At 31.8% G+C, this 72089-nt stretch overlaps 1 protein-coding gene, 2 long non-coding RNA genes and 1 pseudogene across 3 annotated transcripts; 1 reads left to right on the top strand and 3 right to left on the bottom strand.

Annotated features, from left to right (window-relative positions):
- Positions 1 to 36247: 36247 nt before the first annotated feature.
- On the bottom strand, positions 36248 to 37664 carry LOC126266394 (piggyBac transposable element-derived protein 4-like; annotated as a pseudogene).
- Positions 37665 to 43007: 5343 nt separating this feature from the next.
- LOC126266393 (uncharacterized) lies at positions 43008 to 47691 on the bottom strand. The gene is made up of 4 exons (XM_049970297.1): positions 46911 to 47691; positions 45974 to 46837; positions 44790 to 45785; positions 43008 to 43234 (listed from the first exon to the last, which is right to left on the bottom strand). Exons 1-4 carry the CDS (start codon positions 47689 to 47691, stop codon positions 43008 to 43010), a joined length of 2868 nt encoding a protein of 955 aa, XP_049826254.1.
- Positions 47692 to 50281: 2590 nt separating this feature from the next.
- LOC126266378 (uncharacterized) lies at positions 50282 to 51266 on the bottom strand. The gene is made up of 2 exons (XR_007548784.1): positions 51209 to 51266; positions 50282 to 50829 (listed from the first exon to the last, which is right to left on the bottom strand). It is a non-coding gene; the product is annotated as an uncharacterized LOC126266378 (long non-coding RNA).
- Positions 51267 to 63515: 12249 nt separating this feature from the next.
- On the top strand, positions 63516 to 64906 carry LOC126266356 (uncharacterized). Its single transcript, XR_007548761.1, has 3 exons — positions 63516 to 63755; positions 63812 to 64018; positions 64612 to 64906. It is a non-coding gene; the product is annotated as an uncharacterized LOC126266356 (long non-coding RNA).
- The last annotated feature ends 7183 nt before the right edge of the window (positions 64907 to 72089 follow it).

The raw sequence follows: 72089 nt of genomic DNA, 5'->3' as shown, positions 1-72089 counted from the left end.
TATTAAAGGTGGAAGGGGGAATTTTTGGGAAAATAATAGAAAAGGGGAGGATATAATTAATGGCGAAATTTGATATGTAAGGGAGAACCACAGTGCTACGATTTGTTACAAGTGCTGTAGGTTCTCGGTCATGTGGCAAAATACTGCAAAGAAGATTGGAATGTGGTGTGTTACAACTGCTCGGGAGAGCACGAGGGTAGACACTGCACGAAGAAAGGGAAGTGTTGCGCAAATTGTAAATACCTAGGTTTTGAAACCTTAAAGCTAAAGAAGGCCAATAGAATACGACAAGAATGGTGGGACGAGCAGCTAGAAGTATATATATCGGGATGTCGAGATAAAGAGAAGTTATAGGGGGAACGTTGAAGAAAGCGAGAGGGAAACCACAGCAGTACTAGTAGCTGCGGAAGAAATAAAAGATAAGAATAATGGCAGATAGAGGCAGCAGCGCAACAATTTTCACAGACAGGAGGGACAAAGTCAGCAAGTGCAGAAATGCCAGAACAAAGTTAATACAAATTATCGAAATACAAAGAATTGTTAAGGATCAGGTTGCAGTTTTTTCTTTATTTCCTTTTTCCCCTTCCCTGTTACCGTTCTTGCTTTCGGTCTAATGTGCGAAACATCGAAAATTATATAAATGCGGCGATTATTAATTAGAAAATATGTTACAGAAGGGAAACTTTGATAATATAAAGAATTATACTATTAAAGCAGATTATATTACCTTGGTCGCAAACGGTATCTCTTACTTTTAAGCTTATATATATATTCATAATAATTAAGTTTAAATTTCTAACCACAAATTTCTTTTTTTTGTGAAATTTAATCCAGAACATACAAATATTTCTTCAAATAATAAACAACTTTTATCATTTAGTTCACTAGAAACAGATGTCGAGTGTCTAAAATATAATTTATTAAAAACAAATGCAAATTCAGTTTTGATGGAGATGAGTCAAATGTAAAGAACAATGAGTTTGCAAATAACATTGTAACCAGATTTAGATCAAAATAAAATTCAGATTGATATAGATTTTCAATGTGAATGATCTAAAAGAATACTGAAATTTTGCTTATTAACAAATTTTTAAAAATATCAATATTTAATATAAAGGTTAAGGCTTTCGTGATTTATACATTTGAATATATAGGTATTCTATTATGTTAGTAATTGATAATTTGTTTTCCTGCATAGTGTTGGGTGTGTTGTTTTCTATTCTTTCTTCTCGGAATTGTTCATATTCGGTCAATATATGTTTTACAGTTAGTTGTCAATGGCAGATGTCGCAAAATAGTGGTTCTTTGACGCTTAGAGAGGATGTGTTTTGTATCACCGACTCTAAGACGGGTTATTATAATCTGTTCTTTTCTTGTCATCGGTTCTTTAGGAGTGCTAATGACGTGGCGTTTCATTTCATTCAGTTTTGTTGACCATTGTTTCCATATAATATATATTTATATACATGTTTGGATGATATCTTTTAGCAGGAGAATATCTCCCGCGATCCTTTCTCACTGGAGATGATCTTATATGTCCCCTTGTAGCTGGAAAGAACCTTCTATATGTCCTTCTGACTGGAAGGTATGGTATATCTACCTTCGTCACTGAATGTATCTTACTATACCTTATTTCTAGTAGTTTTTCTAATACGGGCATGGCTAAAAACGATGGCGCCTCATGGAGGAATTTGACGACATCATTGAGAAGGTCAATTTCCTTTTCAACTAATCCTTTTTTGTTTTAATTGCTGAACACTTCATCTCCAATTTCTCTTTACTAACTCCTAAATTGTCTGATGATTTATCATCATCTAGCAATGACATCAACTTCAAACTCTTTATCTTCCGTTTAAAGCATTCCGGTTCCTTGTATGTTTAAAAATTATCTTTCAACTTCTCATTGCTAACTCTTAAATTAGAGGATGGTTTTTTCGGCGTAATTGATAATTTATCTATTAGGGGCATTTCTAAAGTTTTCCGTGCTTCATCGAGGAAATTAAGCACTTCAGTGGGCAATTTTGTTTCAGATGGCTTTGCCTTAGGTGGCGATTGAAAAATGTCATCTAGTAATGGCAGTAAAGATGCATTTGTCAATTTGAATAAAAACGTACCGTTCATATTCTACATTAATTTCTAAAAACTATCTTCTTTCACTTTTGCATAGTTGTTACACTAAGAACTTCTTTGTTTGCACATAAATTGAAAACATTATCTAATATTTCATATAAAATATATCTCGAACATTGGGTAGTTCTCCACACGTTCTAAAAGATTATCCGCAATGTATAATCCTATTTTCTCCAGTTACCTTTTTTCCTTGTATATTAACATAATACATGTCTATTAATCTACAGCATCGACAGCCATTATATAGGCACTAACAGAATTATTTTCTCGACTTGGCTTCCCAAAGAGTGTACGATCGGATAATGGAAAACAGTTCGCAAGTAAAGAATTTAGGGAATTTTGTGAAAACAATAAAATTAGGCTAATACAAACCACACCGTATTGGCCTCAAGCAAACGGAGAGGTAGAAAGGATGAACAGGTCCATTTTAATAAGACATCAGATTTCATATACTAACGAAACTGACCATAAGAAGGAATTAAAAAAATTTGTACTCATGTACAATGTAACATCACGTAGTACAACGAGGAAACACCATCCTAACTAATGTTTGAAAAAACTATTCGAGATAATATATCGTCAATACATGATTTAATTAGTGAAGATAATAATGAAGAAGCTAAACACAATGATATTAATAATCATAAAGGAAAAAAAGAGAAGATCAAGCAAGGAAAACAAAGGAAAGCGAAATCAAAGTAGGTAACAAGGTACTACTACAGAATTTAATTATACCAAATAAATTGGTAAGCAAATTTGGAAAGGAGGAATACGAAGTTACCAAAAGAGAAAGATATGAGTTAACGTTATCAAAGGGGGGAAAGGACTATAGACGACATGTGACCCATGTCCCAACTAATTCTAAAGATAGACCCTATCAAACATCGACCAACGGAACATTTGAGATATTCACCAGTCACCTAGAAGAAAGCAAGATCCCCGGAGAAGAAATCAGGACTCCTAAAGAAGAAGCTCTAAAGGTTACTCCTCTGAAGCTGAAAAAGATGGAGGTAATGTGGAGACCTATCGATAATGAATGATTAACGCTGAACTACGTAACATGCTGAATAGTGAATAGGAACGAATGGAAACAGCCGAATGTACCCGAAGTTACACTCGTTTTCTAAAATTGATATATTGTTTACAATGTTGGTATAACAATTGGCAAAGGCTATTTAACTAGATTTGTTCGTTAATTTTTTGACCAATAGCAACGCAGTATTTAAATATGGCGTGGGCTTCTATCCGAAGGTGCCGATAGGATGGAATGAAGCTAATGAATAAAATGGTTTAAAATTTTTTTTAAGGTAAGTTATTTCTTATATTTTTTAATAAATAAAATCATACTTGGATACTATGCTTTGTAATTCAATAATTTAGTACTTAAGATTTTTACTTTACAATCATATTAGAAATAAAATAACCTCAAATTTGAATAAGATGCTTTATATATTAATATACTTTTTCTTATCTGTTGAATAAATTAATGTTATTTTGTAGGTTAAATAGTCTGCCGGACCATTGATTTAACTAGAATAGACTCGGCACTTTTTAGGTATGTTAATCTTATTATATATATTATTAAAAGTGGGTATTCTAGGTTCCAACAAGATTGGGAATGTTCGATCAATGGGAATTAGGTAGTTTTATTAAAATATAGAATTTTTTTCTGTGATTTTATTTTATAATTTTATAAAATTCAGCCATGAGTTCTCAGCCTCAATCTCTGTCTGGTTTCTGTGTCAAAATGTGTTTCAATATATGTTATATTATGTTTCAATACATATTATAGTGATAATCCTAATTTTAAAAATAAATCGTTTTTTAAGCCACCTTCCGATTCTAAATTAAATTTAATATGGCGTTCAATTTGTCAATTTGTAATAATAATTCTTCTATGAAAACATGTCATGTCTCTGAAGACCATTTCTCTCCATCAGATTTCACCATAACAAGAAAAATTCGTCGCCTTAAACCTAAAACAGTTCCTTTGCCGCCATTACTTTTTCATTCTCATACTCCTTCCACTTCCAGGGATCTTAATTTTAATGTTTTTGAAAATTCATTTTCTAATTTGAATTCTAGTCAATCTATTCCTTCTACTTCCAGAGATCTTAATTTTAATGTTTTTGAAAGTTTATTTTCTAATTTGAATTTTAATTCGAATTATTTATTTTTATGTTGTTTGTTATTGTTGTTGAAGAAATTTATTGTGTTGTATTTGTATTTATTTATTTATTTTTGTTATATATAATATATAGTATATAGAAGACTGATGTATTTTTTATAATGTACAATAAATAATTCGTAATAAAAATGTTTTAATTCCATAACTTGTTGTATTTCTCACAATTCACCCAATAATATACCTATTAATTTGAATTTGAAACTATTCCCCGCCAATTTTGTCAAATGTCAAATACAGAAAACTACAAAGGCGACATCTATATGTCGCAGCGCGGTCAGGATTTTCGGCCATTTCGAATATTAAATAACACGCAAGTAGTCCTTACAATGTAATTGAACTAATAGGCACAGGATTATAACTAATAGTCAAACAATTAGGAGTCGTATGAAACGCGGTGATCCCGACGGTTATGCCAAGCCAAGCCAAGACTTCTACACAGCTTCCCTGACGGAGCTTAACTGTCCGCCCTCGGAGGTCTCCTCTACCGTCACCCTCGGTTCGAGTACCATCCCCTGCTTAGCACTTCCGCTGATTCCACCCAAGTACTATAAGTATGCAAACCATAGTACTACTTGCGTTTCACATGAACCCTCCGACATATATAATAATTTAAACACTACAAATCAATTTATCGTCCAGTGTTGTTTCTCATTTTTAGTAAGAGATTGGGTGTTCTGTGGTTATACTAAAGTGTTTATGACTGGTATCATGTGCCGTTGAGATTGGGTAAAGATCGTTTTTTATTTATTTGGAAAAGTAACTCTTTTTGCAGTCTCAGGGTTGAAAAAGATTTAGTAGATCCTATACCGATTAAGCATTTTAAGACTATTTCTCATACCGGTATGACTTGATTGGCAACCCTAGTTACCAAACCTGCCATCTATGGATAACAATGAAAATACTATCACGAAGACTGGCGAAGTCCCCCAGATCTCCCTGCAGGCTGTGACTAACTCACCTCCCAAGGCTAACATAAAAATGGGTTGACTGAAATGTAAAATAATTTCTCTAATGGAAACTATAGAGAAACAAAACGCCATGATTAAAGAAGTAAGTGAACAAGGTTATCTCCGTCCGGTAAGTGACAGCCCTAATCCTATCCTACCGCCTTTGAAGAGACAAAAAACTATGTGCTCTCCAATGGAGATGGAGATTATAACCTCAAATGATTTTCTTCCTCCCCCGTCACCGTCAAAAACTGACAGTAGTGACAGTGAAAGTGACCGAAGAGTTTTTATGAAAAAACTGCCCCTATACACATTAGGGATTCCTGGCGATAGGAAGTTGGTTGTAATAATTTGTGGAGTGTTTCGAAGACACAAGTTCTAGGAACTTACTAACAAAGGTCTCCCGATAATTAGTGTTTATCGAGTGCATAACGGTGATAAAATCTGGCCGCTTGTTGCCGTTCAGGTAAAACTATATTTGACATAAAAATAGTTGTGGGTCTCAAATCTAGAACAACCATTCCATGTATAACGTTTGGGACTGCTGTTTCAGCAAAAACTCGAACTCGCATCCTCCCCTTCTGACAAGCTAGTAACTATTCTTGAGCATATACAAATTATAGCGGGTCAACTCGCTACTATTTTGTCTGTACTTAGCCCTGTGTCTACCTCTTCCGAATGAACTTTACTCTATTATCCCTTATTCCTAATTCCCATAAATATTAGCGATACTTGTCAAGTCAACAAATGCGAAAGATCCCAGCTTCTGTTTAACTAGCTAGGGAGAAGGAGGCAAATGTAATGAAACGAGATTTATTTGTCGTATGTTCCTTCCTGTATATTACAATGTTTACCGGACAGTATACATACCTTATGTCAATTGCTATCGGAACAATCATGAGGATAGTCGGGGAACTTTTCTAGGTATTTCTTCATCATTTCCTGGGATACTGATTTTCCTGGAGATGGTGTGTGTATTTTTTGTTTACTTTTTAATTTAAACTGAGGAAAACCAAGGACCACGTGTCGGTGCATAAAACTTTAGTGATTAAGAATTCTGATTTCCTCGAACCCACACCACCTGAAAATTTTCAGGTGCCCAAAATTAAGAACACGGAGAGATTCAACGTAATATAAATTGTTTAAGTTCATATCATTTTATCAATTTGAATATATAAAGTTAGTAATAATTTTAGGTGACGATGGCAAAGATATATCTGTTAAACTGGAGATATTTAAAAAGAAATTCTAGAAGCAATGTTGTTTTGGTGAATTATTGAAGGTTAGTGCCCATATTTTTATTTGATTATGATAAGAAAATATATCATATTTGATTCTTCTTTACTATACATTTCATTTTAAGCAAAGACAAAATTAAAAAATAATTTTTTGTTTAATTAACTATACTTTATTTAAAAACTAGTAATAATTACATTTAAATATTTAAGAAACATAATACACAAATACATTTATTTAGTTTAACGAAACACATTACTATTAAATAATTTTATATTCATTAATATAAACTAGTTTTCAAACAATTGAATATATTTAACCCTATGTTAACGTGCTTATATAGGAATTAAATTATACTAGTTTCTTTATCTCATTTTAAGTCTGGTAAGCTGGAATTAATTACATCGATGAATGTTCAATCTATACAAACCTTAATTTTATTTTCAAATAAACCAATATAAATGTATATTTTAATATATATGAAGAAATATAATTGTTATTTTAAAAACAGTTTTTAATAGTATGACAATATTACTGAAAATAATAAATATTTAATTAATTATGGCGTATCAGTATGTGTAATTACTTTTTTACTTCGAAAGGACCTGGACAGTAAGTAGGAATGTATAGATTTAAATTTAGTTCAGTTAAAATTCATTTTACATAAAATTACTAATGTTTCTAGTCCTAGAACCAGTTCTTGCTGTAATTTTTTAATAATGCAAAAAATTATAATTGAAATGGGATTCTCAATGCATTAAGTTTGTGTAAACATTCAATTTATTGGATTTCTCTTTAAAATTAAGCGTAAACTAATTTGATCAATATTTTTTAATTCTAATAATGTGAAACATAGGTTTTAATTACATTATGGTAATTTCAGAAATGAATTATAAGAAATATTTTATTAATCATATATATATAATAAAAATAATATTAATAAAGACCTGCTGAAAATTCATTTAATTTTCCATTTATGTAGATTTCGAATGTTATACAAGTTTTTGAGCATTATTTGTATTTTGTTTTCGCTATGGGGAATGAATCAAAATAGTTAAATTGGAATGTATGCGGTCGGAAATCAATTGGACCATAAAACTTAAATCACTTTAAGTTTAATTGGTATGGTCTAAAATATTTTAAAGTTGATAAAAAACCTACAAAAGTTACAAAGATTAGTTGAAAGTAAATAATTTTGTGACTAAAAATTAGATAATTACATATATGTAAATACCACAAAACGATACCACCAATATAATTTACTGGAAACAATTTAATTAAGATCGAAATCTTACATATATTTTAATACTAATTACTTTTAGAAGAATAGTTGAAAAACAATACTTTACAAGCAGTATCCTGTGCCCAATGTTTATAGGTTGTTTCAAATTAATTAACTCATTCACTAATGTTTTGAACAACCTTTGATAAATTATCTCCAATAACTTTTTGAAAATATTGGCAACATATAAAACATTTTTCTTTATTTTTAGTAAATAAGTGTTTTACTTTATAATTTATTTTATTATAAACATTTTTAACTATTTAAAGAATTTAAAATGATAATTAAATAGCTTTAATCTTATTTGGTCTTTAATATTAACCTTATTTTTAATTTTATTCATGGACGATGGAATAAATGAGGTTCCCAGAATGTTTCAGTTTTCTCATGACATATGAATGATCAAAGAGAATCTGATATGAAAGAAATGAAACCAAAGGTCAGTAAAATGGTTACTTTTAGTTCATTTAGATATGAAATTAGGATTTAGGATGTCAGATACGGGAAACGGGTAAACAAATCGTAATTTTTAATTAATATTATTCGAAGTGCACACATTTTACATTTTACATTTTACATTTTACATTTTACATTTTACATTTTACATTTTACATTTTACATTTTACATTTTACATTTTACATTTTACATTTTACATTTTACATTTTACATTTTACATTTTACATTTTACATTTTACATTTTACATTTTACATTTTACATTTTACATTTTACATTTTACATTTTACATTTTACATTTTACATTTTACATTTTACATTTTACATTTTACATTTTACATTTTACATTTTACATTTTACATTTTACATTTTACATTTTACATTTTACATTTTACATTTTACATTTTACATTTTACATTTTACATTTTACATTTTACATTTTACATTTTACATTTTACATTTACAAAAAAAATCAAGTAGTTTTCAAGGCTGATATAATAAATGTATTTCTTGGTTAAAATTTGAGAAATTATATACAATAGTTTCAGCTATGTATTATTAGACAAATATTTTGAAGTTTTTTATTTATTCAACGCACAATTAAATAAGATATATTTTTATTTATCAAGGTTGCAGGTAATTACTTTATTCAAATTTTAAATATTTCAGTTAAAGAAAGATGATATTTACGATCGGGTATTTGGCTGTCGTTGCGTTTACACTTTATTACTTGTCTTCATTGTCATCGATTTATTTTATTAGCTGAAGTTACAGGAATATCTTTACTATCTGGGACTTACTTTATTCAGTCCACCTTCACCGCATATAATTAACGCCCTATATTCTAATGGGGTTAAATCTCCACTGGGTCCACTTTGTGTTTGATTCTGATTGGTTATAATTTTTCTATTTTATATATAACCGTTGTATCTTGCAAATGGACAAGCGAGAAATTGTAGTAGTTCCCTTCGATTACTATTTAGTGGGCCATTACAGAAAATAACTCAGAATTAGAGATGTATCGGTATTTTAATACCGCTATTTTGGAGAGATATTCTTTTGAAACTGTTTGGTCACTCTTTCAGCGACAATATAACTAGTTACTAAGAAATGAGGCAATTGATTGGACATACTCACGGATTGGAACAAAACATCAACAAGATAAACAACTAAGAAAGATATACATCCATTTATGTGGGACGGTCGGACTGCAATTAAGCAGAATCAACTATTCATTAGCAATAACACATGGTTCAATAAGTCACGAGACTAACCCAGAAATGGTCCTAGTAGTACCAAACTGGCCACGTTTCCCTAGAGTATGAACCTTTACATGAAACTTGTAAAAATTTCATGTCGATCGGACCACAAACAGCAGAGTCACTTTGTAATTTGTTTGAAAAATGGAGAAAAGCGAGTTTCGCGTGTTGATAAAACATTATTTTAATGGGTAAAAACACCGTAGAAGCCCAGCAATAGCTTGAAAACATTACCCGGACTCTTCTCCATCCAAACCAACGATTTGTCGGTGGTATGCTGAGTTTAAACGTGGACGTACGGACACAAACAATGCAGAACGTTCGGGTAGGCCATTGGAAACCGTTACACCGGAAAATCTGAGTGAAGTGTTAAAAATCATAATGAAAAAAGTGAAGGTCTGTGAGATTGCAGAAATGACACAGATATCATCTGGAAGCGTATTTACAATCCTTCATGAAAAATTGAGCATGAAAAAGGTTTTTTCGAAGTGAGTGCCGCGATTGCTTTCAGTGGAACAAAACAAGCCACAAGTCCATGAAAACAAAAGCAAAATTGAACGAGTTGGGCTTTGATTTGCTCCAGGGAAAAAATTTGGCTTGAATGAGGAGGTCATGACGAAACTGAATCCTAATTTGAAGCAAAGGGTAAATTCTTTTATAAACATGGTATAGAAATGTTGTAAAGGCGTTGGAACGATTGTATCACTCTAAAAGGAGATTATATTGGTGAATAAAAATGGTTTTTGAAAAAAAATTTTGTTTTCGTTGTTAGTCTCGGGACTTATTGAACGATGTGTTAGATTATTAGCAATTAAATTTATTGCTCTCTGGGGATCAGTCAACTTTTATTTATCATACTGCTCTCCGGCACGCTGTGTGTGGAACTGAGTGGAACTCCGTTTTCATTAACACGGCTTCTCCTGACTGTTCAGTAACAGTACCACAATTGGTAGAATTACTACACGTACACTTTCATTTTTTTTTTTGACCTCTTACATAATCCATACTAAAATAATCATTTCACTGGGGACCTATAGTATAACTCAGATTCACATTTTCACAAATCAAATTATCATTTACCTGGGGACCTATTCAACAAACCATATTCATATTTTGACAAACGAAATAAACATTTCCCTGGGGACCTACTGTACAACCTAGATTCATATTTTCACAAATGAAATAATCGTTTCCATGTGGACCTACTGCACAATCTGGATTCATTCATCCATCTTTAATACAATTCATAATATCAACAAATTCAAAATCTTGTTCTAGTCACACATAAATTTCATGTCCTTCAGCTTAAATTTTATAAATGCTAACACGGCCATAACACACATTTAACAATAATAAAGAAAATACTTAAACATCAACAAGAAAAAACTCAGCTAGTCGTTTAGGCATCTCACCTTCCAGAATATCTAAAAGATACCCCATATCACAGTCGAAGGTCCATTCAGCAGTATAAAGTCTCAACTGTTCTGCTTTTGTTACGACTTCACTGAAATACGGTCTGTCACAATGATAAACTTAAGGCCCAGAAGATAATACTAGAAGTGTTTGTAAACTTGAAAGATTGTCAGTATCTTAACTTATACGAGTGGTAGTTTTTATCGCTGTCGATTGTGCTGTATTTTCATGCATCTTTCATCATATTCATTTTGCCTTGAGTCCAAACAAAAGGTTTGATTTCTCAGTAAACTTGGTTATTCAAACTATTTTCGATGAAAAATCTGGAACAAATTTGCGAAAATACTCGGCAACGTCTAACACAGTTTGGCATGGGAGCCTCAAGTAAGGCCTGAACTTTCCGTTGATCTGGGCGTATTCCCTCTGCAGAATTTCTTTACCCAAATACTCAATTGAAGATTTTAAAAATTTGCACTTATTAATATTTAGACATCCATCAATTGCTAAAACAGCTTGAGGTTTTGTTTGGTTTTACAAACCCTGTCTCCGGGTGTTGTCGGGCAAAATGGTATTTTTGGTGAGCAACTGTTAATGAAGTCGAATTTTAGACGTTCAGATTTGTTTATGTTTTTTTGCTTTCGGTTTTATGCTGCTATCCTTGCAAAAGGGAAGGGCGCCTAGTCTTTAATACGATTTCTTTATCTAACCGGAATATTTGTCGGAGTGGTTTTCAGCTGCCTTTAACGCATGATACCTTTGGAAGTCTTCGTTGCCTTTGGACGCGTCGTCAATTTTGGCCTGCCTTCGGGAAATTGACACATAACAAGTTCTGATTTCAATTAAACACAAAAATTAACGTCAAAATGCAAAAAAAAGGAAGGGACTGCAATATTTCAGTTACAATTTTAGTTATCACAATTATCTCAATAATCATTTTTTGGCAATTTTAAGTGAATACTTTAAATTTTATTATTATCATTATTATATAACATAAGTTTAGTAACGTCGTATTGCAGTCGGAGCCCATTTGCTGACGATAGCTTCCTCTTTTGTTGGTGTTGTCATTTATTACAATATAATTCCTCCCTCCTTAGGAAAAAGACTTGGAGGGTAGTAGGCGAGGGTTTGTTGGTTTTTGAGGATTGAGTTCTTCGGGTTCGTTTGGATTATGTGACTTGACCAAATAAGCTTTTATGAGAAATCCAATAGCGGTGATGATGATTGCGTACATCAAAAATGTATTAATTGTCTATGGAACGAGAACTGATATTTTTCTTTAGTTATTTTATGAGAACGGGAACACTGGTCGTATAGTTCTATTGGCTTGAATGGTTTGTTTCTAATCAGGACACCCAAAAATCAGTTTTGAATTTGAATGAAATCATCCAACATATTGATTTATTTCTGGTTCCAGATGACTTCATTGATATCCTTGTATGAAGGCAAGTACGGACGTGTGGTCGCGGAGCTCTGCACGTTGTAACTGAAAAATTTTTAGCCCGCTCCGACGACTAAAAAACTAAAAAATAAAATACATTTATTTAAACCTTACTAATACAAAACAATAAATTCTACACAATTTGTTATATCTGTAAATAAAATAAAATGAAATTGGCACAGCGGGTACACCGAGAACACGTAGGTCGGGTGTTTCTAGAAGGCCTTCTGTTTATAATTGTCATTAAAGTATCTTTGATATATTATTTTTTTAGTTTTTGAGACTCAGCATATTGGGGGTGTGGGTATGGGCAAAGGAAATGAAAAAAACCATTTTCAATCTCTGATTATTAATTTCTGTGTGAAAGTTGTGTGTGTCACAAATTGTTCATTTTGGTCATATGGATTTGAGATTGAGGGATGAGTAGGTTATGGTGGCTCATAAAATAAAGGAAGGGTTTCGTGGATTAGTTTGTGTTTGTGGGCAGGATTGTTGGTATCGCGTCTTGTGTTTGTCAGATTTATAGTTAGTGATGAGTTGCGCAGTTTTGTTTTGTAACATTTGTTGGCTATGTCAGTTATGTGTTCGTCTATCGTTTTCAGTCTTGTGTCGTTATGCAGTCCTTCAACTCTTTCGTACCTTGTGGCGTTTTTAACGCTGAAGAACTAGCATGTTTGTTTTGATTATGCAGCACCACACCGGGCAACCGTACGTTATTATTGGTAGGAATAGGGATTTATAAAGGATCAACTTGTTCTCAACACTGAGGACACTGCTCTTTTTTGGATATTAACTTTTATTTTCCACCTGTCATAGTATTTGGTGAGGTTCAGCATGTGGTACTTGATTTGCACCGTTGCCACCTGGGAACTGAAGCTGTGTGAGTAGATAGCAGTGTCATCAGCATAGAGAGCAAGCTGTGATTGGTGGTGTTTGGGAGTGTCAGAAATGTACAGGGTGTAAATTTTGGGAGCGTGCCTTGTATATGTTGCGGTTGGGAGAGAGAATTGTCCCGTTTGACGCGAAAGGAGCGCCCTCTCAGATAAGAATTAAGGAGGCGCACCATGTACTCCCGGAACTGTAGGATTCGCAGTTTGTGCACCACACCATCGAGCCAAACGGTGTCGAACGCTTTCTCCATGTCCAGAAGCAGTATAACCGTGTTTTTCCCACGGTTATATGCTTCCTTGACAGATGCCATGATTCTGGCCGTTTGTAGTGTGGTACTGTGTTTCTGGCGGAATCCGAATTGCTCCGGCGGGGTTATGGAAAGTCTCCGGTCAACTCTGTTGATTCTTTCGAGGATTATCCTTTCGGTCAACTTAGACATGGTGTTTAGGAGGCTAATGGGTCGATAAGAATTTGGGTACTTTGGGTCTTTACCGGGTTTGTTTATGGGTATGACTATTGCGGATTTCCATTGGGTGGGGAGGTGCTGGAGATTGAGGATGAAATTGATGATGTACATCAGTTAGATGATGAATTTTCGGGGAAGATTCTTTAAAAGGATATTGTCAATTTTGTTGTGGCCGGGGGCTTTGTTTAGGGGTAGTGTTTTGATTATTGATATCAGTTCTCGTGGGGTTGTCATTATTTTGTAAAGGATTTGCGGGATTACGATGCGGTCACTCGATGTGATCTCTTAGGCGACTGTCTGGGTCACTGTCTGTTCAGGAGACAAATTATCGATGTCTGTGCGGTGTACAGAAGCGAAGTAGGCGGCAAACGCCTCCCCCTTCTCGCTGTTTGTGGCCTACTCAGTTTTGTTATAGTATAATGTAGGATAATCTGTTTTTTACTTTTAAGGCGCCATAAAAAGTTCCAGAGGGAATTATCCTTGATGTTAAGGTTTCTAAGTTTTTCCGCCCAAACTTCGCTTCTATTTCTTGGGACGTCTGGCATTTTAAGGTGAGATATGTATTTCTGTCCTCCATTCGTCTGAACCTGTTCCACTTTTTCTTATATTTATTTTTAATTTTGATTCTCGACTCCATTTGCATTATTCACGTAACAGTTTCAGGCGCGGTGTCGTGCGTTGAAGTCGCCAAACAATCACCTTCTTGGAGATGTCGATGAGATTGTCTAGTTGTCCTGCAGCAAGACTGTTTGTTAGTGGATTGTATATTGATGTTATGTGAATGTTGTTCTGCAATTTGACAGTTAAATTTTGCCCTGGGCAATTGATGTTGTTTAACCTGGTGTGTGAAATGCATTTTTTAATCAATATTGCAACCCCACCAATTCTTTATCTTGCTGTCTGTGTTGCGTCAAGTCGATGAACAACATAGTTCTTGACAACAAGCTTGTCAACATCTATGAGTCTTGTCTCCTGAATTAATAAAATATCAACGTTATATTTATGAAGGAAAGGGATTAGTGTGGACAGTCTACTTCTTATAGATCCACAGTTCCAACTGAGAATGTTTAATTTTCCCTGGGATCTACAATCCATAGTTGTCTAGGGAAGTTTCTCAGAATTTCATGAAAATCATGAACTTCTGTAAAGAGGATTAGTTTTTGTCCAGCATGCTGTTGAGGCCTTTTAGAGCTTGCAAGAAGGCTCCCAGTTTCACCTTATTGCGCAGCTGGTCCATCTCTGAAACAATCTGTGTAAATTCATTTATTTGATTGTTATTAGACAATTTAGCCGTTATGCGTTCGTCGGCCGGCGTCGGCATTGACCTTGGGTGGGTTTAAGTGCTGGGAATTCCGGGATATCTAGTGTCCTGGGCTGGTTGATGTGTGTGGTGCTGGGATTGGTTTTGTAAGCCGTTCCGGAGCTTTCGCTGCTATAGGTGTCTTCTGGCTTAATTGGTCAACCTTCATTTTGTAAACAGGTCATTCTTTGGAGTTTGCTGGATGATCCCCTTTGCAGTTGGAACATTTTGCCGGGATGTTCTTTGGTTTTTCGCACGTGTATGGTACAATTGAGGTATCATCAACAGCCTCACGACTATTTAGTTCACAGGTGTCGGCTGATGAATCCCACGATTTGCCGGGATTGGGGGTTTGCGGCGTCTCTTCAGTCTGCATATTTTCATCTGTGGCGAAAGTGCGTTTCTTGATGTAACTTATGAGTTCCTCCCTCGACCTACTCTTGGGGGAGCTATACATTTTTAGCGGATGTTTTATTTGTGTTGTCAGTCTGTTGTGTGTTTGGGTCCCATGGGATGCCGTATGACTTTACATTTGGTGTGCGGCTGTCACTATTGTTGGATTTTTGACGTTCCGATTTGTTTACGTTTCTTATTATTATTAGTATTATAGTTTTACGCTGCTGTCCTTGTGAGAGGGAACAACGCCTGGTCTTGTATATGGCTTTTTTATTTCTCCAGATAAGATATAGAGCCTTTCGGAGCCTTCCTCGCTTTTGGGCGCGTCGTCAATAATGACCTGTTTTCTGAGAATTTTTTTGATAGCCTCTATTTCGCAAAAAACAACACAACACTATCCCCGTTACAAACACAATCACCACAACTAACTATTTACCCAACTAAATACTAGACTATTGATTAAAAACTATTATAACTTGAACTTAACGCTGCTTCAATGTAAACGCGACCAAGGTCAAACATACTCCGACGCTTGTTAGCGCGATTGGGGTGTGCTTCATCCAAAGCACACAGTTGTTGGGTTGCGGCCCCTTGGGTATTGCTTTTGCCCATAACCTTGTTGTTTTTCAGCAGATTCCGGCGAAACTTGGTGTGTGGGTTCTCTTGGGTGCACTCTATCGAGTGCATACTGCATACTGCTTGTGGTTAGTGCCCTTTTGGCACGTTTGGTGAAAAATCAGGGAATTTTGTCGTTTTATCTTAGGTTGTTTGGGGCTTGTTTGATTGTTTTGTGGTGTGAGTAAGCTGGAGAATGGCTGACAAGGAGTTGTGAGTGTGAGAGCATGACGATACCAGCGTGTACATCACAGAACACCCAAGAAGTACCAATCTCTTACTAAAAATGAAAAACAACACTGGACGATAAATTGATTGGTAGTGTTTATTCAGTAGATGTCGCCTTTATAGTTTTCTGTATTTGACATTTGACAAAATTGGCGGGAATAGTTTCAAATTCAGATTAATAACGCAAGCTATGGAATTAAGACAGATTTATTACAAATTATTTATTGTACATCAGTTTTCTGTATACTACATATTATATATAACAAAAATAAATAAATAAATACAATTAAAACACAATAAATTTATTCAATAACAATAACAAACAACATAAAAATAAATAATTCGAATTAGAATTCAAATTAGACAATAATCTTCCAAAAAAATAAAAAATTAAGATCTTTGGAAGTGGAAGGAATAGATTGACTAGAATTCAAATTAGACAATTAATTTTCAAAAACATTAAAATTAAGATCTCTGAAAGTGGAAGGAATATGAGAATGAAAAAGTAATGGTGACAAAGGAACTGTTTTAGGTTTAAGGCCACGAATTTTTCTTGTTATAGAGAAATCTGATGGAGAGAAATGGTCTTCACAGACATGACATGTTTTGATGATTAATATTACAAATTGACAAATTGAACGTCACATTAAATTTAATTTAGAATCGGAAGGTGGGTTAAAAAACGATTTATTTTTAAAATTAGGATTATGAACATCACTATAATATGTATAGAAAGTAGGTCTGAGAATCGGCCAACATCTATTTTTCATCCCCCTAAATGTTAGGGGTAGTCCACCCCTAAATTTTTTTTTTATTTTTTAGACAAAATTTTTAGTTTCTATTTTTTTATGATACAACATACAAAAATACATACAATCCTAAATTTTCATCCTTCTACGATCAACCATTATCAGGATTTCTTCGACGATATATTGGGTATCCGTCGACATTTGTGACCGTATCTTTGGTAAAATCTTTAGGGAAATTTTTAGTACATTTTCCATTTGCCATACAAGGCGATGAACTATTAAGAGTACCACATGGACCATGAATCATGTTTGTTGTAACAATAATAATAATAACAAAACAACGTTTGCCGGGTCAAAAACAACAAAACAAAATAACATTAATTTGTTCAACAAATAAGAAAAAGTATATTAATATATAAAGCATTTTATTCAAATTTGAGGTTATTTAATATGATTGTAATGTAAAGTAAATATCTTAAGTACTAAATTATTGAATTACAAAGCATAGTATCCAAGTATGATTTTATTTATTAAGAAATAACTTAATAAATAACCTAAAACAAAATTATTAAACCATTTTATTCATAGCCCCATTCCATACCCCCAGCACCTTCGAATAGCAGTCCGCGCCACATTTACTTACTCCGTTGCTATTGGTCAAAAAATTAACGAACAAATCTAGTTAAATAGCCATTACCCATTGTCATACCAACATTATAAACAACATATCAATTTTAGAAAACGAGTGTAACTTCGGGAACATTCGGCTGTTTCCATTCGGTCCTATTCACTTGCCCCCCCCCCCCCATGGTGTACAGTCTCTGCGAGGTGAGTGAGGGCCTGAGTAAACGCGAAAAGAAAAGAGTAAGGAGGAACATCAGCACAGAGTAGGAAAAAGGGGCGCCCATTGAGATCATTAGGCAGAGGGGGAGGCGCCTTATCGAGCATCTATCTCTGTAAGGCGGAGGCTAAAATCTCGAAGGGCGTCATGATGTAAGATTACAGAAAAAACGCAGGCAAAATACCTGGGAGTAACTCTCGACAATTTGAAAAACATATTAGAGAAAAATTAAAATCTATTAGCACAGCAGCGAAAAACATGTATCCTCTAATAAATAGGAAAGCTGAGTTAAGCGTACACACAAAATTAAACTTAATCAAAACATCTATTACACCCATAGTCATGTACGAGAACGAAGTTTACTCAATAGCTTCCAACACCCAAATAAGTCGTATATAAAGTATACAAAACAAATTATTACGACAAATACTAAATAAACCAAGATATACTTTCCTGGGCCATATCCACAAACAAGCAAACATAAAAACGATCGAGGATCAAATAAAACACAAAAACATAAAATTCAGAGGACTTTTATAGTTCAGCCCGGATTTTTGTATGGCTATAATATTAATTTTATGTTCTTGGAGGAAGTATCGAAGTTATTGTGACTTTTCTTTTATGCCGTTTGCATTCCATGATGCTAAGGTTAATGTTTTTTTTTTGTAAAATTATTGGTAGGTTTGTTATTCATTATAATTAAAGGAAGATTTCAATTATTTCTAATTTTGAAGCATTTATTGCTTTTAAGGCTTTTAATTCGTTAATAATTTAATTTATGTTAAGGTCGTTACATATCTCGCTTAGTTCTTGGAAGTCTGCCGTTGAAGTTGACGATTTTTCTGTTGTTTTTGGAGTTTCCGGGTATCCTTGGTTGCTTGTGTGTCTGCTTTTGTGTTTTTTTTTTTGCTGCCTGGGCGTAGTTCATAGTTGGTGTAGTTTTTTGGTATTTATTTTCCTGTCTAAGTTGCAGCATGTTGGTTTTACTCCTTCTGGGTTGTTGCAATCCATTGCCAGATGATTTTTCGTGCACTTCACGCATCTTGGCGGGTTGTTACAGTTTCTTAGTCCGTGTCCATAGTTTTGACATCTGCCACATCGGGTATTTTCTGGGATTAACATATCATTGCTAGGTAATCAGGGCATTGTTTATGTGATTTATGATTTTTATATTTTTATAAATATATGTTTTCAGTCCCGGTTCGGTTTAGTTTCTTCTATAGGCTTTCTTTGTCTTTCTCCAGTTTCTTGATTTTTTCATTCAGTTCATTGATTTTTTCTAACAAAATATACACTAACTCCTGTTCTGTATGTGTTTTTAGATATTGGTCAATGAGGCTCTCGTCTCCACCTCATCTTCATTGTCGGGTTTACCCCCTGTGTGGTTCATATTTGGGATTTTTTTGGTCTCGGAATTTATTCTGGACCACGAATTTACTCTTTGTTCTCCGTTCATCGAGATTTTTCCTCTGAAGAGTTGGGGCAAGTATCTGAACCCAAGACCCTAGACCAAATCTAGTCTAGCAATTTTAAAGACACATTAGCAACGTTATTTCAGTCTAAGTCATCGTCCGGTGTACGTCGTCATGCCACCCAAAACTAGCGGTAAAGCCGCCAAAATGGCCGGAAAGACTCAAACGAACATCTCCAAAAGCGACAAGAAAAAGAAGCGCAGGAGGAAGGAAAGTTACGCAATCTACATTTACAAAGTGTTAAAACAGGTCCATCCCGATACCGGTATTTCGAGTAAGGCCATGAGCATCATGAACAGCTTCGTAAAAGACATTTTCGAAAGAATTGCCGCCGAAGCGTCAAGATTGGCTCACTACAAGAGGTCGACGATTACCAGCAGAGAAATTCAAACCGCCGTCAGATTGCTTCTGCCCGGTGTATTGGCCAAACACGCCATCAGCGAAGGAACAAAGGCGGTTACCAAATACAACAGCTCGAAGTTAATACATATTTTTTACTTCACAACAAAACGGTCCTTTTCAGAATCACAACAGAATTTTAATCAAAAACTTTCTTATGTTAAATATATAATTAGTATATTTTATATTTGGATTAAATTTATAACAAGGCTTAAGATTAAAGAATTAAATATATAATAAGACACAAAAAACAGGTATGCTATTACTTACTGACATACATTTCTAAAGTAATGATCGTCGTCAATATATATGTGTAACTAACATAAACAACAACTTATGTTTGACATTCGATTGGATTAAACAAGTATCACACACGTGAAATTGAATTTTTATTATTTTAATTAAACTAAATAATCTATAGAGATATATAAACATTTTCGTCGTTCAGAATATGGTGTATCGTTTCATTGTACGTGTCATAATATTAAACGATTCTATCGATAAAATTTCACGAAAACTTCAAGGAAAGGATCCTGTGCACTCATGTACAGTGACTAAAGAACTTTCATAGGTGTTTGAAATTTGCATAAGAAACATGACGACCAAATGACAACTATGAGCACTCAATGGCACTTTATTCCATACCCGCTCCTCATTTTGGAGGACTGCGGGAAGCTGGCGTCAAATCGATTGAGGGCGAGACTACTCTTATTTGTGAAGTCTCGACCACTTTACCCACAATTAGAGAATTTAAATGATTTCCACACACTTACACCAGGACATTTTTTGATTGGGAAAGAGATCCTATCATACCCGTGGATGATTGGAATGATTACACAATCTTCAGCAGAGGTTTAAGTGGTCACAAAAGAATGAAAATATCATAGTTGACACATTTGTAGTTTTAAAGGAAGATAATCTCAACTCTAGTAGATGACCCTTGGCGAGGACTGTTGAAGTACACCCATGCAAAGACAGATTATCCCAAGTGGTCACATTTAAGTTGCTAAATGAAAAGACAACACGTTCAATCCACAAACTGATTGCGATCTCAGGTGAGTCTATCAATGAAAAATCTGACCCTGTTAGACCTAAGAGCAGACTTAAGATGTTGTCAATTTCAACGACCCAATTAGAATCTGATAAGAATACTATACGAAATTAACAACTTGACATATAAATCTTCAGTTGACACCATTGTAAAGTACGATTTTATACATCTTCAAAATAAACAAAACCTTTATGCACACCCAATAAAATTATAAGTTTTCTATCTTAAATTATGATTATCAATTATTGGAAACCAGAATAACGTTCTAATATATAGTGTTCTTTTGTCAATTTATCCTCTCCAGCAATTACAATAGTAAATTACATACAGTGCCAAAAATGCTCTTCGTGTCTGGATGTTGTAAGAGATGGATGCACGACAAAGAGAGAAAAATTTTGCCCGGTAGTAGGAATCCCCACTCTCAGAGACAATGGCCGTGCTAGTGCGCGCTTGCGCACAATATAAATTAATCTTTGCGAATGCAATTAGTAACTCTCCATATGCGATATTAAAAACAAAAATAAGTATTCTAAAAATAAAGTTCTTTTTTCAAAATAAAAATGTATCCCAAAAATTAAATAAAATAAATAAATGCATAAGTAAAAAAAATAAAAATAATTAAATAAAGTGTTAAAAGACACCGACTCGTCTGCGGAGACGAACCGCATGCTAAACGCAGCAAAACCAAATGATCCCCTCCAGTCAGTCCGGCCCGCCCACATAATTGCATGTATATCTTTCTTTTTTGTTTACAAAGGGGTATTGATGTTCCGTCTCAATACGCGAGTAGACACGTTCATCATTTTTGATACTGTATACACAACTAATCAAGTCATTATTTAAAAATGACAAGTAACCAAATTTATATGCAATAAATTCAGTTACTATTCAGTTTTAATTTTTTTCCCACTGAACATTCTTCAGACGTTTTATGGTGCATTATTATACAAACATTCTTCAGTTAACTAAAATTTAACCACAGATGGAGGCAATTGAAAGTATACTTGGATGTCCCACCACATATCATAATACCTAGAACAAAATTTAATAATAAATTAAAAAATACTGAAATAATTATTATAATAGTTATCATAACAGTATTCACAAATACTGATCAGAGAGGTTTTAAACCTCCTTGTTGAATATATTTGTTCAGCAACAACACTCTGTGATCTTTTTCATTTCAATTTAAACAATTTGGGAAACAGTAATGTTCATCATTAAAGGTACCGAAATACATTTGAAACGTTTTATATTTTGATTGGTTTTATTTTATTTGTTTTTGATGTAGGCGAAAATAAGTTACATAGTAGGATTGAAATTTGACAAATTCTTTCATATATGTTTTATATTATTGTATATAAATTAATTCTTGATACTCATGAGAAACTGAAAAACGTAAATTTGCCATTAACTAGATGATTGGTGGTTTAATGCGTCCCATTTGCTCCAATTAAAAGTAATTGACACTTTCTATAAATAATAAATTTAAATATTAACATGTTAAAATAACAAAATTAAAACAATTCTACAATAGATAAATTACAGTGTTATGTTGCTGAATATTCAATTATAACAGGCAAGTTAATATCCACTGATGAAATGTTCAAATGTTCAAACAATGTTATTCAGTGGGTCAAAGAAAACTCGAATTAAGTATAATATTCTGGGATAGTTATTCATAACCTAAGAGCTATGTTGGTTTAAAAAATATACAATAAACAAAGAAGGCAAACTAAATTAACAATTTTTTTAAATTCTAGTAACTAATTTTATCATATTTATTTTATTTTTTATTATAAATGTACTATGAATTTTTTAAAAAGTTAAACTATTAATGTATTAAACACACTTTAAATACCAATGTTGTGTATTTTTTTTGCATTCTAAATAGTGAACGACTGCGGTGGAGTGATAAAATCGTTGCTCAATTAGTTCACTATATCAAGACTAAACTATATATTCAATATTTTAGAATTCAAACTTGGTTGTAGAATCTGTAATTAAACGTTTCCCTTTTATTTAATTTGTAATTTGAAAACCACAGAATAATCATTTATTTCGCAAAATAACAGTAATATTAAGTAATATTGCTCTTGCATAATGTCACTTTTGAAGTTCAATCAAATCAAATATGATAAGACTTAAATAATAAAAATAACCCAATATGTTATTAACTTAATTCATTTTTAATTGCATATTAACTCAGTTAAAAATAAATGTACACTAACCTTAGTTTGAGTAGAAATGTAGATGTTGTTTCAAACAATACCCAATGTAATCTTCATTCCATTTACTGGTCATTGTCTAAAAAATTAAAAAGATGTTTTATTTTCTTTTTAATGCTTACATATCATATAAAAATATTTATAATAAATATTACAATATTAAACAGATTTCCCCTCTTTAATTTAAAACCTTTTTTTGCTACATGTTTTCAATATTACCCAAATGTTTTTTTGTTTTAAACAAAATAATGTATAACAAATAAATGAATTGCAAATACAAAATAATTTTACCAGTCTGTGCCCAGCTCTGTATTCTTATGAAATGTTATTGATAATAATTAAACATATAATGAATCTTAAAAATAACAACTGCCCTCAGAAGTGGTCAAAATCAATTCAATTGATTTCTGATTAGTGTTCACCAATATTGATACAAAAATATATTATATTTCAATATTGTTTTGTGCAAACCCCTTTGAATATTCTATATATGGATATATTCAATTAAATCACATGAATAACAAGCTAAATGAATATACACTGACTTTGACTTCAATATTGATAATCTCAGTTGCATAGATGTAAAGGTGTACATCAATTTAGTTTTTCAGTTATTGATATCTAAAATATAAAAAGGAAAAATAAAACATTATTTAAAGCATTCCATTTTTAACATTATTTGTATTTATTTATATATTTCACATAGCATATATTAAAAAGAACAGTATAAATTAGGCAAATTAAATATAAGCTAAATGAAACTACTACTACTAAAGAACTACTCATGATAATTTTACATTCATTGTTGAATTGGAATATAACTATTGTCTACTGATTAAAAACAAATGAATCATATAAATAAAATAAAAAGAAAAAATCAAGTAGCCACAGATACAGGTTTCCTTTCGAAACAATATTAACATAAGAGAGCAAAAGTTAAGATTAATTGTTGTTTGAATATTAAAATATTTTCATTAATACATAAGTCACTTGTGTGGCAAGATAAAGACACATAGCTTTCACATTTATTTGAAGAATGGTAAACATGATTAAATGGCTTGCTCCACAAACAACTTTAATGTAAACCATCAGTTTAGTATTTCAGTTGTCATCACCTAAAACATAAAGTTAAAATCTATTAGTAAACAGTAAAAGTAGTAATATAGTTAAAACCATTTTACTTTTTATGTTTGTAATATTTGTAATAAACAATGTATAATGTAGATGATTAAACAATAAAATATTTTACATTAATTAACTTGTTAAAATTAAATATACCAACCTGAATAATACAAACACTTTTCATCAATTAAGATTTTCACATATGACTGAGTGAATTCACTTGGACTTTATTGTCTAAGTAGATTCATATTACATTGACCAGACCAGTCAGATCTCTTCAAATATATTCCCATTTTCATTCATTCATATTCACATTTTCTAAATCTAAAAATTATAGATAGTGTTTGTTATTGAATAATAAAATAAACAGTTAACACGGTATAAGTCTTATAAAATTTGGGATAAAGTTGTATTATAGCGGCCTGAAATTATGTTGGTAGTTCCCGCAGGCGCATGGGGGGCCAAGTGAATAGGGACGAGTGGGCAGCAGCCGAACATACTAGTTCGGAGGCGTCGGAAATGCACGATTCTGGGACGAAAGTGGGGTCAAAGGTCAACCTCTGTCATCTGGGAAAAACATAGAAAACTGGGGATTTTAGTATTTACATTTAGTAATTTGGTTAAAGAAATTCGTAAAATTGACAGTAAAATGGCATAGTGTTTGTGTGAGTGGCGTGGTAGGAACAGGTAAGTTTCTATTTTAATTATTATTTCTGTGATATTCTGTGATATAGTTTTATATAGTATTATTTTACAATGGGTTTTCCTCAGCAATCTCTACGTCCTGGTTGGATTAGTAAAAGATGTAGATATACTAAATGTTCCAATGCTTATTTAGTTAATGTCGAAGATCCAACTTTTAAAAATAAGTCTTTATTTTTAGCACCATTAATTCCTATTGTAAATCTAGTCTGGCGTTCTATTTGTCAAATTTGAAGTTCTGCATTTCCTTCCACTTCGACTAATGTTCTAAGTCTAATATCTGATTTTAATTGTAGTTCTTACTCTTCGATATCAAATAATTTAATAAATCTTAATAAACAAATTATTGTACATTCTAATGTTTTACTAAAATGTTCTGATTCTTTTTCTGTTCCTGATGTTCCCTCGGCTTCAAGTATTTCTCTTTGTTCAAATTCTCTTTTAGATACAAATAATAATTCTCATATTTCGAAAGACTGTCACTTGATTGTTCTGTTAGATCATTCCTATTGCAAATCTACATCTCCTATCTGTGATAAAAATAATGCTGAGAGTTAAAGGCACGTTGCCAAAAGTAAAAAGTATGTTTTAATTATTGTGAACTCTTTTACTGTATTATTATTATTGTTATTTATTTTGTACAAGTTTCTTGTTTTTAGGAATATATGTATCAATTTTATATCAAATGTGTATTCTCATTGTGTATTCATAATAAAACTTTTGTTAAATATATAAGCGTTTTATTTTTATATATTATAAATTGAACCTAACCTATATTAGTAAAATTTAAATGCTGTAAGATCTCCCGTCATCGCAGTTTCCCGCTCTTTTTGAATGACACAGAAAAAGGTTTCTGTAATAAAATTGTTGTTACATTTGGCAATCCGCCACTTAGCCTTGAGCCCAATAATGTTTCTCTTTTATAACATTGGGTTGGTACTTCTTAGGTTTTCTATGCGCAGGCGCAGGTTTTCTATGCGCAGGCGCAGGTTTTCTATGCGCAGGCGCTTTACCATCAAGAACATTCACAACGTTGCCGCATCTAATATTTTACTACTTTTTGAGATATTTTGTCGTTTTTTTATATTCTGATATGAGCATAAAATGTAAACTAAAAATGAATTATATAAATTTCGGTCACTTTTATACTTATTTCGCCAAACAAATTCGTGTAGATGCGAAATAAATAGAGCTTCTAATGTTCCAAAATGGCACTTTTTGCCTTCATTCACATGTTTTCTATATTCAATAAATCATCGGAATTCGCATCCCATTTGAGATAATCCACCCATTTGAGATAATTGTTTAGAACCACGACTTTACCTATTTTCTGCCATTAAAAATCGAAAAATTGAGCTATCAACAATTTTTTTTCAATATTAATATTAAATGAGTATGTTTTGATAGAGTAAAAAAATAATTTTTATTAGAGGAAATTTAATTTTAAACTTGAAAAAGTGTCGATTTTTGCGGTTTTTGCTTGAAATTTTTATAAACATTTTTTTATAGTATATGTCTATTTTTTTTTCAATAAGTCTATCACATTTTTAAAAGAAAATTAATATGTAACATAATTTTTCAATATTTTATGAATTTTTCAAATTTAACAATTTTTATTAAATTGAGGTTTCATCAAAAATAGAACATTATACTATATAAAAATGTTACGTTTTTGTTATTACAGAAATATTTGAAAATTATTATTAAAATAGTTACAAATCAGGAACAAAACTAAAAAGTTTTAAATAATAAATATGTTAATTTCAAGAAAAAATGTTAAAAAATCAGTATTTCTAAAATTTAAAATTATTAGATTTCATTTTATAAAAAAACGTTATTGACAATTTTTTTTCTTGAAAATACATTTTTGATGAACTTACCGAAAAAAAAATTAGGTTAGGTTAGGTTTCCATTTTTTTTAACTAATCTTATTTATCTAATTTATTATTATTTATTACATAAACTTCGAAAATTCAGCATTTTTTCAAATTTAAAATTAATTTTTCTCCAAGGAAACTTTTTACTTGGTCGAAACATATTCTTTAATGCGTCAAAAAAAATTTCAATTTTTTATAGCCAAAAATAGGTGGATCTTTAAAAGACAATTTCGTTTCAATGTTATTATTATTCATAGCTGATATTATAATTAAAATAAATCTATGAATATCTAAAAATACTAAGTTAAAACTATAGCACAATCTGTGAATAGTTGAAATAAAATTAATAATATAATTTACAAATAAATTAGTTTTTTACTTACCAATAAAATTAATATAAATCACACAAATCAAAGACAATAAAAATTATATATAAATAAATGAAAAATCAGACGCAAATTAATAAACACGAAAATAAATTAAATATAAATATAATTCTATCCAAAATAAATGGATTTAAGTAAACACATGTAAGAAATGAAATTTTACAAAATATAAAAATTCACAACGGCAACGTTTGGAGGTTCCAGAGTTACCAACTTAATTTTATGCCGCTAAAATGCAGTTTCATCATAAAACAATATAAAGAGTAATTGCGATATGTCTGTTTAATCTGTTTGTTGCTCTGTGATTTGTTTGTACTTTTGTATCAGTGGTACATAATCTTAAACAACTTTTTCTATGGTCCAGTTTGAAAAAACCGGTAGTAGGTAACACGTGCGTAAGTTTGGTTATATAGGTTATGTTTAAAGCTTACTTATACAGAAAAGGGTAAACACAAGAGGAAATTGAGAGAGGAAAAGACGAAGGTGAAACTGAAGACTAATGCCAAAATGAAATTTCTGTCCAAGGGAAATGATGTGACCGATACAAGTTTTAAAGTGGAGACGATTCGACTGCCTGAGTTGTCAAAGTTTAAGAACAAAGACATTCTCTCACGTAAAAGAAGTTTTAATATAAAAGTAAGTATACAAATAACCAAATTAACATTATTAACAATAATATTAATAAAATGTTTTCAAGGACTTGGTTGTTCGATTGAAACACTACAATTACATCGTCTGACACAGTGCATATGAAGAAAAAGCTGACATGCAGAAGCATTTTCATGATAAGATTATTCTAAATCACTTATGTATTTTGATAAAGATGATGACATTAATTCAAGATAGGTGGAATAGTCTGTAGCTCCAGCTGTGGTAGTTATCGACAAACTTGTGGAATATGTATGTATGTAGTCTTATTAGAAATTTATATTTTCCTCTAAGATATCATTCTTTAATAATTTTATTTTGAAAATTTTAAAATTTAACAACTGCTAATTGAGTGATTTTTATTTAAAATTGTAAAATTTCACAATTAAATTTTAATTTTGGCTAATTTCAAACGCTGTTTGATTAAATTTTATGATTGTTGTTTGTATATTTAATTAATTTTGTTACATTTTCACTTATTTCCTCTTAGTAGTTTGAACAATTTCACCAATTTAAATTTTAAGGTTTGTTCGTAATGAATTTAAAGATATTTTATAAGGTAATTTAATTTTTTTAAGGTTCTTTCAGTGGTTTTGACTTAAAATTGTTTTATTTTATGCATTATTCTATGAAATTTGATTTCTGTTTATATAATTAATTGATTTTGTTTCAATTTCATTTTTATTCTTTTGCCATTTTGAAAAAATTGAACAATTTACAGTTTCCTTACTTAATTTCAGATTTTGTGACACATTTTAATTAATTTTAATATTCATATTAAGGAAGAAAATAAGGAATCCCAAATTGTTTCTAATAAATTTTTCAAGAAATTGTTCTTCATCTTGTGAAATTAAACATTCACTATAATTTTACATCACAACCAAATACTATTTAACTTTTAAAATATGTTTTAATTCTTTTCATTATTTATAGGAAGCACAAATAAAATGAAGATGCATCAACAAATCAGTCACATTCAATATTTCTTAGAAGCAGTCTATTGAGTGAACTGTAACCAAGATATTGGAGGATTGCTTGACTAATATAAATCATTACACCATTTACTTTTAGTGCAGTCTTCATGATAACAGTAATTCTTGTATAACTTTCTATATTTTATGTTTTATTTTTAATTTTTAAAAACAAAATTTCCGTCAATTGGTGATAGATTATATTTTTATAAAGTTATCATTGCTTTAGTTTAAATTTATAATTTAAATTTAAAGATAAAAAATAAATGTATTGAAGGCAGTCACTGAGAGAAAAACTCAATTTTTAAAATTTAAATTTGCTAGACTACTAACTTTAAGAAAAATTTATTAAGACTATTATTGAGTGAGTTCTACCTGGTCTCAACCTATTTTAGAAACAATCTAATTTTTTTCGCAGGCATATAATATTTTTTAATTTTTAGATGACTTCAGTTAATGAAATTTGAATCACAATTAATACAATCTTCCAGAATTTTCCAGAAGCAATGTTTTTATGCAGTTTTGAAATTTATTTAACCAATATCAAATTTAATGTTGGGGTATGTTTACTTATATTTTTTTAAAAGAATTGTATTTGTATTCATTAATTAACAATTTATTTGTAATCAATGGAGTTATATTAATTTAATGAGGAGAATGTTAAAAAATTATATTAAATTACTTGAAAAAGAAATGAAATTAGGTTTCACAAAACACCTCTACCTGTGTAGACTTAAAATTTAGTTCACTAATGACAGTGTTTATCCGGTACAATGTTTAATTTTAATTTCATATAAATAAACAATATAAATGTCCACAGGTTGATCCAAGTGATTCATAAGAAGTTTGTAGATAATTAAAGGAAATATCAGTCACAAGTTTTAGTTGCAACATTATTCTCAATATGTTGCACTTCCTATTAACGTCGTCTAAAATAATTAAGCTCTGATACTTTGGACTGAAAACCTTCAACAAAATCAAGCAATTTGAGACTATGATAATCACCATAATTAAGACAAAAGTATATTAAAGAAAGTGTATTATTAAGAAAGAAGATTTAATTAGAATTTTTAGCACAAATATATTTTTAATATCAATTTATTCAATCAATCAATTTTATTGTTTTAGGTATTTGGATCATTTTCTGAAAAGGGCTCATCAAGACCGATTTTCTTCAGCTACAAGATGATTATCATAGATAATTAACATGTTTTAATTCATATAACAATGCTAATATCACACGGAATAGAACATCGGATATAGGAGAATTTAAAATTATGTAACATACGAAATGGTTCTACAATTGTATACATATTATGTATATGCTAAGATTTATCATTCTGTTGTGTTAATTTTATTATACCTCAGATCAATTTTGTTACCATTGTCAAGAATAAGGTTTATAACCTGCTGCTCCTTGAACATTGGGGTTGTTAATTTGACAATGTTTTGTGCTCTCATAACTTATGTCAATGAAATTGTCTATTTATTAATCACCTATTAATCAGTGGCTCTAATATTAATCTTTGATATTTAAAAATCAGACTTCAACATCGGTAACAAAGACATAATTAACATTAGTCTATTAAAAATTGAAATCAAAAGAAAGTTTTGCTGCAGTTCTTGATGTGCCTGGTGCACTATTACAAGCTGGCAGCTTTGATACTATATCCAAAATAGTAATAGGCCATTTATCTTTATCAGGAAAGTAAAACAAATACCCTTTTCTCTTCAAGTTATGCCAATAACGTCCTCAAATATTTCAATCCAAGCAATCCTCCATACTAACCAACTTCATATCAGCTTTCAATTTATCTCTTGCCTTGACCCTCACTAACTTCTGGCATCTTATCCATACATGTTCCAAGTCTTCTTTCTCACCTACTCCACAGCTACACATACCGTCTGTTACAATGATTTTAAATCTCTCTAAATATGAATTAAAATTCCTGTGATCTGTTAGTGCTTATGTACTTTTCCTGTTAATATCCCATCCATCGAAGTCTACATCATTAATAAAATCAAAAAGCCATCTTCCTCTTGAGCCCTTTCTCCATACTTCATTCCACATCTTTAACCATCTCTTATTTCCGTGCTCTTTCATTATCTTATCAGTCATTATATATAAGTTACACGTTTCATAATCTTCCATTCTAGCTCTCCTTGCTTCCCTATCTGCCATCTATAATCGTTTATAAAGGTGTGTTTTCGATAGGGGTCCTGCACTATCACTATGCCTGCGTCGCTTCTGTGGAACATGTCTTCTAGTAAAGTCATTGCCATTTTACCTCTGCCTAAGTTTATCTGTATAATTTTTAATTGTTCAGCCATGATGATTTTAGTAGTTGACTGTGGACCTCGCTATTTCCCGCTTTCTTGTTAGCGTCGGGCATCTTGTGTCGGTTGCGCTGTGCTGTCTTTCTTGCAACCCCATTCTCCGGCAGTTTATACAGTTCAGCCTTTCATCCTTGCATTCGTTTCCTTGATTGCTTCTCGCCGCACTTCCTGCATGCTGGGTCCTCTACGGTATTTTGCCACGTGCCCGAACCTGCAGCACTTGAAGCATATTGCTACCTCGATGTGTTCCTCAAAGTATACATGAATGAGGTCCAGGGTCCCTCTTTCTTTTTTGATGAGGTATCTAAATGTTGTGGGGTCTGTTTCTATTATAACGTTTTCCTTGTAGGGATTTCTGGTGTCCCTTATTGCTACAACTTTTGTGTTTTTAAGGTTTTCTTCAGTTAGGGTCTGTTTTATGTCTATGTTTTATCTTAACATTTGTGTCCTTTCTCAACGCCCTTAATTATTAATTGTGGCTGACGTTGTTTTGGATTTTTTACCGTTAAGCCATGTTGTTTTTGGAGAGCTTATTTTACCCTGTTTTTCTGGTCCTTATTAATACTTTGTGGAATTACTGTCCCTCATTTAAACCTTCTCTTTCTAGCGCCCCCTGATCACTACTACTCCATTTGTCTGTTCATCGGTTCCTTCAACTCCAATTATTAATTCGTGTTTCTTTTCTGGGATTTCCTATCCTTCTTTTCTTTCGTCTTTTTGTTCTCCACCAGGTCTGTTTCCTGTGATGTTGGCATATGTTCTTATAGGGGTGTGCAGCTTCCTGTCTGTCACTGGTCCTTGTAGTGTTGTATGCCTGTTCTCTTGAATTTTGGCCAGTACCTCGTCGATCTTTGCCTGTAACTTCTCCATTCTTTCTTACAATTTCTCTTCTCTAGTGCTTCTCCCTCTCTTGTCGTTTGTTAGTGCCCATTGAATCATACAGGCATTCAAGGTTTTGAACAGCCTTGTGACGTTTGTCCTTACTATACCCTGCTCTTCTCTGTTGAATTGGTGGGTAAGGATAGTGGGAATTTCGTAAATCCATTCATGCGCGTCAGTAGTTAGACGTCGAGTCATTTGGCTATAGTTGTAACAAGGCACGAGGCCTTGCATTTCGCCTAGGAAAAGGGCGTTCGTTGTTCGTAAATTCCTGATAAAATAGAAGTAAAAAGTAAAATAGTCCCGATGGTAATGGGCGCAAACAGCAGATTACGTCCGGACCAGCGTCTTTGAGCAGCCTCAATAAAGTGCGGATTATTATACACGTTTAGTTTACGAAGATGACTCGAGTCGAGGCCGTCCTCACCTTCCCAGCAAACCTGAACATCGCAGACTACGATGTTGTTGTGGTCTTTATGAATTACGATATCAGTTTTATAAAGCCTGCCATCGGAATGTCTAATGTGTGGTTCCTCCTCGACCTCCCAGTCCTTCCGTGATTCGGCTGCAATTTTTCTCGCTACCTCGTTGTGTCATTTTACCCGTTCTCGGTGCGAAGCACTGCATTGCTGAAGAACGTGGCATAGAGTCTCGGTAGCGTTGCAGCAGGGATTTCGACATTTTCTAAGATGTTCGTGATTGGAGGGGTGTCCCACAGTGGGAAGGGAATTTGCTCATAGTTGGATGACTCTCACGAAATGACGACCCGACCAACCTTTGGGTTTGCAAGAAACCCGAGTCCTGCTTGCAGGAGCCTCTGCCGCCACATGCATGCCGTCTGTAAGTGGGCCATCGATTAATGCTTGGCGACGAACCTGGTCAGGAGGGACGTTTCCACATAGTTTTTGAAGCCGTCTAAGTATTCCCAACACACGAAGGGTCTGGAGAGTCGAAACAATTGCCGGGTCCTCGGTGGTGTTCAAAAGCTTAGTGATACGGCCACACAGGACGTGTGGTATGGACCAAGGAAGCTCGAGGATACCCAGGCCCCCGTCTCTAAGTTTGGAGTGGATAAAACTATTAGGGCTGAAGAAGACCGATGAATTTTTTATAATGTACAATAAATGATTTATAATAAAAATGTTTTAATTCCATAGCTTGTTTTATTTCTCACATTTCACGCTCTAATATACCAATTAATTTGAATTTGAAACTATTCCCGGCAATTTTGTCATCTATTCAATAATTTAAACACTACAAATCAATTTATCGTCCAGTGTTGTTTCTCATTTTTAGTAAGAGGTTGGAACTTCTTGAGTGTTCCATACATGGGGGGGCAAGTGAATAGGACCGAATGGAAACAGCCGAATGTTCCCGAAGTTACACTCGTTTTCTAAAATTGATATGTTGTTTATAACGTTGGTATGACAATTGGTAATGGCTATTTAACAGTATTTAAATATGGCGCGGGCTTCTATCCGAAGATGCCGGGAGGATGGAATGGAGCTAATGAATAATAATTGTTGTCCTAATTCTAATATATTTATTCTAAAACGTACTTTACTCATTTATAATATGTTGGTAATTAAGAATTATACTCGATCATACGAAAGTTTTTACCATATCGTATTCGTATTAAAAGTTAAATGTATAATTAAAGTAAACAAATAAATTCAAAAATAAGAATGTATTTAACAAAACTAAATATTAGTATTAAATGTATAATAATTCTATAGATAACAACTAAAATACGATAATATATAATAATTCTATAAATAACAACTAAAATGAAACAAAATATATAAATACAAAATTATAAAATATAATTAGTATTGTATAATATTAAAAAAGAGGAATGTTACATTTTAGTGGGGTTGGATGTCATTAAGACAAGCTAAAATACTACAGTCTCACAAGACATAAACATTTTGAAAATATTTAAACTTCTTAAATGAATACTGCTTTATATTAACTTGCCTTAATAAATTTTAATATCTGGTATATCCACCGTAGGCATCTATCACTGCCTGACAGTGTGGCCATTCAGCAAACCGGGTTTTTCGGGTCTAAGACGATTTTGGAGTGCTCGTTTTCGTTCATCACGTTCGGCTTCCGAATCGAATCGCGACTGCCGTGGATACGCATGCTGTTTTTAGTATTAGTTTTTTCCAATTTTATATTTACCTGCAAAGCATTTTAAATAAGATTTGCGGTCGGCATTAATTGACGACCTTGCATTATTAGAATAAAATTTTGGAGTCGGTGTGAATATAGCACATTTTTGTGTCAATATAATTATGAAATTAATAATATAACTACAATTATAAAATAAACAATGATAATAATGTAATAAACAATCAATATTTATTTATGGTTAAATTAATTGTAAAAATATATAATTATTAAAATAATCTTATACAATAAAATAATTCTGAGAGAAATACTATGATTTTGATTTCAAACACAAATGTGTTAATTAACTACCCGTTTTGTTAATATTAATATTGTTCACCGTACAAATTGTTCATTAAATTCTAAATTATTTATTTATATTATGCGTTTTTAGGACTATAAAAAAGGCAAACATTTATTTTATATCTAAAGTGTGGAAAATAATATTAAATTATAAAATTACTGATAAATCTGAGAATAAATTTGGTATAGATTTTATTAATTCCACAGCACGACTCGATCAATAATAATCATAATAACAATTTAGTTCAGATTAATGAAAACCAAAAGAGAAATTTTCTTTTATATTTGAAGAACTTCAAATTATTTACTGAATTATTAAGTTTGTTTAATTGAACTGATTTCAAATGTTAATATTAAAAAAATATGTTGATTAAAAATAAATGTATTTAATTTAAATATTAAACGAAAACTTTAAATTAATTTGAATCATACAATATAATTAAATATAATTATTTGACTGTTTTAATAAAGAATCATTTTTTAATAATTTACTTTTATTATAGTGGAAATGGAATACATAAAGGTAAAATTATAATATTTATAATATTTTATTTTACTGATGGAATATTCTCCGTATAGCCCTTAATTTAGCAAGCTTTTAAACACTTGTTTTGAAAGTACTATGTTGGGGTAAGATGACATAGTGCTTTGAAAATTGGTTCACATAAAAAATTGTGTCAATCTTCCCATGAATATTTTAAAAAACAAGAAACAATTAAATTTTGTTCATGTGTATCTCGAAACTGATCGAACATCCAAATGTATATTCTGGCTGTCTTAACTATCATATTTGTCCAATAATTTAATAGTATTTGTACTTTGTTTGATGTATTTGTAATATAAATATTCCGAATACTACATTTGTGTACAAATTTATAATAAATATTTAATTTTACATTTGTTGTGCTATTTAGGTCTAAATTAATTAAATTATTATTAAATTAAATATCATGTAAGACTTAGTTTTAATCCTAATATTAAGGAACATAGTAATATTATTGTGTTTTACTTTACTTTTAATTAATATTGTTAGTAATAAACAATACTCAAGATATAAAAATATAATTTCAATCTTTATATACCATTTTATCATTGAAGTAAATTAATCTTTAGTAACGTCTAATATATAATTTATGTATAAATTAACGAATGTTTTATGGTTTTTACTTTCTTAAAACAGTTTTTATTAAGAACAATTCATCAAATTATATATCAACAACAATGTTGAAGATTCACACCATATATTCAAGTTTGTGTAACGCTATAAGAAACAGACAAAACTCTTGTTTACTTCGCTGCTAATGTATTATAAACATGTGGGTCCAAGCAGTTCCGTTCCGATTCAGAAACCGAACCGTGCCGAGTCTAAAGGTGCCGAACGTGTCTCACGAATTTATCAAGTTCAGAGGGGTACGGTTTGCTGAATGGCCACACTGCTGCCTGAAGCCGTTGGCCCATGGAAGCAACAAAGTTTTGGCAATAATTGCGCCCTCTTGCTTCCTCCCACACACGCGTACAATGGTTTTACAATTCCTCTCTGGTGCGCTCATTCTTGTACTCCCACATTTGAACCATCAAACCCCAAAGATTTTCAATGGGGTTGAGGTCTGGGGATCGAGGAGGCCATGGAAGTCGATTTATTTCGGGGTGCTGATTAAACCACTCACGGACAATGCGTGCACGGTGAATTGGACACTTGTCATCCACAAAATTAATTATGCAGAATACACCGCACGCACTGAAGGCAACATTATTTCATTCAGCACCTCGAGATAACTCAATGCATTTGCTCTACCAGGAATGAGGGCAAGTTCCCCTGGACCAGCGGCACCCACCCAACCCTACAAATTGATACAAATCCTAGATCTAGTATTCGGTACAATGTGGTTCTCCTGATATCGAGTACCATTTCGCCGCCAAAGATGTAACCTTCCATGCTGAGATGACTGGAAGAACTTTTCGTCACAAAAAATAGTAGTAGAAAAATTAGTAGTATTAAAATTAAAAACTTTAAAAGCATTGAAAAGAGCCCCGTTTAGTAAGAACATCACTGCCCTTTTCATCCGTTTTTTTGTGCGCCGTACTATAGAATAATATGACAAATACTGATCATACCTTTCATAAATTTATTGTAATCAATAACGCATATCGGCTTCCAAATGTTTTCCTTTGTCTTCCAATCAATATTTGCACTTTCTATAATACGGGCTGAATGAATTGTAGATATCATTCGAACTGGTCTTTTTGATTGCCAACATTGTAACAGAATGTCTTTTCGGCGACGAAACATAGATTCACCTTTTTTTAAATTTGCATTTTGTATACATTTAGGAAGGCCTCTATTTTTACGAATAGTGCCACAACTTCGGAATCCATGTCGTAACAAGATTTGGCTCGTATCAATACTATTATAATAATTGTCCATATAGACATAGTGCCATAAGTTTTCATATGGCTGTAGGAGGTGTAAAATTGTTTCCCGAAGTCGACTTCCTTCACCATGGTATATTCGGAAAACGCATATATATCCCGTTTTTGCTTCACAAACCATCCGAATAAGAACTCCATATTTGGTGATTTTTGAAGCATTATACACCTTGAAAGATAATCGACCTGTCCATCGCATAATACTTTCATCTATTTCAACTCTTGTTGTGGCTTATATACATGTTCAAATTTTAATATAAAGTAAGATACGATTGGTCGAATTTTTTTTAATGCGATCTCTTTCATTAATGTCAGTTTCATTGTTAGAAAAATGCCACGAATACCATATGTTCGTTTCGATTGTTCTGCCTGTAGACCAATATTCATCCCTACTGTCTTTACGAACCTTCCCCTTAAGTAGAAGTAGTCCTAACATTTTTTTTAAATCTACCGTAGACACGTCTTTCCATTTCACAGATTTTCCACTGTCTTTAAACCTATCAACATTTTGTGAGTGATAACGATTAGTTTCCTCTGCCATGTAGTCAAACAAATCATTCCCTATGAAAAGTTGAACTACTTCAATCACACTTTCCGGATTATTTGGTATCACAACAACGCCACTTTGTCCTAAAAATTGTTCAATATTTGGAGGATTATCATATTCTGACCACTCAATTTCTTCATTGTCACTTTGTTCAGAATCACTAGACAGTATTGGTAAAACTCTACGTTTTCTAGGATGAAAGAAGTCCTCATCACTTTCACACTCGCTATCTAATTCACCAATATCGACATCATTTGAAATTTGCGATAAATTATCTGCGTAAACTTCGCTATCACTGTCAGAAGCCATTATTTATTTTATATGAATATTTTATAACTCTATGAATACCGACTAAATACTGGGCACGATCTCGAGATGCAGCGATGTTGCCATTTTGAATGCGGTGTTGCCATTTGTCACTTTCTATTTAAAATTTATAATAAATGAATATAGGTTAGGTTTTTCTGATAGAGTATAAAAATAAATAAATATTATATATTTTGCATAAATTTTATTTACATTTACAAAAACTAAAATATACTTTATGTCACTGGGAAGTTGGCGCGCGAATTGCTAAATTCGTTGGGAATTGTTACCAACCTTATTTATTCTTTTCGTTGTCAACTTCAGAAAATTAAATTAACTAAAACTCTACATTACTCCCCCTCTAGTGGCGGAGCCATGAAATGAAATAAAACATTTAAATATTTAAATACACCAAAATATGAAATGTTGAAATATTTCTTCTTCATAATCTAAATTTCACTTTTCTCGTAGATTTATGTGGGTTATTGGTGTTTATTTGATTTGCTGCATAGTTATGTGAAGTGGGCTTGACCAATCACTATTAGATAAGCGACATATACCTTGTTTGACCATATATTCAAATTCCTGTTTAACTGTTTTTAATCGATCTGGTGCTAACCGTCTGCATTTTGCTTTGAGTGGTGCACCAACGGTCTCGATTTCGTGATGTGTTCAGTTTGCTTTACTGTTTTTGCATCTATTTGGGTTTGTGATTTCGGGGTACTCCTTAATTATATCACAAAACTTTTGCTCAGGATGCAATGTGAATATTGAAACTTGGTTAATATTGATTTGTTTTCCTTTACTGGATAGTTTTGTTGTGCGGTCAATTAATTGGCTTCTACGGATATCGACTAAGTCATAACTGTGTAGGAAGTCTGATCCTAAAATTGGTTTATCGACATCTGCTATGCAGAAATTCCAATCAAAATCTCTGCGTAAGCCTAGACTCACTGTAAGTCTTTTATAACCATAAGTTTTTATTGCAGTGCCGTTTGCGGCATACAAAACTCACGTTGGTGGCGTGCGACAGTGACTCTTAGGTAGAATAGATATATCTGAACCAGAATGTATTAAAAACTTTTGTTTGGTTGTGGGATCTAATACTACAAGTGTGCGACTAATATTCGCCACGCCGTCCGTCGCGTTAACGGACGTGGACTTTAGTTTTCCGTGTCTGAATTTTTATAATTGCATGGTGCAACGCAACGTTTTACTTTATCTTGATATTTTTCATGGTACCAGCATAATTTACTATCCCTTTTTCTACTTCTAGAACGTGAACGTGGTCTATTGTCCAGTTGTATTTTTATTTCCTTTACTTCTTTTATAAGGTTTTGAAGGATTTCTTCAGTGGTGCTGTTTGTTGTGCCTGTTTGCTTTTGTATAGCATATGTACTAGGTCTTTCAATATCTACAATTTTATCTGCCATTATGGATAATTTTTCCATAGTATCATCACTTGTCGTTAGTATTGATTGCACATGAATGGGTAATCTTTGAAGCCACAGCGTTTTAACGAGGTCGTGAGGTACAGCCGTTCCGGCTAAACATTTCATTCGTGTTAAAAGTTCGGATGGTTTTCTTTCCCCTAACTCGATATCGGACAATAACTTTTTTGTCTTCTTTTCTTGAGATTCGCTAAAAACAGAAATTAGTTTTTCTTTTATATTTGTGTATTTCCCACTAGGTGGTGGGTTGATAACTTCGTCAGTGATTTATTGCAATATGTCTGTATCTATGGCGCTCAATACGTGATGATATTTAGTCGAGTCTGTTGTTATTACAGCCAATGCGAATTGTGACTCGATTTGCAAGAACCATATTCTTGGATCTTTCTTACAAAAAGGTGGAGTTTTAATACTGACTCGTTCAATTCGTGCTTCCGTTGTGGTAGCTGGAGTATCCCTTTGTTCGTTCTGCATGGTCCACGTGTTTGTACCAATGTTAATGTACGCTTCTTGATAATTTGGGTGTTGGATGGGGTCACCAATTTGTCGGGATTGTTGTGGGTTACGACAATTTATTCCGTAATAAATACTGCACTGATTTTATAAATTATTTACTAGTATTAATTAATATGAACAAAAACTAAAATATACTTTATGTCACTGGGAAGTTGGCGCGCGAATTGCTAAGTGGTTAAATTCGTTGGACATTGTTACCAACCTTATTTATTCTTTTTGTTGTCAACTTCAGAAAATTAAATTAACTAAAACTCTACACGTCCATGACTCACTATTCTGAAATCTAGTAAATTATTTTTTCTAACTAAAGACACTAGATATTCCCTGCTCATCTCGACAATTTTGGGGATTCAAAAAGGTCGTGCCATTTAGAAGATTCCGAACGTCTATGAACGGCTGTTGCCCCTCCGTCCCTATTCGCTTGCCCTCCCCTATAAATGTTCTGTGTATTCAACCTTAAAATTCAAATATCTAACCAGCATCTCAAAGAATTACTGCTGTCACCAAGTATTCACCAAATTTTAAAAAGTTATCAAGAGAAGTGAAATTAATGTATTTAATTTTTAGGTAAAGTTGCAGAATCCGTCACTCTAAGGAACATTATCTAGCGCATGCGTCGTGAGGCGCTGATTTCGCGCTTCTTGAACATTTTGAAGTGCAGTATTGTCGGTTTGCAACTGTCAAAATATTCAAATCATTTTTTATGGTTGAATTATTGTTGTGTTGTTGTGTATGTATTATACTTTTTATTTTTTTGGTAAGTATATTATGTCTTGTAATTTGATGATTATTGCTCATTATTAAAATATCATACTTTACAGATTATATTCTCATGGCGTTTTTAAAAACAATATATTATTCCTATTCTTCTGCTAATTACTTTCTTAATTTATTTGTATGCTCATTTAATATATTTTACTTTATAGATCTTTCTCATTTTTAAAATATTATACTTTTATTCCTTTAGTAAGATTATTTTTAATTTGTTAGCAGTCATAGCATAGTTATCTTACTTTATAGATTATTTGTGTGCTGCATTTATTATTTTTTTTTGTACAATCTTAATTTATTGATCAGGTCGTTAATTAATTAATATATTTTACTATATAGATAATTGTATTGTATTTAATTAAAAATGTTTTTAATTTTTATTATTTTTTAATTTATTCCAATTTATAAATAAATTTATACTATATTTGCATTGAACAATTTTTTTCGAGTTACATAGACCATGACTGTTCCTCGGAAGATCTGTTTCCATCATACCTCCACGAATTCATATGGAAAAATAAATTTAAAAATCATAATATGTTTATGAGCATTTTAAATTGTATTAGGGAGCAATATCCAGTGGAATAGATTTTTTTGTTTTAATTGATTTTGTTTTTTATTATAAAATATATAAATATATCTTTTTTGTTAATTTTATATTAATGTTGTAAATTTACCTAATTATTTAATAAAGAACTTTTAATTAGATAGTTAAACTACCAAAGAAATGTAGAGTAAATAAAAAATGAATATACTAATTAATAAAGTGATTTGAATTTTATCTTTTCGAATTCAACCACATAAATAATATAAGTCATACATGAAAAACATAATAAATTACATATATATTTTTCTAAAAATCATTTCTCTACATATTTCGTTAAAAATGAAATCTGGCAACTATGCTGTCTAAAATCTCCGAAATAGACGATTTCAAATCAAGTTGACGCATGCGCTAAAAATATTCCTTAGAGTAACGTATTCTGCAACTTTACCAGTTTTTAATATATAAATTCAACACACATATTTTGTACTTTTATTTATATGTTTCAATAAATATAATTTATATAATTCAATTTGTTTAAAACCTTTTTTGCATACCTTTTGTATCATGAGTGGTTAGGGAAATGTTAAGAAATAATTCCATCAAACATCGATCAATAAACCCGCTGTGTAATAATAAAGTTCATTTCTACATATTAATATTAAAAATCAAGAAATTTGTTCTTTTGAATATTTTGGTCACATTGGTAAAACTAGAAAAGCTGACTATGTTTTAGTTTTTATGATTCGAGGTTTGTGTGATAATTGGAAAGAAGTTGTAGCATACTGTCACATAGGGATGATAGGATACATAAATAATCCTTCATCGTAATTATCAACATATAAACATCGTCCCTAGTGCGACTATTGTTTTTGCATAGTGTCATGATTGGCATTGAGCCCACCAAAACATTTCGCTGGCTTACAAAAACTCAGTGGAATATCTGGATCATGTTTTACTACAGGTGTCAACAAACCTTCGTAATGTTTGAAACATTACATTATAAATGAGAGAGCGACTAAGATCAAGTTACGTAAGTGTGTGAACTACAACAGCAGTTACGAGTCTCCCGGTAAATACCAATCAACTCCGAGAGCAGCCCTGAAGATAGTCCCTTATTTGATACTATAATTCAATTAATTGTAATGTGTCTTTCTATGTTTGATATGAATAAAATTATATTAATTCGATACTGGTCTTTATCTGAGCTACTCCCCAACCCACAATAAGTCACAGGTGTGACATGTAGTAGAGGTACCTAAGTTTCGATTCTGGGCTAATTCTTCATAATTAGTCCATTTTCGGTACCCTCGTGTAAGAGACTAAACACATTACAAACAGATTTTTGTCAATTTTATTTTCAGTTTTCAGATTTTTGTTTGGTTCATAGTAAATGGGAAGCAATCAAATGATAGGTTTTAATTTTAATTAAGTTTGTTTTAGCCATGGTGAAATTGTTCGATTTATGATTATGTTGGTCAAACTGTAGGATTTTATTGCTTCGAAAAAAGATCAACGAAAGAAAGGTAAGTTGTTATATTTCAACTTTTTTTTAGAATTTTTGTAGAGTCCAACCTTTAGTACAGACGAAGGTGCAAAAGTTGGTCCCAACTACCAGGACGCCTACGTGAAGTTAAATATAATGTTATTTAAGTTATTTTTGTGTAGAACCTAAGGAGAGGGGTAAGTAAGTCACATTATAAGTAAAATAAGGGTAAGTAACAATTACTTTTTTCTGTTAGATCAATATTTTCCTTTTGCACATTATTTTAAAATTTTGGGATTAAAGTCATAATTTTGAGAGAATTGAGAATAGTCAGTATAATCAATCAATCAATAAAACTTCTTCAAAGTCCGAATATTATTTTTTAACATTGCAACGATGGGACTGATAGATTATAAGTAAAGTATAATATTAATTTTATCGCGATTTCAAAACACTCTTTGTTGTCTAGGCTATAATATACATGTCACAGCATGGTCAGAATTATCGGCCATTTCGAATATTCTTTATACATAACTCACAAATAATCCTTACAAGGTAATTGAACCAACAGTACAGGATTATAAGCAATAGTCAAACAATTCAGAGTCGCATGAAACGCGGTGAACCCGACGGTTATACTCAGCTTCCCTAACGGAACTTAACTGTCCGCCCTCGAAGGTCTCCTCTACCGTCACCCTCTGTTCGAGTACCATCCCCTGCTTAGCACTTCCACTGATTCCGTCCAAGTATTGTATGTATGCAACCAACAGTACTACTTGCGTTTCACATGAAACCTCCGACATACCTATTATTTTATTTATTGATTGTTTTGTTTTTCAAGAGCAAAAATAAAGGTGATAATGAGTACGGCGATTAAATTATTGTTTTTTGTTCTAGACAGCAATGGAAATAAATTTAAGTTTAATCTTGTTTTTTAGTAAATTAAGATCACAATTTTTTTTAACATTGCAGTCTGTGACAATGGACATTTAAAAGTCAATATACTGCATAATTATTTTAAATTGTATTTTAAGAGGGGAATACCATTCACATTCGGTGGAAGATTAGATTACCTGTACACGGAAAATGTATAGAACATTCCAGAATAACAATCGGAAGCGACGAGATCTGTTTGTCTGAACCAGGGAAAGATTAATATGTAGTTGTAAAAGGGGCACAAAGAGGTGCTCGGAATTAAGAAGAAATATCCAGATCCAGAATGGAGGGATACTGGGAGTACTAGAAAAGGGCACGAGGAGGTACTCGAGGTTAATGGTATTCAGAGGAGGGAGATATCGGAAATAAAAGTTATAGAGGAAAAGGGGATGAGGAGGTGCTCGTAGTTTCTGAAAAATTGTGTGTGTTTCCTTCAATGTGATTGTAGAATCCACATTGAAGGAAATGGGAAATATCCATTCATCCAGACACAAGAGTGTTGTTGTCGAAATAGCTGATACATCAGTTCCGAGGTGTTAATGGTTAATGTTGATGTGCAAATTCCGTAAACCAGGTGAAAGATCGCTCTGAAGAAGAATTCCTAATGCTTTGATTTTATTAACTATATTTGTAAACGTAATATTTGTGGAAAGTTGGGGGCTAACTTTCAGATGAAGGAGTGAAATGCCACATATAGACAGTAAGGCTTTCCTGAATGTCCATTATTGTTTATAGTAACATTATATTTGACACTGATTCTGATTGTACTACATGCTGAACAAGGGAATCATCGGGGTCATGTGTTAGTAAACATTAACATTGTTTAATTAATTAAAATATAAATATAGAATAGTTGACTAGTTGGGGGATAAGAAAATAGTGAAATAGAAGGTGGAGTACAATCAAGTAGGGGATCGTGTCATCCCCATCCTTAAAGATGGCCCTTAGCGTAAGTTTGAATAAGTATATTGTTTGTTTCCTATTGTTAGTATTTGTAAAAGTATTTGGTGTATATATGGATTTTGTGATTATCTGATATACTCCCCAACACCTAATAAGTCGCAGGTGTGACATTTTTCTAAAGGTACTGTTTCAGCATTAAATTTAAAATCTTTAAAGGTTTGGTTTAAATGTTAGAGTAACAATTCACAATCAAGGTAGTACAGACTTCATCCTGTCAAAAAAATTTGTAATCTGGCAGTGTTTTGTTCCTACCTTTTTTATATTCTTTGCAAAAAATTATCCTGAACAGAACCGTCACCCTGGTAATAATTCGGTGTGAATTAAAAATAATTAAATAAAACACTATAAGCATTTAAAAGTAAGTAATTTTAATCATGTAAATGATAATTATTAACAAAAAAAAAATCAGTTCTATTTTCATTGTAGTGCTTTGTGATAAACGATGTTTTTTGTTTGATTACCTGGTGCATAGACAAACAAATCTGATGGTTTTCCAATACGGGAACAGGCAACATACAATTGACCATGTGAGAAACATGGGTTTTCCAAATTAATACCACAAACACTTAATGATTGCCCCTGGGACTTGTTTATGGTCATAGCAAAAGCAAGCCGCACTGGAAACTGTAGTCGTTTAAACTCAAATGGCACAACAGTCGGAATCATTGGGATGCTCGGTATGAGAACATCTTCTCCTTTATACTTTCCTTTCAATATGGTTGCTTCTATCACGTTGTTTAGTAGTTTTTTTATCGCTAACCGTGTGCCGTTGCAAAGGCACGGTTGGTTGATATTTCGCAACATTATAATTACCGATCCAACCTTTAATTGAAGATTGTGAGGTGGCAATCCTGGCAAATCCAGCGAGTTTAAAAATTCCGGTGGATAGTTAACTACATCGTCTTGGTTAGTTGCCGAATCAACTGATTTATATATCCTCGATTCGCCTGTAATTAGTTCTTGAATTTTGAAATTTAATTCATTTACATCAATGTTTTTGGCTGCCAATATAGCTCGTTCGCTTAACCAATCATGGTTTCTGTAATTTTGAGCAACATCTGAAAATACCTTCTGAATGAGTTCTTCTTTTGATTGAGTTAAATGATAAAAACTTTGAGGAAAGTTAATGCATCCAGTCAACATGTCAATAGGAAAATTGCCATTACCAATGTCAATGAGTTGTTTAGAGAATATGTTTCCAGATTGGTCATTTTGCAACTCAACACGCATATTCTTGCTTAAATGAAGTACTTTGACATATTTCCACAAATTGGATGACTTTAGACATGCGTTGAGTTCATCAGCTGGCGTTGATCGTGGAATCACTGGCAATGTTTGACGAAAATCTCCTGCTAATAAAATCATTGCACCACCAAATCGGTTCTGATTGCTCCGTAGATCTTTTAAGGTTCTGTCTAAAGCCTCCAAAGATTTTTTACCTTTGCCATTGCAGAGTTCTTCGAAATGTTGCAGGTTGGAGTTTCATTGCTTTGCATATTTAATGGCAATTTTAGTGCTGAATGGGCTGTTCGACCACATTCAAGCAAAGTTGCTGCGATTCCCGACGAAGCGAGTGCAAGTGCAATTTTATTTTGTGAGGGAATTGTTGCTAATATTATTGAAATCAAAAAAGTTTTTCCTGTACCACCAGGTGCATCTAAGAAGTAAATCCCCCCAGTTTCATCATTTGTTACTTTCATAAGAGTATCAAATGCATACCTCTGTTGTTCATTCAACAGTGGAAGATTTGTTTGAATTAATTCTTTCAAAGTGTTGAGATCATACAGTTTTTCTCGGTGCAACTCTTGGTTAAAAGCATCATGCATTGGACGATTGGGCGCGGCCAAGCACATGTCTTCAATTGAAATCAATGCTTCGTTGTAAATTTCTTCACTGATTTGCATATTTGGATTTCCCATTCTAATCCGTATTTGATACAAAATATCATCACACATATAATCTTTGTACTTGATCCACAAATCAATTGTGTTTGATGGGAAGCATGTAGATATGATTATAGAAAACAATGTTCGTATTTGATGAGCGTGTGAAGATATTACAGCATCACTGAAAGTTTGATCCCAATGAGCGTCATTTTCTAGCAATTGTAAACGTTGACAGGCTTCTCTGTAGGATCCACACAATTCACCATCAACAGTTCGTAAATGTTGGAATAATGTTGGGCCACGTACATTGACTAATAGCAGTCGTAAATAAAAACATTCACCATTGCTTGGATGTACTGAATAAATTCGACCAATCGCATCGGTGGAATATACATCTGGGTATCCTGGTACTGGTTTTCCTTGTTTCCGTCGTATAAATCTCCTTGAGGATTGATTCCAAGTATAATATTTTGGCATTTCAGAATATAGCAATGTTTGTGCGAAATTATCGTTTTGACATGTCTCAAAAAAATTTGTTAATGTAGTAGATGGTGGCTGAGCAGCTCTTTGACCTGCGTTCTCTGCTGTAAAATACACTCTTTGTCCATTTTCTAAATGCACAGCTAAGTGAATAACAGAAGGGTGTCTGTCTCTCATGAATTGGAAAAGAAAATATTCGCCAAATTGCTTCATTACTACTAACATAGCGGCCCATTTGGTATTGAGTAACTTCATCATTGGAATTCTCTGCACCAATTCCAATCACAGCCATATCACTCCCTTTGGTTACATATTTGCAAATGTATTTAATAGATTTCACTGAATGGCAAGATTCAACATTGATGTGTGCTTTGAAGGTCTTTGATAAAATGGGTGAATATGGAACAATCCAGCGATTATCTATCTCAATATCTTGTTGATTTATTTTTACAATTGTTAATCTTCCATTGTCTGCTGTCGATCGGCGACGATACAGTGGATAACCGTCATTACCAGTAATTGTTTCCGATATTAATGTCCGTGGATATCGTTTCAAACATTTACCATCCATCATACACGGTGAATTTTGATTAAGAGTTCCACAGGGACCATGTATCATGTTTTTGATAACTACCTCATGCAATCCAGGATCTACTTGTACATTAGGGATTTCAGCTGATATCACTGCATCAACTTCATTTGGCCTTATCTTTTCAACCAACCAAATCAAAATGAGTGCATGTGGCAATCCTCGTTTCTGCCACTCCACAGAATACATCCAGCAGCGTGTCTCACCAAACACATGATGTTTTACGATGAAATCCATCAAAGATTTCAACTTTTGTCTAAAGACTCTGGCTGTAATATCATGACGATCAATGGGTGATTGCCCAGGGAATAACTCCTGCTTGATTTCTATCCAGTGTGGATTGCATGTAAATGTGATGAACAAATCTGCTGTATAATAACGCATAATGACGAACATACGACATGGCATCTTGAGCATATTCGTGCATATGTCTAGGGCTTCCGATGTATGTTGCTGGAAGAATTGTCATCCGTCCCACATTCTGTGCATTGCCATCTGTATTAATCGCATCTCGAAGGTGAATATACTCTTCAGATCGGAGTTTAGTTTGATTCAACCTGATAAATGTTAATCTCTTCGTTTCAATTTTAACATACATGTCAACAACATATTGGTGATATAATTTCCGACATTTCAATATGTGATTGTCTTCATTTTCCCGAATCATTAGGCGGTATGAATAATATTTCATTGAACTTACTTTTTTGTTGATTTCAGAACCTGTAAATATATTTTGTTTTAATAACATCTATAATATATAAAATTAAAATACATAATATATTGACTGAGATATTATCGCCATAGCTAAACTAATATTTTAATTACCTGTAATGGGGTTGATCATTTTTATTGAGAAATCATAGCCATCTTCACCTTGCCAAAATATAATGGGATATTGCAGTGCATCATATGAGCGGTGTGTTTCCTTTATGCGTTGTAATTGATCATTCCGACGATGTAAAACAATATCACGGGATTCAAAGTGTTCTCCAACTACAACGATAGTAACTTCATCGATAGTTGGTGCATTAAAACGTCTTGAATGTTGACCCGTAGGTGTTTTATCAGCTCTGATTACAATTTTGTGATTATCAGATGGCATCAGATCAAGTGCACTTTTAAACAATATAATCAATTGATTGTGTTCATGAAAAAAAGTTTGTAATTGTTCTACAATAGGCCTCTTTACTAAATTGTTATATGCACAACGCTGATCTATTTCTTGTTGTGAATTGCCCATAAAATAAATTTGCAGGAATTCATAGTTGCTAGCTGGCACTGGTAACAATGAACCTGCTCTGTGATATATTTGGCCTTGTATCTGTAAATTAAAAAATATATATATTATATTTGTACCAAAAACACTATAAAATAAAATAAATAAGCAATGTGTAGAATAAATTTATGTATTGTCAGTGATCAAACTTAAATAATATTTGTTATTATAAATTATATATCAGAAGATATTGTTCGCTAAAATAATTATGATTAACTGCTTTAATACATACCTTGAAAGTTGGCATAAAATTTTCCCAACCACATTTGTTGCCCCAAATGAAGTCATTTGAAAGCAATTGTTATATTGTTGAATATTTTTCAAAAAGTGTATGGAATCTGTTCCTATTCCTGAAACCAATGAGTACAATAACTCTGGTGGTGGATTCAATGGTATTAATTTTACTTTACCATTTGCGCAACACAATCCATTGGCTTCGTTTTTGTATTTTAATGCTTTACAATGTGAGCAAACCGAGTTCATAGAACCAATAACAACACATTGGTAGTTACTGTAGTCAATTGACACATTGTAACTGAAAGCAGCTCGATTCAAATTTGCGCGATTATTAGTTGAAAGTCGTGCTCGCGCTTCACGTGTTTGTGATATCCTAATTCTTTCATGTTCATTTCGGTCGTCACGTTCTTATGCAGTACGATTAGATCGGTAATTAGCTTGGTTTGTAGCATTTCGTGTTCTTCTACTTAAATTGCCTCGTCTTATAGGAGGCATTATTAAAATATTGTGTCACATGCAATAACTTTTTTTTCATAGGTAGATAACAAAAAACTGCAAACAAAACAAAAGCACACTCAGTTGAGTATAACAGAAAATCCAAGAAAAACAACAGCGGCAAAGGCGGCAAATCGACATTGACAGTTGTTTTTTTAATTTGTTTTTTTTTAATCTGATATGACTTAAAGTCAAATCCTTTAAAGCCATACCAATGTTTTATTTTTTTTTGTCGCCTGCCGAAAGTAAAACAAAAGAAATAATATCGCGAAACCGACCAAGTTATTATTATATTTTGTGACTATTCAATTTGGTCGGGTCCGCGATCACTTTTTTTAGTTTCGGAACGCGACATTAAATCCTCCAACGACGTATTCTGGGCTCCAACGCACACACGCACACTGTTTTGATAGATATGATTGAATTTGAACTTTGTTTAGCGGTAAGAAAGTGCAAATTTACTTTTTGACGTTAGGAACACACCTACATTTCTTAGATAACAGTGAGTGCTTGTAATTTAATATGAACTTTATATAATAGCAATAAAGCTCAAATTGATTCTACGTTTTAGTTAGAAAACTTTTGTATGTGAAAAAGAAAAGTGCTGTTTTTAGGGTTTTCCCGGCAATTATTCAATTTTTTCTCGCCGTAAGAACCATCCTTGGACTTCAACGAACATTTTAAAAAAAGAATTGGCCAAATTGGTCCAGGCGTTGTTGAGTTATGCGCTTACCAACACATTTTGCGATTCATTTTTATATTATAGATTACTTAGTAGAAAGGAATTCAAGCTTTTCAACAAAATATTTAAGTCAATTATAATTCTCTGATTAGAAATAGAAGTACTCATTTCAGAGTTAGGGAAGACTACAAAATTTAATCTACTAACATAATCTTCAACATTATTACGGCATTTTCCGACTGGTCTTTCGGTTATTTCCCTTGTATTACTCACAGTCTGAGAAAATCACCAACAGAGAAACTCATTCACCATTGTTACTGTTTTATTAATTTCTATATTACGTCTACATTATTTTATCTTTCATATGTTTACATTAGATCTATTTACATCTATTACATCCTTTCGTATCTCAGTGCGCATGAAGAGATTAAACGAGACATACGCGGAGTGTCAACATTTTCGAGTGTGTGACGTATTTTTGTAGCGATTTTATCGATCCTATTGCTATCGACTCTGTTCTAGGAAGGGTCATTGGTTGTGAGGAGTTACGAAAAAAGTATTGTTGTTTCGCACGTTAGTTGTTAATGTGTAATTTTTCTTCGGCTGTCATATCCCTCCGTATACAGTTCTCCTAAAAGCCTCTATGTTCGCTTTCCCTTATTGTCGCTACTCCAACTCTCTTACCATTTTTCGTAGGACATTTTCGTCTCTTTTCCTTCTATTATTTCGGTCGCCCTTCTGCTGATTCTCATTCTTCATCCCTCCTCTTCTCTTCCCTTCTTTGCCATGTTGACCACCTTGCGCATTTCCCCTGTACTGTTCCTCTTTGTCCATATTATTTTGATATTTACTACACCTTCTTAACCTTAGTGTCAGCTCCATTTCGGCTACGTCAATATCTCCTTAGTATTTCTTCTTTCTCATTTAGTTAAAATGCCTATTCCACCATTATCATCTTTAATCGATGCATCCATATTTTCATTCTCTTTGTTCCCATATTCTCCTCCTCTCTAACCCCTCACCATTTCATACCTGGATGTAATCGTTTTCCTACATTGATTTTTTTTCCTCAATATCCTCTTCTTCCTCCATCCCACATTCACAATTTCCGTCCGTCTCTTTTAGTCCAAATTTTCTTAAATATACCCAAGTCCCGTTATGATGCTGATTCCCATTCTTTCTTCCTCCTCTTCTCTTCCCTTCTTTGCCATTTTACCCACCTTGGGGATTTTCACCTTCTAAAATTATCGATTAATCTAGGGTTCTTAACCTTAAAGGTCAGCTCCTCCAGTTCTGCTACGTCTATATCTCCTTCGTATTTTTCTTTGCCATTTATTAAAATGTCTACTCCACCAGTGTTATCTTTAACCGATGTATCCATATATCTTTATATATATAAAACTAGGTGACCCGGCAAACGTTGTTTTGCCATATAAATAACTTTCAAGTAATTTCTAGTGTAGACAAAAAATAGCTTACTTATTGTAAATATGTATGTATGTTAGAATGTGTATATTGTATGTATGTAAGAATGTGGTATACGCGTGAAATAAGCATGGAGGGATGTGAACGATAAGGGAATATAAAAATAACTAAAGGCAAAATAACTAAAGGCAAGCCACAAATGGACATCGTTTGACCTTGAGATTTGTTGATAGTCATTGCAAATGCCAATCTAATCTGAAACTGAATACGTTTGAATTGAATTGGCACATCTGTAGGTATAATAGTAATCCGTGGTGTTAGTATATTTTCACCTCTAAACTTGCCATTTAAAATGCTGGCTTCGATCACGTTTTTCATTAATTTTTGAATCGCGTACCGTTGCACAGTCGGGGCGAGTTCAAATTACGAAGCAAGATAATTGGAGATCCAACCTTTAATTGTAAATTATGCGGTGGCATGCCTGGCAAATCCAGTGAGTTCAAAAATGTAATTGTGTGTCTGTGTATTTTAGATTTCTGACACTGGATACATGCTTTTGTCCATGTTTTAATATCTATCTTCATTTTGGGCCAGATATAACGATCTGTAATCTACTTTATTGTTGCTCGTATCCCTGGATGAGATAGTTTATGAAGTTTTTCAAAAACTTTCTTTCTAAAACTTTGTGGTACAAATGGCCTAATTTTATTTTCTTCTGAAATATCACAGTAAACTTCTATAGAGTTTGGATATACTATTTTTTTCAGTTTAAGTCTTTCAGTTTATTCCTTAGAGTGACCGATTCTGCAACTTTACCATATGTACTTTCGACCGAGGTAGTAAGAAAAATAGTATACACTACACGGGAAGAAAGTTTGAGAGCCCTGCCCTGCGCGCCATCTTGCCCGAGGCGTGGCGCGCGAATTGCTAAGTTGTTAAATTCGTTGGGCCATAGAAAACCTAAGAAGTACCAACCCAATGTTATAAACAAGAAACATTACTGGGCACTATCTCGGGATGAAGTGATGTTGCCATTTTGAAGACGGTGTTGCCATTTCTTACAGACTACAGATATCTTTTCGTCCATCTGTCACTTTCTATTTAAAATTTATATTAAATGAGTATAGGTTAGGTTTTTCTGATATATATAAAAATAAAACAAATATATATTTTGTATAATTTTATTATATATTCATGATAAAAACAAACAAATTAAAAAAATATATATATTATATATAAATATAATATAATATAAATTTTATAATAATATAATATAATTATCATATCACTTCGACACTCACCCAAACTAAAACTGTAATATAATAAATATAACTAATGTTTCTGCTGTAAAAGTAACTTTCTGTATTTTGCAATAACTAAGCAGGAAGCATGAAATGAATTAATACCAATGAATCTGTACTTCAAATTCAATTAATGAAAATAAACGAACATATTGACTTTACAGTTTATAAAATAACAAACACAAACAATTAAATTACGTAAGTTGGTTATATAAAAAGTTTTTTACCAGAAATATATTTTCTTAAAGCAAAAACATCATCTGACCGTCTTCTATAACCTAAAATCTATCAAGTTATAGCGTCCATGACACACTATTCTGAAATCTAGTAAATTATTTTCTCTAACTAAAGACACTGACAATCGTACTGCACAAGAACGTGACGACCGAAATGAACATGAAAGAATTAGGATATTACAAACACGTGAAGCGCGAGCACGACTTTCAACTAATAATCGCGCAAATTTGAATCGAGGTGCTTTCAGTTACGATGTGTCAATTGACTGCAGTAACTACCAATGTGTTGTTATTGGTTCTATGAACTCGGTTTGTTCACATTGTAAAGCATTAAAATACAAAAACGAAGCCAATGGATTGTGTTGCGCAAATGGTAAAGTAAAATTAATACCATTGAATCCACCACCAGAGTTATTGTACTCATTGGTTTCAGGAATAGGAGCAGATTCCATACACTTTTTGAAAATTATTCAACAATATAACAATTGCTTTCAAATGACTTCATTTGGGACAACAAATGTGGTTCGGGAAAATTTTATGCCAACTTTGTGTGTCTGTGTATTTTAGATTTCTGACACTGGATACATGCTTTTGTCCATGTTTTAATATCTATCTTCATTTTGGGCCAGATATAACGATCTGTAATCTACTTTATTGTTGCTCGTATCCCTGGATGAGATAGTTTATGAAGTTTTTCAAAAACTTTCTTTCTAAAACTTTGTGGTACAAATGGCCTAATTTTATTTTCTTCTGTAATATCACAGTAAACTTCTATAGAGTTTGGATATACTATTTTTTTCAGTTTAAGTCCTGTTGAATCTGATTCTAGAAGTCTTTGTAATTCTTGATCTAGAGTTTGGTGATGACTGAATTCCTCTAATTGTACAGTATTTGTTAAATCTATCGAATTAATTCTGCTTAACGTATCAGCAACAATGTTTGATTTTCCTTTTATGTGTATTATTTCTGTACTGAATTGTCCTATAAAATCAAGTGGACGTGTCTGTCTAGGTGATGCTTTGTCCATTTTTTGTTGAAAAGCATATGTTAAAGGTTTATGATCTGTGTATATCGTGAAATTTCGACCTTCAAGCATGTGACGAAATTGTTTGATTGCAGCGAAAATAGCTAACAGTTCACGATCGTACGTACTATATTTGGCTTCAGCAGTTGAAAGTTTGCGAGAAAAGAAACTTAATGGTTTCCTTAATGGCATAGTCAGATGCGTCAGTGGTTAAGGAAACTGCAGCGTTAGTCTTTGGATGTACTAACTGCATAGCACTGGTTAGTTCTTGTTTAACTTTCTCAACTGTTTCATCTGTCCAATTTACCTTTGTTTTGTCGTTTTTAGGACTATTTTTCAGGTAATCATTTAAGATTGCTTGTGTTTTTGCTGTATTTGGCATAAATCTCCTATAGAAATTTATGACGCCAAGAAATCTACGCAATTCATTTTTTGTGCTTGATTTCTTGAGGTTTCTGATTATCGCTACTTTCTCTGGTAATGGAGAGATTCCTTGTTTACTTATTTCATAGCCAAGAAATTGCACTTTTTCTTCTCCAAAGTAGCATTTTGCCGGATTTATCTGTAATCTGTATTCTGTTAATCTTTTAAGAAGTGTATGTAGGTGTGTTTTATGTTCTTCAACACTTTTTGAAGCTATCAAAATATCATCGATATATGGAAAACAGAAAGGTAAATCTCTTAGAATATTGTTAATATACCTCTGGAAAGTCTGTCACATGCAATAACTTTTTTTTCATAGGTAGATAAAAAAACACTGCAAACAAAACAAAAGCACACTCAGTAGAGTATAACAGAAAATCCAAGAAAAACAACAGCGGCAAAGGCGGCAAATCGACATTGACAGTTGTTTTTTTAATTTGCTTTTTTTTAATCTGATATGACTTGAAGTCAAATCCTTTAAAGCCATACCAATGTTTTACTTTTTTTTGTCGCCTGCCGAAAGTAAAACAAAAGAAATAATATCGCGAAACCGACCAAGTTGTTATTATTATATTTTGTGACTATTCAATTTGGTCGGGTCCGCGATCACTTTTTTTAGTTTCGGAACGCGACATTAAATCCTCCAACGACGTATTCTGGGCTCCAACGCACACACGCACACAGTTTTGATACATATGATTGAATTTGAACTTTGTTTAGCGGTAAGAAAGTGCAAATTTACTTTTTGACGTTAGGAACACACCTACATTTCTTAGATAACAGTGAGTGCTTTTAATTTAATATGAACTTAATTGATTCTACGTTTTAGTTAGAAAACTTTTGTATGTGAAAAAGAAAAGTGCTGATTTTAGGGTTTTCCCGGCAATTATTCGATTTTTTCTCGCCGTAAGAACCATCCTTGGACTTCAACGAACATTTTAAAAAAAGAATTGGCCAAATTGGTCCAGGCGTTGTTGAGTTATGCGCTTACCAACACATTTTGCGATTCATTTTTATATTATAAATATATAAATATATCTTTTTTGTTAATTTTATATTAATGTTATAAATTTACCTAATTTACCTTTGAAAATTTACCTAATTATTTAATAAAGAATTTTTAATTAGATAGTTAAACTACCAAAGAAATATAGAGTAAATAAAAAATGAATATACTAATTAATAAAGTGATTTGAATTTTATCTCTTTTCGAATTCAACCACATAAATAATATAAGTCATACATAAAAAACATAATAAATTACATATATATTTTTCTAAAAATCATTTCTCTACATATTTCGTTAAAAATGAAATCTGGAAACTATGCAGTCTAAAATCTCCGAAACAGACGAATTCAAATCCAGTTGACGCATGCGCTACAAATATTCCTTAGAGTGACCGATTCTGCAACTTTACCATATGTACTTTCGACCGAGGTAGTAAGAAAAATAGTATACACTACACGGGAAGAAAGTTTGAGAGCCCTGCCCTGCGCGCCATCTTGCCCGAGGCGTGGCGCGCGAATTGCTAAGTTGTTAAATTCGTTGGGCCATAGAAAACCTAAGAAGTACCAACCCAATGTTATAAACAAGAAACATTACTGGGCACTATCTCGGGATGAAGTGATGTTGCCATTTTGAAGACGGTGTTGCCATTTCTTACAGACTACAGATATCTTTTCGTCCATCTGTCACTTTCTATTTAAAATTTATATTAAATGAGTATAGGTTAGGTTTTTCTGATATATATAAAAATAAAACAAATATATATTTTGTATAATTTTATTATATATTCATGATAAAAACAAACAAATTAAAAAAATATATATATTATATATAAATATAATATAATATAAATTTTATAATAATATAATATAATTATCATATCACTTCGACACTCACCCAAACTAAAACTGTAATATAATAAATATAACTAATGTTTCTGCTGTAAAAGTAACTTTCTGTATTTTGCAATAACTAAGCAGGAAGCATGAAATGAATTAATACCAATGAATCTGTACTTCAAATTCAATTAATGAAAATAAACGAACATATTGACTTTACAGTTTATAAAATAACAAACACAAACAATTAAATTACGTAAGTTGGTTATATAAAAAGTTTCTTACCAGAAATATATTTTCTTAAAGCAAAAACATCATCTGACCGTCTTCTATAACCTAAAATCTATCAAGTTATAGCGTCCATGACACACTATTCTGAAATCTAGTAAATTATTTTCTCTAACTAAAGACACTGACAATCGTACTGCACAAGAACGTGACGACCGAAATGAACATGAAAGAATTAGGATATTACAAACACGTGAAGCGCGAGCACGACTTTCAACTAATAATCGCGCAAATTTGAATCGAGGTGCTTTCAGTTACGATGTGTCAATTGACTGCAGTAACTACCAATGTGTTGTTATTGGTTCTATGAACTCGGTTTGTTCACATTGTAAAGCATTAAAATACAAAAACGAAGCCAATGGATTGTGTTGCGCAAATGGTAAAGTAAAATTAATACCATTGAATCCACCACCAGAGTTATTGTACTCATTGGTTTCAGGAATAGGAGCAGATTCCATACACTTTTTGAAAATTATTCAACAATATAACAATTGCTTTCAAATGACTTCATTTGGGACAACAAATGTGATTCGGGAAAATTTTATGCCAACTTTCAAGGTATGTATTAAAGCAGTTAATCATAATTATTTTAGCGAACAATATCTTCTGATATATAATTCATAATAACAAATATTATTTAAGTTTGATCACTGACAATACATAAATTTATTCTACACATTGCTTATTTATTTTATTTTATAGTGTTTTTGGTACAAATATAATATATATATTTTTTAATTTACAGATACAAGGCCAAATATATCACAGAGCAGGTTCATTGTTACCAGTGCCAGCTAGCAACTATGAATTCCTGCAAATTTATTTTATGGGCAATTCACAACAAGAAATAGATCAGCGTTGTGCATATAACAATTTAGTAAAGAGGCCTATTGTAGAACAATTACAAACTTTTTTTCAGGAACACAATCAATTGATTATATTGTTTAAAAGTGCACTTGATCTGATGCCATCTGATAATCATAAAATTGTAATCAGGGCTGATAAAACACTTACGGGTCAACATGCAAGACGTTTTAATGCACCAACTATTGATGAAGTTGCTATCGTTGTAGTTGGAGAAAACTTTGAATCCCGTGATATTGTTTTACATCGTCGGAATGATCAATTACAACGTATAAAGGAAACACCCCGCTCATATGATGCACTGCAATATCCCATTATATCTTGGCAAGGTGAAGATGGCTATGATTTCTCAATAAAAATGATCAATCCCATTACAGGTAATTAAAATATTAGTTTAGCTATGGCGATAATATCTCAGTCAATATATTATGTATTTTAATTTTATATATTATAGATGTTATTAAAACAAAATATATTTACAGGTTCTGAAATCAACAAAAGAGTAAGTTCAATGAAATATTATTCATACCGCCTAATGATTCGGGAAAATGAAGACAATCACATATTGAAATGTCGGCGATTATATCACCAATATGTTGTTGACATGTATGTTAAAATTGAAACGGAGAGATTAACATTTATCAGGTTGAATCAAACTAAACTCCGATCTGAAGAGTATATTCACCTTCGAAATGCGATTAATACAGATGGCAATGCACAGAATGTGGGACGGATGACAATTCTTCCAGCAACATACATCGGAAGCCCTAGACATATGCACGAATATGCTCAAGATGCCATGTCGTATGTTCGTCATTATGCGTTATTATACAGCAGATTTGTTCATCACATTTACATGCAATCCGCACTGGGTAGAAATCAAGCAGGAGTTATTCCCTGGGCAATCACCCATTGATCGTCATGATATTACAGCCAGAGTCTTTAGACAAAAGTTGAAATCTTTGATGGATTTCATCGTAAAACATCATGTGTTTGGAGAGACACGCTGCTGGATGTATTCTGTGGAGTGGCAGAAACGAGGATTGCCACATGCACACATTTTGATTTGGTTGGTTGAAAAGATAAGGCCAAATGAAGTTGATGCAGTGATATCAGCTGAAATCCCTAATGTACAAGTAGATCCTGGATTGCATGAGGTAGTTATCAAAAACATGATACATGGTCCCTGTGGAACTCTTAATCAAAATTCACCGTGTATGATGGATGGTAAATGTTTGAAACGATATCCACGGACATTAATATCGGAAACAATTACTGGTAATGACGGTTATCCACTGTATCGTCGCCGATCGACAGCAGACAATGGAAGATCAACAATTGTAAAAATAAATCAACAAGATATTGAGATAGATAATCGCTGGATTGTTCCATATTCACCCATTTTATCAAAGACCTTCAAAGCACACATCAATGTTGAATCTTGCCATTCAGTGAAATCTATTAAATACATTTGCAAATATGTAACCAAAGGGAGTGATATGGTTGTGATTGGAATTGGTGCAGAGAATTCCAATGATGAAGTTACTCAATACCAAATGGGCCGCTATGTTAGTAGTAATGAAGCAATTTGGCGAATATTTTCTTTTCCAATTCATGAGAGACACCTTTCTGTAATTCACTTAGCTGTGCATTTAGAAAATTGACAAAGAGTGTATTTTACAGCAGAGAACGCAGGTCAAAGAGCTGCTCAGCCACCATCTACTACATTAACAATTTTTTTTGAGACATGTCAAAACGATAATTTCGCACAAACATTGCTATATTCTGAAATGCCAAAATATTATACTTGGAATCAATCCTCAAGGAGATTTATACGACGGAAACAAGGAAAACCAGTACCAGGATACCCAGATGTATATTTCACCGATGCGATTGGTCGAATTTATTCAGTACATCCAAGCAATGGTGAATGTTTTTATTTACGACTAATAAGTCAATGTACGTGGCCCAACATCATTCCAACATTTACGAACTGTTGATGGTGAATTGTGTGGATCCTACAGAGAAGCCTGTCAACGTTTACAATTGCTAGAAAATGACGCTCATTGGGATCAAACTCTCAGTGATGCTGTAATATCTTCACACGCTCATCAAATACGAACATTGTTTTCTATAATCATATCTACATGCTTCCCATCAAACACAATTGATTTGTGGATCAAGTACAAAGATTATATGTGTGATGATATTTTGTATCAAATACGGATTAGAATGGGAAATCCAAATATGCAAATCAGTGAAGAAATTTACAACGAAGCATTGATTTCAATTGAAGACATGTGCTTGGCCGCGCCCAATCGTCCAATGCATGATGCTTTTAACCAAGAGTTGCACCGAGAAAAACTGTATGATCTCAACACTTTGAAAGAATTAATTCAAACAAATCTTCCACTGTTGAATGAACAACAGAGGTATGTATTTGATACTCTTATGAAAGTAACAAATGATGAAACTGGGGGGATTTACTTCTTAGATACACCTGGTGGTACAGGAAAAACTTTTTTGATTTCATTAATATTAGCAACAATTCGCTCACAAAATAAAATTGCACTTGCACTCGCTTCGTCGGGAATCGCAGCAACTTTGCTTGAAGGTGGTCGAACAGCCCATTCAGCACTAAAATTGCCATTAAATATTGTCACACCCGTGACTTGTTGGGGGTTGGGGAGTAGCTCAGATAAACACCAGTACAGAATAAATACAATTTTATTCATAGCTTATATAGAAAAAACACATTACAAATTATCTAACTTACAGTAATAAGTAAGGGACCATCTTCAGGGCTGCTCTTGGGGTTCACTGGTATCCCCAAAGCAATGAAACTCCAACCTGCAACATTTCGAAGAACTCTGCAATGGCAAAGGTAAAAAATCTTTGGAGGCTTTAGACAGAACTTTAAAAGATCTTCGGAGCAATAAGAACCGATTTGGTGGTGCAATGATTTTATTAGCAGGAGATTTTCGGCAAACATTGCCAGTGATTCCACGATCAACGCCAGCTGATGAACTCAACGCATGTCTAAAGTCATCCAATTTGTGGAAATATGTCAAAGTACTTCATTTAAGCAAGAATATGCGTGTTGAGTTGCAAAATGACCAATCTGGAAACATATTCTCTAAACAACTCATTGACATTGGTAATGGCAATTTTCCTATTGACATGTTGACTGGATGCATTAACTTTCCTCAAAGTTTTTATCATTTAACTCAATCAAAAGAAGAACTCATTCAGAAGGTATTTTCAGATGTTGCTCAAAATTACAGAAACCATGATTGGTTAAGCGAACGAGCTATATTGGCAGCCAAAAACATTGATGTAAATGAATTAAATTTCAAAATTCAAGAACTAATTACAGGCGAATCGAGGATATATAAATCAGTTGATTCGGCAACTAACCAAGACGATGTAGTTAACTATCCACCGGAATTTTTAAACTCGCTGGATTTGCCAGGATTGCCACCTCACAATCTTCAATTAAAGGTTGGATCGGTATTTATAATGTTGCGAAATATCAACCAACCGCGCCTTTGCAACGGCACACGGTTAGCGATAAAAAAACTACTAAACAACGTGATAGAAGCAACTATATTGAAAGGAAAGTATAAAGGAGAAGATGTTCTCATACCGCGCATCCCAATGATTCCGACTGATGTGCCATTTGAGTTTAAACGACTTCAGTTTCCAGTGCGGCTTGCTTTTGCTATGACCATAAACAAGTCCCAGGAGCAATCATTAAGTGTTTGTGGTATTAATTTGGAAAACCCATGTTTCTCACATGGTCAATTGTATGTTGCCTGTTCCCGTATTGGAAAACCATCAGATTTGTTTGTCTATGCACCAGGTAATCAAACAAAAAACATCGTTTATCACAAAGCACTACAATGAAAATAGAACTGATTTTTTTTTGTTAATAATTATCATTTACATGATTAAAATTACTTACTTTTAAATGCTTATAGTGTATTATTTAATTATTTTTAATTCACACCGAATTATTACCAGGGTGACGGTTCTGCTCAGGATAATTTTTTGCAAAGAATATAAAAAAGGTAGGAACAAAACACTGCCAGATTACAAATTTTTTTGTCAGGACGAAGTCTGTCGGGTCAGCTAGTTTTATAATAAAAAACAAAATCAATTAAAACAAAAAGATCTATTCCACTGGATATACTCCCTAATACAATTTAAAATGCTCATAAACATATTATGATTTTTAAATTTATTTCTCCATATGAATTCGTGAAGGTACGATGGAAACAGATCTTCCGAGGAACAGTCATGGTCTATGTAACTCGAAAAAAATTGTTCAATGCAAATATAGTATAAATTCATTAATAAATTGGAATAAATTAAAAAATAATAAAAATTAAAAACATTTTTAATTAAATACAATACAATTATCTATATAGTAAAATATATTAATTAATTAACGACCCGTATCAATAAATTGTACAAAAAAAATAATAAATGCAGCACACAAATAATCTATAAAGTAAGATAACTTAAAATATGACTGCTAACAAATTAAAAATAATCTTACTAAAGGAATAAAAGTAAAATATTTTAAAAATGAGAAAGATCTATAAAGTAAAATATATTAAATGAGCATACAAATAAATTAAGAAAGTAATTAGCAGAAGAATAGGAATAATATATTGTTTTTAAAAACGCCATGAGAATATAATCTGTAAAGTATAATATTTTAATAATGAGCAATAATCATCAAATTAGAAGAAATAATATACTTACCAAAAAAATAAAAAGTATAATACATACACAACAACACAACAATAATTCAACCATAAAAAATGATTCGAATATTTTGACCGTTGCAAACCGACAACACTGCACTTCAAAATGTTCAAGAATGCCTAAATATGTCCCATCGTCCCTATTTACTAGGCCACCCCTGGAGAAAATATTGTTTCCAACCTAACATATTTATTGATTGTTAGGCAACCATCTGTAGAGTTTTAGTTAATTTAATTTTCTGAAGTTGACAACGCAAAGAATAAACATAGAAAACCTAAGAAGTACCAACCCAATGTTATAAACAAGAAACATTAGTGGGCACGATCTCGGGATGCAGCGATGTTGCCATTTTGAAGGCGGTGTTGCCATTTCTTACAGACTACAGATATCTTTTCGTCCATCTGTCACTTTCTATTTAAAATTTATATTAAATGAGTATAGGTTAGGTTTTTCTGATATATATAAAAATAAAACAATTATATATTTTGTATAATTTTATTATATATTCATGATAAAAACAAACAAATTAAAAAAATATATATATATATATTATATATAAATATGATATAATATAAATTTTATAATAATATAATATAATCATCATATCACTTCGACACTCATCCAAACTAAAACTGTAATATAATAAATATAACTAATGTTTCTGCTGTAAAAGTAACTTTCTGTATTTTGCAATAACTAAGCAGGAAGCATGAAATGAATTAATACCAATGAATCTGTACTTCAAATTCAATTAATGAAAATAACATATTGACTTTACAGTTTATAAAATAACAAACACAAACAATTAAATTACGTAAGTTGGTTATATAAAAAGTTTCTTACCAGAAATATATTTTCTTAAAGCAAAAACATCATCTGACCGTCTTCTATAACCTAAAATCTATCTAGTTATAGCGTCCATGACTCATTATTCTGAAATCTAGTAAATTATTTTCTCTAACTAAAGACACTAGATATTCCCTGGTCATCCCGACAATTTTGGGGAATTTTTACTACCAATTTATAAAATCAAATATTATAAATCCCTAACTCATCCCGAGACAAAATGGTCGTGCCTTTCCGGCGATTCCGAACGTCCATGATCGGCTGTTGCCCCTCCGTCCCTATTCGCTTGGCCCCCCCTGAAGAATAAATAAGGTTGGTGACAATGTCCAACGAATTTAACAACTTAGCAATTCGCGCGCCAACTTCCCAGTGACATAAAGTATATTTTAGTTTTTGTTCGTATTAATTAATACTAAGTAAACGATTTATAAAATCAGTGTAGTATTTATTACGGAGTAAATTGTCGTAACCCACAACAATCCCGACACATCCATGCAATCTTGTTCGTTGCCCCAAACGTGCGTATGTTTGGTTATATAGGTTATAATTAATGTTGACAGAAACAGAAAGTGTTACCCATTTATATACACAAGAAGGAATTAAGGAAGGAAAAGTAAAAGATGAAACTGAAGACTGAAACGAAATTTCAACCTAAGGGACAAAATGTGACACAAGTTTTAAAGTCAAGGTGATTGTACAGTTAAGTCGGAGAACAGAGACAATTATTTAAATAAAAGAAGTTGGAATGTAAAAATAAGTATACAAATAATTAATTACCATCGTCAACAATAATATTAATTAAGTGTTTTTAAGGATTTGGTTGTTCGATGAAAACATTACAATGAAAACGTGTGACACAGGGCATGTGAAGAAATAATTATGATGCTCAAGCATTTTCAACATGAGATTAAACAAAATCACCTATCTGCTTTGGTCAAAAATGTGATAACATGAGCTCAAGATAAGTGTGGAAAAGTTCATAGTTCATCTCTGGCAGTTATCGACAAGATTCTGGAATATGTATGTAGAGTATATTAGCAATATTATATTTCTTTACAGAAGAGCTTCTTTTCAATAGATGTCATTTAATTGGTTTTGTATAGATTTTATATTTTGATAGAATTTAAACACATTTTTAAAATTATTCAAATTTTTGTTATTTGAGTTATTTTAATTAAAATTGTAAAATTACACAGTAAAATTTGTCTAATTGTTATTTTTGATTTCAAATTGTAAAATCAGAATAACATTCCAAATTTGTCTTATATCAATTATATATATCAAATAAATTACCTCTGTCTGGGTAGACCTAAAATTTAGTTCACTAATGACAATGTTTAATCAGTATAATGATTAATTTTAATTTGATACAAACAAACACACTGTAAATGTATACAGGTTGATCCATGTGATTCATGAGAAGTTTTTAGATAATTAAAGGAAATACCAATCAGAAGTTTTAGTTGCAACATTATCACTAATCAATTAGAAACCAGGTACACCACCATAGTTAAAATAAAAACAGGTTAAAGAAAGTGTATCCATAAGATAAGATTTATGTAATAAACTTTTTCCACAAATTTATTTTTAATATCTTTATTTTATTGTTTTAGGTATATCATCTGCTGCAAAATATAATTTCTTCAGACACAAGAGGACAACAATGCCAACATCGCAAATAATAGACCATCAGTTATTGGACAATTTAAAATTGTATAATGTACAAAATGGTTCCATAACTATATACATATTAGGCACAATTATTTAAAATAGGCAATATTTTAAGTAACAACATATGCTAAGATTTACTATTCTATTGTGTTAATTATATTATACTTTAGATAAATTGTATTGTTATTGTCAAAATTAAGGTTTATAACTTGCTGCACCTTGAACATTGGGGTTGTTAATTTGACAATTTTTTGTGCTGTCATAACATAAGTAATTGAAATTGATCTGACATGATTAAAGATTATTGTCAGTGCTTCAACACTTCCTAAATGGAAAATAATTTCATTTTGCTTAACTATGCTGATTAAGGAAGTAATTACTATTTAAAATTCATCTTTATTGTTATGTTTAGAGCGGAAATCTATGTTTTTCTATATTTTTTCTGGATTTGATAAATATCTAAATATCGTTATACGTACGAAGTGATCAATTTATCTTCGTACTTTAAGTAGTTCCAAGTTTTCATCACAAAAACCGTCTTCTTATGTATAATCGCAGAACAACGTATCTTTTCCAACATTTTTGATTATAACATAACACGTATAGTATTAGTACTTTTGTTCTATTCTGTCTAAAAAACTAAACTTTTGAAAAATATGGTTTAAAATTGGTTTCTCAAGAACTTTAATGACAATTGTCATTAAAAAAAGTGTACAAATATATGTATCGGAAAATCAGATACTGGGCTTGGATTATTATAATCATTAATCGAATTAGAAAGAAATACAGAAATTTCTTGAAAGGGTGGAAGAAGTACAGTTACTTTTTTAAAAAACGTTTCTGATTATTATAACCAAGATCTGAAGGTGAAAAATGTATGGCTTATGCCATATGCATGTCGTTGTCGGGTGTAGTTATGTGTCACCATGTGCTTTGTAAATTTGTATCTTTAATATGGATCCTGGGTAATGGCAATGTCTATGTCGATGTAGTTTCGATGAAGTATTTCCTCTAGAAGTGCTGCGGCGTATTTTCTCTGTCAAGGTTTATTTGAATATTTTTTAATTGTTTGTCCATATTGTTATTAGTAGTCGACTCTCGCTCTTGCCAATTGATTCTCTTTGCATTCGTTGCCCTGATGATCACCCCCGCATTTTATGCAGGCCGGGTCCTCCTTGCCGTACTTCGCCACGTGCTCGAACCTGGAGCATTTGAACCAGATTAAGACTTTTATGTCTTCCTTGAATTATATGTTTATTAAGTCGAGATTTCGCCCTTTCTTCCCTGATTAGATATCTGAATGTAGTAGGGTCTGTTTCAATAATTACATTCTACTTGTAGGAGTTTCTGATTTCTCTTACCGCTAGAACTTTTATGTTGTTAATATTTTCCTCTGTGAGTGCCTGGTTTTTATCTTTGTTTTGACACAGTAATTTTTTTAAGATGTCCTCTTTATTGTATCCTTTTTCTATCATTGACACTGCCCATTCGATCATACAAGCATTCAAAGTGTTGTGTGATAATTCCCTGTTTTTCTCTGCTAAACTGTATCTTATAGCCGCTATATCTGGTAATTGTCCCCTCTGCAACTGAACCCTTTAAACACTCTTTAAATAGAATCAATCTCACTTAAAGAGATGCATGGCAAAAATTTAGACACATAGCACACATTTTACAAGAAGACATAACGATATTCAAATCTTCGGCAATATAAAAACTGAATAGTTTTGATTTATATTATATCTGGCCAAAATCGGCAAGAATAATGAGATTGCCAAGAACAATGACGTTGATGCCTCCTTCAACAACAATGTTGTCTAAAACAACCATTAAATATCCAAAAATAATTTATAAACCACAATTATGAACATAAGAATATTGTCAGTTACCAGTGGTGGTGATAATGAAGAAGTGACAAATCAAAAATATCAAGTCTCACTTTCCAATATGAAGCACAAAATGATGAAGAAGAGTCCACCTTCTAATTCAATTAGTGATGGTGCTCAACAAACAACACAAAGAATCAATTCATTTGGTAACTGTTTGAATAAACTGAAATCAAAAACCATTGCTCGTATATTAATGCACCCAGTAATAACATACTCCAATGTTTATGGAGCAGCAGGTTATAAATCTTAAATTAACAGATGCACATTTTATGATTTATGGTTTAAAAAACAAAATTTACATATACACACATTGAAATCATAACGATCCTGGCAGAAATTATTATACAATTTTAAATATCAGAATATCGTTCCAAAGCATACAATGTTCTTTTGTTAAGTTATTGACTGCCTCAAGAAATTTCAACTGTAATGTACACATACAATACAAAAAGAGTTTAATTCATCTGAATCCTGAAAGAGATATGTACATAGAGAGAGTATGTCCCCCACTATGGGACAGACTTCTACTGTCTGACGTGCTTGATGTCTCCCCCTAAATTCAGACGGATCAAAGGCTTTTCCTAATGTACGTTCAACAGAATTATTTACTGACGTTCAGAAGTCCGATTTAGTTTGTGTTTTTTGTCATCTCACATCTGATGTTCAGTAAATTTTCTTCTGCTTAGTGGCAGTTCTAATCTGCTTAGCAAATTTGTATGTTTTTAAGAACTGGTATCCAAATTTTATCTTGTTTTTAGGTTCCATCTTTTCTATTGAAATTATTTCTGTGTTTATGGATCTTAATAGCCACCGAAGCATTTTTGTGTCATATCCACTTGAATATGGAACGTTTTGTGGTATCAATATATACTTTTCATGTTGGATGTCTGACCACTTGCCATAATACCTGAAACAAAATTAAATAATAATTAAATTGAAAAATCAAGTCATTATAAGAGTAAAAACCACAATTCAACATTTCATAATTGTTTCTTGTGGTAGACATTTTTCTCATTTAAGAATTTCTTAAAAATAACATTAATTATTCAAATATTTTTGATTAAATTTTACTAATTATTGAATTATTTGATAAGAGAAAAATTAATTTTCAGATATTTTGCTATTAGCAATCTGCTGCTTTTAAATTTTTTTGACTAAAGTATTAGAATCGAAATTAAAAAGGATTAATATTAAAATACATTATGAATTATTTGTCATTCCTTAGATATGATTGTCTTTTCTTCTGAGGTAAATACTTAAATAATTAGTAGATGTGGAACCATTTTATTAAAAATTGAACTACTCAGAAATTTTTCATTAGTTTTTTGCTTCTTTTACGTTAAAAATTTTACTTCTCTATTCAAATAAAATTTAAATTTTACTCTCTTTTACCTCTATTCAATATGAAGGGTTTTTAATTGATGAATAAAATAGTTTTTGGTTCATATTAACCTTTTATATTGATGCATTTGTGGACAAAAAAGAAAGAATGACATAAAAATAATATTACCTATGTGCACAAGTAAAGAGGGAAGACAAAATTATTTATCGAATGCACACTTATATACAGATTGTTCTGGTTCAAACAATGACTTACTCATATTTTAAATTAACACAAGAAATATCTTGAACTATGAGATATGATGATACTTCTAGAATAGCGAGAGGAGACTTTTTGATCTCCGTATATGCTGAAAACGTATTGCTTAAAATCAAAAGAAAACAAATAAGAAAAGTTAAATGAAATAAAATGTGGCAAATGGACCTTTAAATGGAAATTATTACCGGACAAAAGACTATTTGACGAGAAAAACTGAAATGTTTGATTCTTTTGTATATTAAACTAAAATAATCAGGTGATATAGCAATTAAAAGAAGCTAGTTATAGAAATCAAGTTAGTTAGTTTTGACAAATATATGAATAAATTAAAATATATTAGTTTATTTAAAATTTATAATATTTTTTCAACATGGTTAGAGAAGTATTACAATTTATTTGAAACTTTTAAAATTCCATTAATTGGATTCTTCATTTAAAATTTTGACTGTGGAAAATTATTAAAAAATATATAAACATATATTACAAAATTAATTTTTAATTAAAATTTGGTCTTGTTCTCATCACTGTCTCACATTTGAGTTATAATAAATTCTGCAAAATTATTACCAAAAACAAATAAACTAAAATAAAACGTAAGATAATATTTCAATTTTATGCTAACCTTTGTTTGTTGAGTTTTGTAGGTGTTTCCTGTGATAAATATTCATTGTTGACCTCAATTTTCTTGCTGCTGATATCTAAAAAATTAAAAATTAAATAAAACATCTACTTGTCACAAAGTAATATTGGTGTGAAGAAATCAGAATCAAAAATTATATATAAAAGTATACTTAAAGTAACGTAAAAAAGACCAATATTTCAATAAAGAATTCAAAATTTCTAATAATAAAGAAAAGGGGAAAATCAAATTGCTATACATTATAAATTACCACATTGACATATTTTAGACATAGTGTAATGTCATGTCAAAAAATAAATGCATCGTAAATTAATATTAAAATTAAATATGAAATAAATGATACCACCCAGCTTACAGCAATATATTCTTGTAAATTGTTATTTATGGTGGTTACACATTGCATAAAATTAAAATAGGATAACCACTCGTAGAACTCAAAAATTCTATTTAATATTCTGGAGCCAATATAATTTTAGCACTAAACCATAACAACAGATTAATGTGAATTATTGATTAAATTATTTCAATTTTATTTCTTATAGCCTATTTTGTATATTATATATTCTACTCTAAGCTACATTTCAACCCATAACTGACATATGATACTGACCTAATATTGTGATGAATATGGATAAACAGAACTAGAGAGGTCCTATGCAACCCTAAATGTAAGTACCAGCATATTTTATCAGTTATTGCCACCTAAAATATAAAAAAAGAATAAAATACTATACAAAACACATTATGACAAATCGAACAATTATTCTATTAATTTTTTGGTTATATTTAATTTCTTATTTCTTAAATATAATTAGAAGAGATTTTTTATTAAATTGAGTTATTTTCTTTTTAGCCTAGAACACAAATAATATTGATTAGATTAGTAAAACAAGTTTCTTTTTAAAATTATTCACCTTTTTTTTAGAAAACATGGTAACAAATCCTATTTTTTGTATTTCAATAAATGTTGAAGTGTTTTCACTTCTACTATGAGTTTATAAAAAAACATACTTGTTTAAAATTTCAATTATTTGCATTTTTTCATTAATAACAAGAAAGACAAGACATATTTTTTTTAATTTAAATGGTTTGTACGTATCTTAAACCAATAACGTTATCACAAATCTGGTTTTACAAGATTTAATGTACCTAATCACTTCAAACATTGCCTTTTTTCAATTAGAAATGAAAACAGAAGAATAACTGAAAACTGCAAAGAGTATGCTTAATATTTTCTATAAACAAATACAATTACTCAAACAAAATATTTGTAAAAACTTTCTTATTAAAAAAATTATTTAATTTATTTATTTTTATTAATTTGTTGATATATATATATATATTTTTATTTTCATTTACAATATTGATATTTAATTTATTTGTTTAAAATAAATATCAATAATAAAAAAAATTAAATAATTGTAGTTGCAAAATTATATAACATAAAAACCTAATGTATACATTTTTTAATATCTTACACTCGAGGCTATTTAAACTCTATGCAACAACATTTAAACAATACCATCTATAGAAACAGATTCCAAATGATGAATGACTTATAAGATACAATAATAAATAATATTTAAAGAAATAATAAAGAGCGAGGATCTTTTTTAAACAAACCAAAGTGGTATTTTTAAATTCATAAATCCAAATTCTGTTTTCGTCGTTTTTTACAACGAAATATATCTCATATTGTTATTTTATTTTTTTAATTTTAATCTACATAAAGAAATTAATAGCAAAATTGTCCATAAAAAAATGTTTTAAAATAGTAACTGGGTATTGTGAATCATGACCGTTAACTATTTATTTAACAGCATAAGAGTAAATTCAATTAACATTTTGCCATTATTATTAAACAGAATATTACATACTGATAACATTTAAGTAATTATCGTATATCGTGAAATTTCAACTCATAGGCACAAACAATTTCTAATCACTATCTAATTTTAAAATATATCACATTACCTCAAATACATAAATCATATTTAAAATAATTCAAAATAATATTAATTAAGATTATTTTAATATTTGTTATTTAAATAATCGCTTTAAATATTTTAGTTATTATAACAATTTCAACAAAACACAAAAATTAGTTAATAATTTGGCATATTTCAATCCCTGCAGTCTAGTTTACAGTATATAATGTTGTTCTGTAATTTCAATACACTTCAAGCAGTATCAAAACTTATACTAATTCAGTTTTTGAACCAAAATGATGCACGGTAACAGAATGTGATGGTCGAGGTCAAGCACTTCAGAAAGTGGCAGACCACTTATGCATCCGATAGTACTTATCAGATTACACACATATACATGTAATAGTAGAACACAAATGCAAAATATTGTAGTGTAAAAGTATTTCAATATGTTTTCATATAACTTACTTCGATATTCTGTGGTAAAATAAATAATTGATGTAAATCACTGTAAATAATAATAACATCGGTATTAGTGACGGGCGATTATGAGTGATATAATCGAAATATATCGATTATGGCCGGTCACTCGGTCATTCGATTATTCCAAACGATTATGAATGATATCTCGAAAACTCGAATCTGCGCATGATTCTAAAGGATAATCGAAATATTTCGAAAAACCGAGTGATGAAATATTTCGGATGAACGAATGATTTGTATCACGCTTCTGCGCATTTTTGTTGAACATGAAAGCAACACTGCCAAGTTGACATTGTTATTTAAGTCTTCAGAAAAATTAATTAGTTGTCCCAAATAAATTTATGTGGTAAAGTGATCTATGATTTATAGTCTAAATATTTCGATTATCATTCAATATCTAAATTTTGGCACAATACACTTCTTGACAACGTTGCATATAAACGACCGAATATAGAAACACACCTAAATAAATAATATATAGTAAATAATATTTGATTTTTTATATTCATAACTTTCAGTACAGTTAAAACATGCATAAATATTAAAAATTTACAGAATCGAATAATCGAAATACTACATCATTCATTGGAAATATTTTGTCACTCGTTAATTCGAAATGTGCGCAGACAACTCGATGTCTGTATGAGATATGAAGTATTTTGTCATTCATAATCGATCATTCGAATGATCATTCGATTATTTGTATCGATTATTTCGAATCATTCGATTATTGAAATATATCGATTATGCCCAACACTAATCGGTATGTCCTGAACATTTGCGCAGCCAGTGGCAGAAAAGAGAACTATGATCTGGGTTTAATATTGTATACCACGAATACTTCGGAAAAGCCTATACCGTTCGGACTCCTTATATCTAT

Source organism: Aethina tumida, chromosome 8 (assembly GCF_024364675.1).
Source record: "Aethina tumida isolate Nest 87 chromosome 8, icAetTumi1.1, whole genome shotgun sequence".
Lineage (NCBI taxonomy): Eukaryota > Metazoa > Arthropoda > Insecta > Coleoptera > Nitidulidae > Aethina > Aethina tumida.
The sequence above is the reverse complement of the archived record's forward strand: the minus strand, read 5'-3'. Positions and strand labels throughout refer to the sequence as shown.

Bases quoted from the DNA above. Each gene is read 5' to 3' on its own strand.
- LOC126266393 (XM_049970297.1), bottom strand. From the start codon at position 47,691: ATGCCATGTCGTATGTTCGTCATTATGCGTTATTATACAGCAGATTTG. The intron at 46,838-46,910 runs GTAATGAAGCAA...TTATTCACTTAG, and splicing joins AATGGGCCGCTATGTTAGTA to CTGTGCATTTAGAAAATGGA. The intron at 43,235-44,789 runs GTAATCAAACAA...ATAAAATAATAG, and splicing joins TTTGTTTGTCTATGCACCAG to GTATGTCGGAGGTTTCATGT.